Source organism: Gossypium hirsutum, chromosome A02, assembly GCF_007990345.1.
Source record: "Gossypium hirsutum isolate 1008001.06 chromosome A02, Gossypium_hirsutum_v2.1, whole genome shotgun sequence".
Lineage (NCBI taxonomy): Eukaryota > Viridiplantae > Streptophyta > Magnoliopsida > Malvales > Malvaceae > Gossypium > Gossypium hirsutum.
The window spans coordinates 67,741,838-67,813,926 of record NC_053425.1 but is presented as its reverse complement, the minus strand read 5'-3'; the positions used below and the strand labels follow the sequence as shown (position 1 = coordinate 67,813,926).

The following is a 72,089-nucleotide window of genomic DNA, read 5'->3' as shown; positions in this document are numbered from 1 at the left end:
TTTAGTTCCTTTGGGTTCGACAATCCAGTCTTGCTAAAACTATACTATTGTTCGATAGGTACACTTGCCAACATCGCGATAATAGTTAGTTTCAAGATCGATTAATTATAAATATTTAAAACCTATCACGAAATCACGTGATCAAGTTTTTGGCGCCGTTGCCGGGGAACTAAGATATTAGAAACGCTCAATTTTTATTACTTTAGCCATTTATTATTCTTGCAATTTAATTTTTATTTTTTTATTATTATTTATTAATTTACTTTTTCTTTCTCTTGGCAAGTTTTTATACTTTATGACTAGAAGAAACCCGTCAGGACCACTACTTTTTGATGAAGAAATCAATCGCACAGTTTGCAGAAACCAAAGAGAAATAAGGCGAAGCTTAAGATACACAGAGAACGAGCATGAGGACGATACTCAACCCCCAACTGAAGAGATGGATGAAAACCAAGACAGTCAGCTACCTCCTACAATTGCGATTAATCAAAATCCTGCTCCACGCACTATGTATGATTATGCTAAACCTTCTTTAACAGGAACTGAATCGAGCATAGTTAGACCTGATGTAGCTACAAATACTTTTGAACTAAAACCTAACACTATTCAAATGATACAGCAATTTGTTCAGTTTGGTGGTTTGCAGGATGAGGATCCCAACACTCACTTTGCAAACTTCTTGCAACTATGCGATACATATAAAATTAATGGTGTTTCTGATGATGTCATTCCTCTTCGGTTATTCCCTTTTTCATTGAGAAACAAAGCTAAACAGTGGTTGAACTCATTACCACGAGGGTCAATCACTACTTGGGAAAAAATGACCGAAAATTTTCTATTAAAATATTTTTCGGCAGCTAAAACGGCTAAATTACGTAATGATATCTCTTCTTTTGTGCAGATCGATTTAGAAACACTCTACAATGCATGGGAGAGATACAAGGACCTTTTGAGAAGGTGCCCTCACCATGGGTTACCGCTTTGGCTTCAGGTTCAAACATTCCATAATGGCCTGAATCCTTCGACTCGGCAAATGGTTGACGCAGCTACTAGCGGAACCATCAATAATAAAACACCTGAAGATGCTTCTGGGTTTATAGAGGAGATGTCACTGATAACTATCAGTGGCAAGTTATGAGGAGAAAGCCAACGAAAATAGCCGTCATTTATAACGTCGATTCGGTCACCATGCTCTCTAATCAGGTAGAACTCTTGAATAAGAAAATTGATGGTTTTCTTAGTTCTTCACAGGTTCACCCAGTAATGGAGTGCGAAGCAAGTGGAGGTGGAACAAGCCCTTCGGAATACCAACCTTATGGCCACAACATGGATAATGAGCAATTAAATTACATGGGTAATAATCCTAGACCTCAAAACAATCCATATAGTAACACTTATAATGCAGGTTGGAGGAACCACCCAAATTTCTCATAGGAGGCCAAGGAAATCAGCGGCCACCTCCAGGTTACCAACATCCACCCTATCAACAGGAAAGGAAATCGAACCTTGAAGAGATGCTCACAAAGTTTATCTCGGTGTCAGAAACTCATTTTCAGAACACCGAAACGGCACTTAAAAATCAACAGGCATCGACCCAAGAGCTCAAAACTCAGATAGGCCAGCTTGCCAAACTAATATTCGAACGACCACAAGGTAGCTTGCTAACTAATACTGAACCCAACCCAAGCGAACAGCTCAACGCAATTAATATTCAAGATAATGAAGGAGTCGTTGAGCCTAAACTAGGACCGAGACAAGAAACTGTGGTAAGCAAAGGTCAAGGTAAGGTAGGTCATAATAAAAACAAATCAGTGAATGTCGAACATAAACCTCGTGTGCCATACCCCAACGCAACATGGAAAGACCGCTCAGATGAACAATTTGGTAAATTCCTTAAACTCTTAAAAAAATTACACATTAACTTACCGTTTATTGAAGCTCTATCGCAGATGTCAAACGCAATGAAATTTTTAAAAGAGCTTTTAGTAAATAAGTGAAAGTTGGACAAGGCATCGCATGTGGAGCTAAACGTAATGTGCTTAGCTATTCTGCAAAATAAGCTACCGAACAAATTAAAAGATCCAGGGAGTTTTATAATTCCTTACTTAATTGGTAGTTTAGATGTTAACAATGCATTAGCTGATTTAGGGGCTAGTATCAACGTCAGGCCTTACAAAATGTTTAAGCAGCTAGGTCTTGGGAAACCCAAACAGATTAGGATGAGCATTCAATTAGCAGATAAAACAATAAGATTACCTAGAGGTATTATTGAAGATGTGCTAGTTAAAATCGATAAATTTATATTTCCCATTAACTTCATTGTTCTAGACATAGAGAAGGATAGCAACACTCCTCTAATTCTAGGAAGGCCCTTTTTAGCAATTGCTAAAACAATTATTGATGTTGGCACAGGTGAACTCACACTCCATGTGGGAGACGAAACAACCACCCTTCAAGCTCGCAATTCCGGTAACACATTGGAAATTGAAGGGGATCGTCTAAACCATTCTACTAAAACTGACAATATGAAGCAACTGTCTTTACAGGAAATGAGTCTGAAGGAAGTACATGAGCCATTCTCAAGAAATAGTAGAGGACCTATTCATGAATATTGAAGGCTACAAATCGAGGAGCTAGATGAATGGTGGATGCATAAATCGAGAACACCCGACAAAATGAATCTACGACAGAACGAGCTCAATACCTTTCCAAATCAACTTAAGGTTGGAGATAGAGTCTTATTACATGCCGCAGATCCCCACATTGTCGCTACCACACCGAATGAAGAAATCTCTCTTACGGTACTCAGCATTTTCCCATTTGGTACGGTTAAGGTGAGTCATCCCAAGTTCGACACTTTTAAAGTAAACAAAACACGTTTAAAACCTTATTTTGATGATATTGATAGCAGGAATGAGAAGTATAAACTCCTCAAACCACCATGATCATTCAACGGAGAGGTAAGTCGAGCTTAGACTATAAATAAGCGCTTCTCGAGAGGCAACCTAAGCACTAACTGTATTAACTTCTTTAAAATTTAGTCTTCAACACCTAACTTACTAACAGAGCTCTTGAATACAGGTTTTCCACAGAGACACGGCCAAGCACACGGGCGTGCTTAGGGCCTTGTGAAAACAGGGCAAAGATTTCCTAAACACAAGCTACGATAAAACGCCATGGCCGTGCGACATGGCCATGGTCGAGCCTGCCAAAACAACACGAGCGTGTGATACGCCCGTGTCTAGCACCCGTGGTCGAACCTGTTAGATTGACACGGGCGTGGGTCTACATACACGGGCGTGGGAGAAGCGAACAACGCCAGACACGGCCGTGTGCATCCACACGCCCAAGGAACACAAGCGTGTACTAAATGTCAGATGCGCCCAAATTCAATATTCGCACAATACACGAGCTGAAATTGTTGAACACGGGCGTGTTACCTGGCCGTGTGGCCCAAAATCTATAAATACCCTACACTATTCACTTTCTTCCCCATTCAAAAACCCTAACCCTAGCCACTGCAAGTCCACACGGCCTCCTTGCCACGCCCGTGCGCCGCCTCCAACTCCATTTTTGACGCCCGATTTCTCTCCCTTAGCATTTGTTTACTCTTTTCATCTCTATTCTACTTACTTTTAATATCTATTTTCAAAATAATCTTTATTTTTCTCTTACTATTTCCATTTTGTTCATTATTTCTGCATTATTAGATTATTTATCATACATTTCATGTTAAATCAAGTTGTTAGGAAAGCCTCACTCTTTTGTCATACACATGCCATTACTATGCCCATTCTCATGCCATTACAATGATAATGTCACGAAATTCTGCTATCAAAATAATTATGTTGGTTATGTTTGGTTAATATTAGTAGTTGTGGCTAAAATTTTGACTTTATTTGAAATTTGTCTTCATTTTACTTTGATCATTCCTTAAGATGAATTAATGGTTTTGATTGCAGGCACCATGTCATCTTCACGAGGAAAGAAAACCACCGTACCTGTTTCAAAAAAGAGGGAGGAAGCGTCATCTTCCGTGGGTCCTACCACAAAAGTTCGTCACCCTTTCCTGAGATTCCCCATCGGGCCCCAAGAACTATTTCAAATACTCCGGGCCCGACCTTTAATTGCGGGCCGCTGCATCGACAGTGCCACGATAGAACAAGTTCAGTTGGCTGATGCGATTCGGGCCCTCCTAACAACTGACCCTAAGGAGCTATTCTTTGGGATCATCGAGCCAACATACCTCGAGCTCACGATGGAACTATGTTCAACATTCATCTTCAGACCGTAATGACGAACTACGATGATCCCGACACGGTCCAATTTCACCTAGGCGGATTAATCCGCCAGCTAAGCGTCCCAAAGATCGGTGCTGCACTAGGCTTATATACGGAGGAGTTCAAGGAGGAGAATGAACTACATGCTCTCACTCACCACATACACTTCTCTCCCTTGAAGTGCTGGCACAGTTTGGTCCCTGGCGCTACCTCCTACAATCCTAGCCACTCCAAGGCATCAGTTCTCCCACCGTCCCTGAGGTACTTACACGCCATTTTAGCCCACATGATAATGGGGAGGCGAGAGAACACTGGCGTCGTCAATACCCACAACACCTACTTTTTATCGTATATGTCGCACGGACACGTCATCGACCTGGCTTATTTCATTGCCCTAGCCATTCAGTACCAGACAGAGTAGCATAGGAAAGGGGTCATCTCCATTGGCCCATACATGACTTGGTTGGCTCGACAGTTCAGGCTCCTCAGCATCGCAGCCCAAGAATCATCCTTAACCCTCATTGGCCAGATGTCTCCACAAGGCATCTCGAGCATGCCTACCCTCCTTAATATCGTCTCGCCCAATCTACCGAGGAGGAGGCCTACGAGGACATTCCTGATGATGTCCCTCCACAGCACGAGGACCCATCGACTCAGCCACCACCACCCTCTCGTCCAGTTCATCGGCGACTTCATATGCTGAATTCTCTGAGTGCCTCACTCGATTCAAGCAGCAGTGTTTTCAATGATTTGAAAACATTGATGCTACTCTACATCAGATTTATCAGCACCTCCACATCTCATCGCCAGTCCCACCTCGCGAACCAACCAACAATGAAGATGTTTAAAAACATTTATTTATTATTTTATGTTTTTAATTTTTATTAAAACTACTTTTTATTTTTATTAGATTTTAGAATTTTATTTTTAATTATCAATTTTGGTTATTTCTTTATGAGTAATTATTCTTCCTAATATCCCCTAAAAAGTTTTTGATCTTATCACAATTATATAGAGCTCTTAAGCTCATCATCCATAGGAACTAAAAACTCTACTAGGCAAGGTTCTCCATGACTACCATGTCCTGATCGACCACGACCATAGCTACCACTAGATATAATATTCTTTTGGCGCAGGACTTATGGACTAATGAACCTCTACCACTGCCGGAGTATCCTCCTCCACTCTCGCACCGATTACTCTCCAAAACTCTAGTTTGAGGAATTCATCATACAGGAAGTTTCACTTCTCTCCCTATCTTATTTTTATATTCTAATATCTATCTTTGTACATTGAGGGCAATGTACATCTTAAGTGTGGGGGTATTCATTTCATTATCAGAAAAATCCCTGCATGACTGTATTGTTCTCTTGGAAAGCTCTCATATCGTATTTAGGATAAATTTTGATTGATTTATGATGTTGATTGATATATCTTGAATTAAAACATAAGCATTTATGAATTGATTGTTTAAACTTTAAGACGTTAGAGAATCAAGCATGATAAGTTGATTTTTAAGAATTTAAAATTCTAGGTTGTTTCCCCAAGTCTAGGTATTACTTTGAACTGGAATTCACGAGTTCAAATTATGCATGTCAAGACCACACTATTTGTTTTGATATGTCAAAATGAGAAAGGCACTTAGGATTAACCCAATCATGCCATGAAAAGCCTACCTCCACGATTAACCATTAGTGAACCCCGTTGAGTTAACTAGCCATTTCTTGTATTACCCTTAATATTAACCCTTAACCCATTTTTGTTGAAATCCCCTCAATTTTTTTGATCCCTATTTTTGTCGAGATTCGAGTTGAATAAATTGCTTAGCTATGTCTTGTTTGTAATAGTTAGTCTATGTTATTTAACTTGTTCTTAAAAAAAATTATGTATACACATTAGTAATTCCATATTCTGAGAAGAAGCTCTATTGTACGCAAGTAATGATTAACTCTTTTTCTAGTTAGGCAATTTTTCAATTCAATCTCGATTCTAACCCTTTCTTTCAGCTTGTGACCACACCCCCTAACCAAGCCTCATTACAACCCTCTAAAGACCTTTTGATTGATGTATCATCTTAAATTATAGTGGTGGAGATTTGATTTTCATGCAAGCCTATGGTAATGACTTTTCATTATTGACTATTCAGTGCTTCATTTATTGTCCTTAAACACCTTGAGTGATTTGAGTGAATCTTTAGTGAGGATGTGAAACTCTATGATATTCTGAATCAAAGGTAATTACTTAGATGAGGGGAGACACCTATATTTGCATGATTAAATACTCAACTTGGAATGTTTGAAACTTTTATGTTCTTTTAGTTGAATTCTCAATGTATGATTACCTATGGATTATTTTGAGATATTATCGATAGAAAATATAAGTTGAGAAGAATTTATTTTGATTATGAGTTGAGAATTTTGCTTGAGGACAAACAAATGCTTAAGTGTGGGGGCATTTGATAAATCGTAATTTATACATATTTTTACCCCATGTTTAATGCATTTTATGGATGATTTTCCATTAGAATTGGTGAATTCGATGCTCCTAATTCTTTAATTTCATGTTTTATACTTAGGAGAGTATAGGAGAGTGAAAGGAACGAGAAACGGGTCAAAAAAGGAGAAAATGGACCAAATTACAAAATCAACACGGCCTGGACCTCCTCACACAGGTAGACCACACGACCGTGTCAATTTGGCAGGCTTGAGCACGGCCTGAAGTAATCGCACACGGGCGTGTCAGATGGGCATGTCCCTGCCGAGCCCAAGTTGAGTCCAATTAGGAAAAGGCTAATTTCAAGGGCTCTTAGGCATTCCAAAGCCTATAAATACACCCTAGAGGAAAAAGAAATGGGGGACAGAAAATAGGAAGTAAGGAATTACTCCAAGGAAGCCGATTGATCCATCTCAGAAGCCGAATTCACCATCAAGGCTGAAGATCTCCCCTCAATTTCCCCTTCAAAAGTTTTGGGTTTTCTTTATGTTTTGTATTCTTTATTATTCTGAGATGTTTTCTTATTTAGTTATAAACTAAAACCCCTAAATACCTAAGGAGAATGAAACCTAAGACGAATCTTGTTATTATTTTATGAATTGTATGATAAATATTTAACTTGCTTTTAATTATGTGTCCTTAATTCTTGTTTTGATATCCCAGGATACTGTTTCAAGATAAGCTCTTATTCAGATGAGGAATAGACCCTGTCTAAGAGTACATTTGTCATAATTAAACAGAGTTGTTTGCGCACCAAGACATAGGCTGACAAGATTTTGCCGGATTACTGTGAAACCTAATAAGGGGATCCATAGATCGAGTTAATGCAACCCTGAAGTGTTAATTGGAGAAAGGTCTCAATTATTCAATCTAGGGATTAGACGTTATTAGCCTTGAATAGGGATAATAACATAACTTAGGGATCTCTACGGAACAAGTTAAATGAATTAATCGTCCGATTCGGAGCCAAAATAACAAGTACAATCTAGGTGGATTTTTCCTTAGGCATTGTCTTAATTCAATCGATTTTCCCAAAAGCAATTCCCCAATTCTATTTTCTATGAATTCTTAGTTTAGATAATTAGTTAGTTAAAACAAAAAACCTCTTCATTCTTAGGCTAAATAATAAAAAGACAGTCATTACTTGTAACGCCCCCGTACCCGAGACCATCGCCGGAGTCGAGCACAAGATGTTGACGGACTTAATTCATTAATTAAACAGCTGAAACGATTTATTTTAGAATTTCCAGACAAGCTGGCTAACTGCGTCACAGTCGCTACAAAATTCATATCTCGATTTACAAAACTCAAAATCCAATTTTGTAAATTTTCCTTGAAACTAGACTCATATATATACTTACCAATTCTTTTCTAGATTTTTTTGTTAGGCCAATTAGTACAATTTATTAGTCAAAGTCTCCCTTGTTTCAGGGTTCAGCTACTCTGACCCCTATGTATTATGAATCAGATATCTCCCTGTACAGAGTTTCAATGACCATGAAATTTGTTTCTCATAAAACTAGACTCAATAAGGAATCCATAAATATAAAATGTGAGTCCTAATTATTTTTACACAATTTATGGTAAATTTATAAAGTTAGAAAAGGGGATCCAGAAATCGCTCTGACCCTATTTCACCAAAACGTAAATATCTCATAAAATAAAACTTTTTTTACCTATTTTGTTTCTTCCACATGAAAATAGATTCATTAAGCTTCAATTACATATTTTATTCATCATCTAATTCTATTTCTACTATTTTTAGTGATTTTTCAAATTCACGTCACTGCTGCTGTGTGATTCTGTTTTATAGCCAATTTCACCATTTTATGGATTTCCATCGATTAGTTAGCACATAAAGCATACGTGTTATCAAATATAATCTCAAGTAGCCACTCCAATAGCTAATCATTCTCAAACATTTCCATGCCATCCATGAGCTATATCATAAGATTATATACATAAAAGGATTATAATGCTATACATGCCATATTCCCAAAATATGCAAGCCACCATACCGAGATGGTCCGTTGATAGTGTGAGCGTGCCTCCGACCGTCCTGATCTCCAAACCAGCTTGTCAAAACTACAAGGAATGGAAGGGAAGGAGTAAGCATAAATGCTTAGTAAGTTCACATGCAAATAACAAATAACTTAACAAAGCAATTATACCAACCAACATTAGCATAATATCACCAAAACATATATCACATTTCTATTCATCATTCATCGTCTTACTACATTATTGTTGTCGTATCAAGTCTCAACCCGAGGGTTAAGTACATACCTGTCCAAAGTGCCCATTCCACAACACTTACCAATACGTCACTTGCATCTTGAGTATTCTTCCATTTCACTAGAATTTTACCCATTGAACACATCGGAATATAACTCGAATACATGGAAAGTTTGCACATAAGTGCCACATATGTAGCCAAGCTACCATGTAACCCACCCATAAGCGAACTCAGACTCAACTCAACGAGCTCGGGCGTTCGCATCCATAACTGAACTCGGACTCAACTCAACGAGCTCGGATGCCTAGTTACATCTCACAAACTCGGAATCAACTCAATGAGTTCGGACGTTCGCATCCATAAGTGAACTTGGACTCAACTCAATGAGCTCTGATGCCTAGTTACATCTCACGAACTCGAACTCAACTCAACGAGTTCGGACGTTCGCATCCATAAGTGAACTCGGACTCAACTCAACAGGTTCGGATGCCCAAATATCCGAATCTATTCCTAAGGTTCAACGGGATTCTTTTCAATTACACATTTCGATCGCCTTCTTCGGAATATAGAAATTGATATTTGCTAACATCTCATACTTATTAAATTGTTCACATAATTTGCATATCACCAAATAATAATTCACAAAACATCATATTTCATGATAATAAGTATCATGTCATATAAATAACATTAAATCACTTAAAATAAAAATTATGTTACCTTATTTACACATGAACTTACCTCGTATGCAAAAATGGTCATTTTTACCATTTTGTCCACAACTTGGTATTTTGTCGATTTTAGCCCGAATTTTGATTTTCCTTGCTCTATAATTTCAAATCTAGCCTAATTAGGACTCATATTATTCAAATCAACCCAAAATCATATTTTGGAAAAATTACAATTTTGCCCCTAAACTTTCACATATTTACACTTTTGCCCTAAATCTCGTAAATTAAACTTCATCCTATTTTCTTATGTTTTATGATATGCTGATCATTTTTCCCTTCTACAGCAACATCCAATTCTCACTCTAACATGTACTTATGATCATTAGGTATTTTTACCGATTATGTCATTTTAGTCGTTTTTACGTAAAATCACTTAGCAAAATTGTTTAACACAATCTCAAGCTTCATATTCTACCATAAAACATCAAAATTCATGCATATCATTCATGGGTAAATTTTTAAACATAAACCCTAGCTCAAAATATTGGTAGAAACAGGTAAACCGAGCTACGAGGATTTCAAAAATGTAAAGAACATTAAAAACGGGCATAGAAATCACTTACAATCAAGGCTTAAAAGTGTTGAAACCCTAGCTATGGTTGAGAGAAAAATTCAGCAGCAACTTATGGAGAAGATGATCATTTTTTTGTTATTTTTCCCATTTTATTTCTTTTAATATCTAAATAACCAAAATGCCCTTCCTTACTAAACTTTCAAAAATTCCATCCATGTCCAATTTTTGTCCATAAACTTAGAAATTGGTCAAATTCTATTTAATACCTCCTAATTAATATTTCTAAGCAATTTCATACCAGAAAATTCTAGAATGCAAGTTTTGCAACTTATTCAATTTAGTCCCTAACTTCAAATTAAGCACTTTATGCATAGAATTTCTTCACGAAATTTTCACACAATCATGCAATCATATCATAGACCTCAAAATAATTATAAAATAATTATTTCTATCTCGTATTTATGGTACCGAAACCACTATTCCGTTTAGGGCCTAATTCGGGATATCACAACTCTCCCCCTTTAGGGATTTTCGTCCCCGAAAATCTTACCGGAAAAGTGGTATTCACTTAGATTCCTCAATTTCATATTCGGTGCTGAAGAACTTTCACTCAGGCAGTGCCTCCAATATATCTCTTTAATTTCTCATATATTTTGAAAGCTTACGGACTCATCTCTCAATTGTTCTTAAATTTTCAACCCTTCTCAGTTTCCCTTGTCATCTTGACATAAAACCCAGATCTCAATTTGGTTAATGGAGACTAGCATTCCAAGAAATCCAACAATCAAAGGGACCTGCACTCTTCCGAAATAATCATACAGATTTTCATCATCGATAAATCACAATCCAATAACATCTGAATCAAATTACAATACATGTCAGTACTCTCTAAATGAATAGGCAAATTTTCACTGTGAGCTTCATACAATTCTTTCTGTATAAGCCTCAGAATAATAATACCATGAATCAGATCCAATCTGAAATTCAACATCAGAAGTCGATCCTCACAACACTCTTTTAGTTTACTACTCACTATCACATTTTCCTCTTTCCGCTACGAAAATAATTCTGATATAGCCTCGAAAATAATCCTTTCTCATTTTCATCCTAATATCAATACTGGCAGAGATAACTCTGGTAGATCCTAATGCTCGGCTTTAACCCCATTAACAACTCAGATTTTTCCGTGGCATCGAATGCTCTAAACTATTACATTACCTTATTTTCTTGAATCACATTACAATTCATACAAATTGAACACGCGAGTCAATCTTAATCACCAGTGAATGACATTTCAAGTAATGCTTTCTTCTAGTTACAAAACAATTCATCATGCCATCCTTTACTATTCATTCCTTATGTTAATCAAAACCATCTCAATTGCATTAGCTTAAGTAACCAAAATATCTCAATTGAAGACATTAACTATAATTGACTTACTTGAGAGAAGTAATCCACCATACCAATTGAAACACGCACTTTTATCACTTATGCCTTTACTGTTGTCAAACCTTACACGAAAATTAGAAAAACCCCAATACTGAAATCACCACATTACCCAAATCAAATCAGAAGTATAGTCATACTTGACATGATTATCACGAGCTAAAGAACGCACTTCGAGCTAAGTCATAATTGAAAAATTACGGAATAAAGATAACAAGAAAACCAAATAAAGAAATCCAAGATAGAGAAACCCAGAATAAAGAAATCCAAGATACGATACTATGCTGGAAAATCAAAAACCTAACTCATAGGAAAATATAGAAGATCTCAAAAATTCCTCAGAGAAAAGAAGTCCAGAAGAAAACATCATTTATCCCACTGGAATCAAATATAACAAGAACAATGTATCTTCCCATACATATATATCAAATGGAAGATTAAGTAGAAGAAACAGTATCATAATATCATACATATCCTCTCATCAATTCTTATCAGACGAAATGTAATAAAATGCCCGAGGAAATACAGTAATACAAATTATAAACTAGTCGGACTACCAATGCATCCATCTAACACCAGGATTAGAAAACATTCCCATATAACAAGAATTTCTTCAAAAGATCAACAGCCATAGAAATTTTTTTTCTGAGAACGGATAAATACCTAGAACATCTCAGAAGAAACTGTTAAAATCTGTCCAACCGTAACTGTCACACTCAGATATTACATATTTCAGATATCATTTCCCCAACTATTTCTGCCATCACAAATTTCATATTACTTTTCACTAAAGAAGACTAGTTCTGAATAAATTTTGATTTGCACTTTTCTCGACCTTGTACCTTAGTAATTAGATTTATCAAAATAAATTTCTTCTCTAACTGGAACAGTGCATAACTCCAATAATCCTTATGCCAATCTGATACTTTTCTAGCTTTGACTTTACTTACCAACTCATTTTTCAATCTCTAATCATATTTATAATTATTCTAGCACTAAACACTTTGGTTTCTCAACCAGAAACTTATTCAGTACAAATCTCATGAAATTCCATTATAAGCTCCACTTCGGTAAGGGGCAGAGGTTGTAGGGCCTCTAACTCGACTTTCTCATACATATACATATGACACAATTTCCATCATCATAACAACATCATCAAAATCATATCATTCATTCAGGCAATGCATAATTCATGTTGGTTTACACAAATTTTCTAGTTATCCCATTTAGACAAGTATGCTTATCCATGCATCCTATGTTTTCTGGATAGCTTGACTTATCCATTCATCTACTCAAACAAATCATACTCATGACATCAAATAAGGGTTAAACAAACATAGATAGTTGCATCACAATCGTAACTTTCATTTCATGCATCATCATATACATATCATTACAATCATATAATTCAGACCAAACAATTTAACATAGGTAAATTCATTTCATTATAATCATTTATCTCATAAAAAATATCATTTACATTCATCAACATTCAACGTTCAATCAAGGCAATGACATTTTCATTCATATCATGATATTAGGAACCTTTACTCATACCTCTACGAATTTCTCGTTATCCTATTCATCTTATCAAGTAAGCCAAGTGCACTACATCATATGAGCATTAAGCAAGTATGGATATTTATCACAACATGAACTTTCATCTCACGTGTTATCACATATATATATCATAAACTTTTATTCATACTTTTCTGAATCGAGACTCATCATAATCGTAATTTTATTCAAACACCTTCGCAACACATTGAACATGGTCGGTGCAGCTCGGTTGGAGAGTACCTCTGTCTAAACAAGACGGTGCTCATACGCGTCGGGAGGCATCACACTATCACGGATCTGTGGCATGTATAGCTAGACTTTTACACATGCTAGGTTAGTCCGAGAACCGACTAAACCATAGCTCTGATACCACCAAATGTAACACCTCCGTACCCGAGACCGTCGCAGGGGTTGAGAACGAGATGTTAACGGACTTAATTCATTAATTAAACAGCTGAAACGATTTATTTTAGAATTTCCAAACAAGCTGGATAACTGCGTCATAGTCACTAAAAAATTCATATCTCGATTTACAAAACTCGAAATCCAATTCCGTAAATTTTCTTGAAACTAGACTCATATATATACTTACCAATTGTTTTCTAGAATTTTTGGCTGGGTAAATTAGTACAGTTTATTAGTTAAAGTCTCCCCTGTTTCAAGGTTCAGCTACTCTAACCCCTGTGTATTACGAATCCGATATCTCCCTGTACAGAGTTTCAATGACAATGCCATCTGTTTCTCATAAAACTAGTGTGACAGCCCAAAATTGACCCTAGTCGGGAAGTGGTTTCGGGACCGCTAAACCGAGTCATAAAAATAATTAACTGTCATAATTGATGCTCATTATATGTACATGTGCATGTGTGAAAATTTCGTGTTTGAATTTTGTTTAATTGTAGGTGAATTTTAGTAAATAGGACTTATGTGAGAAAATTTGAAATGTGATAGGCCAAAGCATAAGGACCTACTAGTGCATGAAAAAAAAAGGGGGGACTTGCATGTCAAATTCCCCCCTAAATAGTAGTGGTCGGCCATGACAAGGTGGATAGACAAATTGTGATGGGTAAAACATATTATGAAAAGTTTATGACAACATGTTGTGTTAAGAACAATAAAATATGAGGGAGTGGGAGGAGAAACCAAAGTTGTTTCATCCTTGCTCTCCCATTTTGCCGAAACTAGAAGAAAAAAAAAGGCTTCATCCTCTTTGTTCTTCTTGACCGAAAAATCAAAGGAAGAAGAAAGAGCTCTCTTGCTTTATGTTCGGTTTGGATGAGGATTAAGAAGAGGTAAGTACCTTGAAATTCTTGGAAAATTTTGTATAAAGAAGGTGGTTAGTTCAAGTTCTAATCATTCCATGGCTTAAGTTTTGATTGTTAGGAGGTTTGATAGTTGGTCAAGTAGTTTGAAGCTCTTAGCACATATATTTTTTTTCTTCTTCTTTCTTGAAGGTTGAAATTTGGGTTGTTATTAAGGAGGTGCCGAATGTGGTCCTTGAAGGGCCTTGAGGAACAATATATGTGGCTTGGGTTATAACATTCGGCCATGGTAGTTTGAGGATTAAGGATTTTATTTCTTGTTAAAATTGGATGAGTCTTAGTGTGTGAAGTGTTTGAACTAACTAAGGATCAAATAGATGCATGGGTACAAAGTAGGAAGAATCGGCTACTATGGTTGACACTAATGCCGAATGTAAAAATGTTATATTAAATAATGTATGTGATTTGAGTTAATAATATGAAAAGAATATTTAGATGTATTATAATTGATTAAGTATTAAATAAAAAGTTGCAAAAATTGCCATTTCTTTAGCCAAATATGTGTTTGATCAATGAAGAATTTGTTGAAGAATATAGGTGAACTTGGTAAGAGTATTCGGCTTAGTGTATAAATGATATAAAGATTTTAGAAATTATTTTGGTTAGGTGTATGTATGATTAAGTATATTCGGCAATATACTTAAAGTGAGTACATGATATTATATTATAATTATTGAGCTTAAGTATATGGATATGTGTATATGTGGTCATATAATGACATTTTGGGTTGAAAATTTAATGATATGTGATTGCCGAATGTGATAAATAAATTCATATTATTGGTTTAAATATTGAATACTCCTATTTGTATTCTTTAAGCTCAAGAGCAAAGGGGAACTAAATCCGACAAAGGGAAGGAAAAAGTAATTGAATAGCCATTAAAGTTGTTCGACAACATCCGAGGTAAGTCTTCGAGTAATGACCCTACTTGAATTATATTGAAATGATTAGTCATACTATGACGGATAGCCGAATGTGCATAGAGCCTATGTTATAAAGCCAATTGAAATCATGCTCCTTGTGTGTGGCTATTGAGCCGAAATTGGAAAGGTTAAATAAATGCTTTGTGTTTGAGCCTTAGTAACGAAAATGAAATATGGATGTGTCATGATTGTTGATATATGTGTGCATGAGCATTTGAATGATATCCGGGCTAAGTCCCGAAGGCAATTGTGCTAGTGATTTTATCCGGGCTAAGACCCGAAGGCATTTGTGCGAGTTGCTATACCCGGGTTAAGACCCGAAGGCAATTGTGCTAGTGATTTTATCCGGACTAAGATCCGAAGGCATTTGTGCGAGTTACTAAATCCGGGCTAAGACCTGAAGGCATTTGTGCTTGTGGTTATATCCGGCTAAATTCCGAAGAAACTTGGGTTCGAAGGTGAGCGTGTTGTGCTGTAATAAATTCAATTAAAACGCTCGAAAAACCCAAATGATAAGGTATGTGTTTGTATGCATCGGAAAAGTCGATTCGTTTTTAATAGTATTCGTTCAATCGACTAACGAACTTTCAACTTTTAGATAGGTTAATACCTTGTGTGTATATGTTGATGAAGTGTGAAGTAAGTATGTGTATGAGAATGTGTATTAATAAAGTGATCCATTTAGCTATGTGAATGTAATACTTTAGTCACAGCCGATTTCATTACTTGAAACTTACTAAGCTTTAAAATACTTACCCCATTGCTTTGGCTCTCTGTTTTATAGATTTTGTTCATCGGATATCGGATTCGGGATCATCGAAGTCGAAGTCATCCACACTATCAAAGCCCTTTTGGTACTCTTTTAGTTGAACTCTGGATATGGCATGTATAGGACTACCCTTTTGTTGTGGGTCATGGACCCTTTGGACTTGTATAATTTTGGATAGCCATGCGAAAATGGCTTATATATGTTTGAGCATAATGTTATCATCATTTGGTATGGATATGGTTATTGAGAGGTGTGGATATGCTTAACAAGGATTGGCCATGGGAATGGTTAATCACTATCATAATTTGTGCTATTTATGCTAAAAGGGCTAGTTGAATCATGGAGACTATGAAATAGGTAAAGTCTACCTTAAAGGCAGATGCTGACAGCAGCAGTGATGTAGATTTGGAAAATCACTAAAAATAGTAGGAATGGAATTAAATAGTGAAAAAAATTATGTAACGAACCTTGATGAATCTACTTTCATAGGAAAGTAACGAAACAATCATATGGACAGTATGTTAAGAGATATTCAGGTTCTCCTGAGACAGGGCCAGAACGGTTTCTGGATTTCCTGTTCTGACTTTGGAAATTCCTTATATATTAACCAGAGACAATTAGGAGTCATGCCATATATGTATAGATTCCTCTCTGAGTGTAGTTTCTATAGAAACAAACGGCATCAGTATTGAAGCTCTGTCCAGGGAGATATCGAAGTCGTAATACGCAAAGGTCAGTGTAGTCGATCCCTGTAACATGGGAGACTTTGACTAATAAAATGTACTAATTTGCCCGACAAAAAATTCTAGAAAAAATATGTAGATGGGCATATGAGTCTAGTTTCAGGGAAAAATCACGAAACTGATTTTCGAGTTCTGAAACTCAAGATATGATTTTTAAGGTGACAGTGACGCAGTTAGCCAGCTTGCCTGGAAAATTTTAAAATGGATTGTGCAAAGAAGTGACTTAAGTCTGCAAACCCCTCGTGTCCGACTCCGGCGACGGACTCGGGTACGGGGTGTTACAACTAGACTCAATAAGGAATCCATAAATATAAAATGTAAGTCCTAATTATTTTTACACAATTTATAGTGAATTTATAAAGTCAGAACAGGGGATCCAGAAATCATTCTGATCTTGTTTCACCAAAACGTAAATATCTCATAAAATAAAACTTTTTTTACCTATTTTGTTTCTTCCACATGAAAATAGATTCATTAAGCTTCAATTACATATTTTATTCATCACCTAATTCTATTTCTACTATTTTTAGGGATTTTTCAAATTCACGTCACTGCTGCTATGTGATTCTGTTTTATAGCCAATTTCACCATTTTATGGATTTCCATAGATTAGTTAGCACATAAAGCATACATGTTATCAAATATAATCTCGATTAGCCACTCCAATAGCTAATCATTCTCAAACATTTTCATGTCATCCATGAGCTATATCATAAGATTATATACATAAAAGGATTATAATGCTATACATGCCATATTCCCAAAATATGCAAGCCACCATACCGAGATGGTCCGTTGATAGTGTGAGCGTGCCTCCGATCGTCCTGATCTCCAAACCAGCTTGTCAAAACTACAAGGAATGGAAGGGAAGGAGTAAGCATAAATGCTTAGTAAGTTCACATGCAAATAACAAATAACTTAACAAAGCAATTATACCAACCAACATTAGCATAATATCACCAAAACATATATCACATTTCTATTCATCATTCATCGTCTTACTACATTATTGTTGTCGTATCAAGTCTCAACACGAGAGTTAAGTACATACCTATCCAAAGTGCCCATTCCACAACACTTACCAATATGTCACTTGCATCTTGAGTATTCTTCCATTTCACTAGAATTTTACCCGTTGAACACATCGGAATATAACTCGAATACATGGAAAGTTTGCACATAAGTGCCACATATGTAGCCAAGCTACCATGTCACCCGCCCATAAGCGAACTCAGACTCAACTCAACGAGCTCGGGCGTTCGCATCCATAAGTGAACTCGGACTCAACTCAACGAGCTCGGATGCCTAGTTACATCTCACAAACTCGGACTCAACTCAATGAGTTCGGACGTTCGCATCCATAAGTGAACTCGGACTCAACTCAATGAGCTCTGATGCCTAGTTACATCTCACGAACTCGAACTCAACTCAACGAGTTCGAACGTTCGCATCCATAAGTGAACTCGGACTCAACTCAACAAGTTCGGATGCCCAAATATCCGAATCTATTCCTAAGGTTCAACGGGATTCTTTTCAATTACACATTTCGATCGCCTTCTTCGGAATATAGAAATTGATATTTGCTAACATCTCATACTTATTAAATTGTTCACATAATTTGCATATCACCAAATAATAATTCACAAAACATCATATTTCATGATAATAAGTATCATGTCATATAACTAACATTAAATCACTTAAAATAAAAATTATGTTACCTTATTTACACATGAACTTACCTCGTATGCAAAAATGGTCATTTTTACCATTTTGTCCACAACTTGGTATTTTGTCAATTTTAGCCCGAATTTTGATTTTTCTTGCTCTATAATTTCAAATATAGCCTAATTAGGACTCATATTATTCAAATCAACCCAAAATCATATTTTAGAAAAATTACAATTTTGCCCCTAAACTTTCACATATTTACACTTTTGCCCTAAATCTCGTAAATTAAACTTCATCCTATTTTCTTATGTTTTATGATATGCTGATCATTTTTCCCTTCTACAGCAACATCCAATTCTCACTCTAACATGTACTTATGAACATTAGGTATTTTTACCAATTATGTCATTTTAGTCGTTTTTACGTAAAATCACTTAGCAAAAGTTGTTTAACACAATCTCAAGCTTCATATTCTACCATAAAACATCAAAATTCATGCATATCATTCATGGGTAAATTTTTAAATATAAACCCTAGCTTAAAATATTGGTAGAAACAGGTAAACCGAGCTACGAGGATTTCAAAAATGTAAAGAACATTAAAAACGGGCATAGAAATCACTTACAATCAAGGCTTAAAAGTGTTGAAACCCTAGCTATGGTTGAGAGAAAAATTCAGCAGCAACTTATGGAGAAGATGATCATTTTTTTGTTATTTTTCCCATTTTATTTCTTTTAATATCTAAATAACCAAAATGCCCTTCCTTACTAAACTTTCAAAAATTCCATCCATGTCCAATTTTTGTCCATAAACTTAGAAATTGGTCAAATTCTATTTAAGACCTCCTAATTAATATTTCTAAGCAATTTCATACTAGAAACTTCTAGATTGCAAGTTTTGCAACTTATTCAATTTAGTCACTAACGTCAAATTAAGCACTTTATGCATTGAATTGCTTCACGAAATTTTCACACAATCATGCAATCATATCATAGACCTCAAAATAATTGTAAAATAATTATTTCTATCTCAGATTTGTGGTCCCGAAACCACTATTCTGATTAGGCCCTAATTCGGGATATCACATTACTAGTACTTTTAGTTCCTTTGGGTTCGACAATCTGGTCTTACTAAAACTATACTACTGCTCAATAGGTACACTTGCCTACATCGCAATAATAGTTAGTTTCAAGAACGATTAATTATAAATACTTAAAACCTATCATGAAATCACGCGATCAAATATTTTTGTTTTTGATAATTGTACTGTTAATGATAAAGTTGTGACATGAGGATGTCATGGTCGTTCATCTAAATTTGGTATAATATCAAGTTCTGATATGACTTCTGATACGAGTTCTAAACCGAAATGAGTTATGATGGATTTATATGTGGTATATTATTCGGAATAAAATAGAAAGACTTGTTTTGATGACTTTTATCTGGTGAGAAATTTTGAGGACGAAATTTCTTAAAGGGGGAGTGTTGTAATAACCCAATTTTTAGTGGTGTCGAAAACAGTGATTCAAGATTACTAAATTCGACGAGTGAGTTGAAAATTTAATAAATTAATACCTATGAGTCAAGTGTGATTATAGAAGTATTTTTTGTAATTAGTGAATTTTGTGATTTAAAATAACTAATTAGGTAAATCGAGTTGAAAATGAGGTATCGAGACCTCAGATTCATAAACCGAGCCATAAATATTTTTATAAATATTTATGGAGTGTTATTGAGTTAATATTAAAGTTTCGTTAGAAAATTTTAACGTTTGGTTAGTCAATTAATTAAAAAGGACTAAATTGAAAATAGTGTAAAATTTGGTAAAGTGATTAAATAGTTTAAGTGACTAATAAGGAGGGATTTAAAAGGAAATTAGACCCAAATTATATGGGCTGGACGGTTTGGGCAAGAAAATCAACAAAAAGACAAGGAGAAATAAGGGAAAATTTGGAAATTTTGCAAATTAAACATATAAAATAAAGACAAATTTGAAAAATCTAGAGATATCATCATTTTTCTTCAGCAAAAATGCCATGGGAGGTTTGGAAGTTGCTGGTTTTTCATATATTGACATATGTGAGTTCAATTTTTAACTTTTCTTGGTAATTTTTATGTTTTGTGACTTTTACAATTAAGTCCAATTATATAAATCATTAGTTTTTGATTTTATGGGTGACTTTAAAAGTTACCATGAATAAGTACTGTATGATTATGGCGAATTATTGTGGAATTGAAGTTCTTATTTTATTATGATGATTTTATTAAGTGATTTCGATAGAAATTGATTTTAGGACCTAATTGTGAAAAAGTTGTGAATTAAGATTTGGTATTGGAATTCTGATTTTCAAAGGTTGTGTAGTAGCTTATAATGAATAAATAAAGTGTTAATTGATAAAAGTTAGCTCAATTGATGGGTTAATTGAGTAGGGACTAAATTGTAAAAACTATAAAATTTGGGGTAAAAGTGTAATTTTGGGAATTAAAGGGTATAAACTGTAAAGTAGAGTAAATTGAAATGAATGCTAATAAATGAATGATTTTACAATTATAGATCAAGAACCCGAAGTGAATTATGGAAAAGAGAAAATAGTCGATTAGTCCCTGAACTTGTGTGACTTTTACGAATTTTCCCAAGTAAGTTCGTACGATTAAATTTAAATTTCAATATTATGCTATGAATGGTGATTAATATTTATGTATGTTAATTGTTGAAAATAAGTAAATTATGTACAAAAGTTACATAATTGAACAGAGTATTTCGAAGGAACGGAACGCAGGCAATAAGTACGATCATTCAGTGAAAAAGATGAGTTGACGGTAAATTACCCAAGTAAACCGAGATTCGGTATTTGTTGCTAATTCTCGTGTTTGCTTTCCGTTTAGCTCTTACGAGCTTCCGTTAACTCATATGAGTCTCAGTTAGTAGTGTCGTATAAAAATTTCACTAAGAAATTTTATCATTTGTATGCTCAATTCGATAAAAAGGACTAAATTGCAAAAGGTGAAAAATTACAGTTCTATAGGCTAAAGGCACTAGATAGCTAAAGAACTTAAATCTATGAATACTTGAATGGTAAATAGACCATTTTTTATTTGAGTGGACTATTATAGACATTTTATAAGTGATTTTAAAGGTTTAATTATAAGGTTATCCTAGTAAATTAATACAACATGTTAGTAAAATAATTAAAAAACAAAGGTTGTCATCTTTCTATGTTCTTCTTCAACCGAAATTATCCCGAGAGAAAGACATTGAAAAGCTTTGACATTCATCCATCTCTCATAGCTTGCATGGTATGATTTTTCATCTCGTTTTTAATGATTTCTATGTTTTTGGAGTCGTTGTAGTTAATCTAGATAGCTCAGGGACTAATTTGCAAAATTGTTAAAGTATTAGGGTTTCACCATTGTTGAATGTGTATGTGTGTTTTGAAGTTTAATGGTAGATAATGAGTGGTTGTTATTATATAAACATCATTTGTTAAGTGATTTTGAATGATATTGCAAAATAGGGATTTATTTGTAAAGAAGTTAAATGTGTAGGGGAAAAATAGTAATTTTGTCATAATATGAATTTTGGGTTAAATTGAATAGAATGAATACTAAATGGATTGAATTTGATTATTTAGATCAAGTTAAGCCTCGTACGGATCTAGATCGAGGGAAAGATAAACCAACGGACTAGTCAACCTTATTTCGTTGTTTTTGTAATCGAGGTAAGTTCGTATGTTTAATAAGTATTAAATTATTTATGTTTGAATGCTTAAAGTGTTATAATTGAGATGATACAACACTACGGAAATTCTTGACTAGTTATCGGCAATGTATAAATCCTGATTGAACCTTAGTAATACATAGGATACAAATGACATGTCATTAGGGGTTACCTTGTTTTGGGTGCTAGCCCTTACGTTCTACTGGTGGCTGAGTTTTTCGACATGTGTTGCGGTTACTCGTCAGCTTGTGTGAGCAGACCCAGTGATAGCTCGAGAGGGAGCATTTATACAAGATATGAGATTGAGATGGTTTTGACCATGTTTTGTTACTTAATGTATGAGATTCTTGAGTATCCGATAGTATTCCAAATGGTTCAACGGGTATATTGATGATATGAAAGAGTAAGAGATTGATATGTACCAGTATAGGCATGTTCATGAGTTGTATATGCATTGAAGCTATAAGATTTGTGAATTCATGCCTAACCTTTTGATTGAGTATGTGTTAGGCTTTAGGATTCAAATTAAGTTACATAATGCTATGTTATTTACTTAAACTATGATTGAATGGTAAGATGTACTTTTTAGCCATATGAGCTTACTAAGCTTAATAGCTTATGAGCTTACTAAGCTTAATAGCTTACTTTGTTTATTTTTCTGTGTTTTATAGTGATTTCGAAGCTTGCTCGGATTGGCAGATTGTCAGAGATCTTATCACACTATCCAGTTGTTGTTTTGGGTACTTTTGAACTTTGTGTATTTTGGTTATATGGCATGTATAGGTCATTTTGCTAATGGAAGCCTATATGTTTTGTGTAACGCCCCAAAAATCCTTTATATTATTTTCGTATGTTTGTGACACAAATGTGTATCTACTTCAGTGGTTAAGTGTTCTGGGAAGTGTCTGAGAAGTCTTAGGTTCAAGCCTTAGCTTGGGAAAATTTTTGTTTTTAATTGAATAAACCCCTATCTCTAGCCAGTACGCTTAAAAAGATAAATATTGGTAAAGTATGTCAGAAAGGGCCTGCTAGTTTGGTGGTTACCTGGAGTGGCAAAGTGCTGGTGGTCTTGAGTTCGAGCCCTGGCAAGTGCAAGGGAGTGTTTTATTTTGCTACTTGTGTCGTGTGGGTGTCCTAGTTTAGCCAAAATATTGAAAAGTTTGAATGGAATTTGAATTAGGTTGTTAAGGGAGGGGTGAAAAGTTTTGGGGAGTGGATTAAGGGATTTGGTGAGAAAATTAAGGAGTAAGGAGTTTGAGAACATCCAAATTCTTCCATCCCTCACTTTCTCTCAGCTTTCTGACAGCTTTTGCCTTTAGGTTTTCTCTTCCAAATTTTTTCCTTCTCTCTGTAATACCCTTTACCCATATCCAACACCGGGACAAGGTACGAGGCATTACCAAACTTGTACTCATACATTCATGCAATAGTCGGGCTATAAAATTTTTCTTTAAAACAACTTCATTCATACATACACAATTTGTCTCTAACATGAGCTTACAAGGCCTAAAACAACCATCAGAAACGGATCGGGACTAAATCGGGAACTTTAGAAAAGTCTGGGAAACTTTTCCTACTACAGAGCCACACGCCCGTGTAAGACAAGGGACACACCCGTGTCCTCCAGCCATGTAACTCTCTGACTATGACATCAACACTAATTTAGGGTCACACGGTTGTATCACACGCCCGTGTGGCCAAACCATGTGGTCAATTAAAATTAAATGAAGTTTTCATAAAAATGTGCAGACTTCACATGGCTAGAGTACACGCCCATGTGGGTAGGCCATGTCTCTCACACGACCAAGACACACGCCCGTGTGTTTACTACTGAGCATACTGACTTGCAAAATTAGAGTGCAGGGGACACACGGCCATTCAACACGCACGTGGGGCAGACCGTGTGTCACATATGGCCAAGACACACGCCCGTGTCTTAGCCCGTGTGTTTACTACTGAGCATACTAACTTGCAAAATTAGAGTGCAGAGGACACACATCCATTCAACACGCCCGTGGGGCAGACCTTGTGTCACACACGGCCTAGACACATGCCCATGTGTCTACCCTCGTAGACAATTTGAAGGCTATTTTCCAAGCCAGTTGCCACCCTTAATCACTCATGCACTTAAGCATATTTCATAGCATGCAACATGACATACTTAGACACTCAATATTCAACACCATAGCACTTTCACATCTTTATAATCTCATCCTATTGCACATTCCTTTAATCATACCATTTGGAAGCATTTTATACAAACGTCATGCAAATTAACTTGATTATCAAAATTTCAAGTTGCACACTTATAACTATTGTCATCTTAGGTTATTAAACTATTATTTATCTCCCAGTATTTAATCTATACATCTCCATACATCCACCAAGCAATCGTAATCCACATCATAAAGATAATATCTCATCATATAACCATCACACAACCACATAGAACATCATCAAGACATCAACACATGCATGCATGAACAATTAGATATTACAACCCATAAGTCAATCATGAGCCTTAGCACATGGCCATTACAAAATGAATCATCAACATCATAGGCCTTTACAATTTGGCCAAATAGCATGGCACATATCACAAAATGACCAAGTCCCCTATACATGCCATACTCAAAATAGCAATTTCACTATACCCAATATTGCTTTGATATTGTGGTCGAATACTCCGATAGCTTCCGATCCCCGAGCTAGCTTGGTGGAATTACAAAGAATGGAAAGTAAGGGGGTAAGCATTAAAGCTTAGTAAGTCCACATGCAAATAATATGCAATGATAGTAAGCAATTAACATGTAAAGACATAATAACATATACAAAAAAATTATTCATCATATAAACCTTTCGACTCACTTATCATATGTACACAAATACTTTCTCATCACAAATCATTCTTTATCAAGGCATTATTCATAGGTTTAGCGTACATACCTCTACTCATCATAGTATATCATATAACTATAACAACCCGATTTAGGGCCTATTCGAAATAGAGGTCTTAGGACCACAAATTCGGAGTTGAATAAATTATTTTATTATTACTATTTTGGAGTCATTGCATGTTTATATAAGTGCAAGAAAAATTTGGTGAGTTAATTTTGACGTTTGCGAGTCCAATTGCAAGAAATGACTAAATCACATAAAATACAAAAGTCCTAAATTGATGGCTAAAAGTGTCAAATGGATAGAGAATAAAAAAATTGAGATCTTTAAAGGGAAATTAGACCCTATTAGGATAGCTTGGCCAGCCATGGGAGGTAAAAATGTTGAAAAGTCAACATTAGGTATGTTGATGACATAAGGTGTAATATAATAATACCCTAAGTGCCTAGCCTTCATCTTTTTCATCTATTCTTTCTTCTCAACTGAAATTTTTAGCAAGAAATGGTGTTTTAAAAGTTTGAAATTTTAGCAACTTTAAGCCTTTACAAGCAAGTGATTTTTATGGCTTTTCTTGAATATTTTTGTACTTTTGAGACCCTTGGAGCATAAGCTTTCAAATGAGGGTACTATTTTGCAAAATGAATAAGGGTTTAGGGTTTTTCCATGAAAGGATTTGTAAAGTTTCCTAAGTTTTTTTGGAAGAAAATGAGTCTTGGTGTCTTATAACCAACTTTTGTGAAAGGTGTTGGCATGAAAACACCTAAAAGGATCATTTTGCACAAGTTGTAAAGTAGATGTTAGATATGTGAAATAGTGAGAATTTGGAGTTGCTATAAGAGTAAAAAGGTTTTGGCTAGGCCTAATATGTGAAGAAATTCGATAAAAATCAATTTTCGGGCTTAAAGGTAAAATGGTCATTTTGCAAAGTCTAAGGGCAAATTGGTCATCTTGCCCAATTATGAATTGTAGAGTGCCTAGATTGATAAAGTGACTAAATAAGTGCATTTTGCTATTATAGATCAAGAAATACTGAATCCGAACCTAGATCGGGAGAAAGCTAAGCCAATCGACTAAATCGACTAGTCGCCACATTTTGTAATCCGAGGTAAGTTGTATGTAAATAATACAACTACAATGTTAATGTATGTGTTGAATTGTACTTGAGGTTAATATAGCATGAATTTCTTGATTGTGGAATTGAGAAAGCATGATGGTAATAGAGATAGTAGAGTTCTCGTTTGAACCTAGGAAATAAATCGAATATTCATGTCATAACATATGGGTTATTGTGAGCTAGTGTAAGACATGTCTGGGACATGCATTGGCCACATTATGAGAGCCAGTGTAAGACCATGTCTGGGATATGGCATCGGCATTGAGATGAGTGCTAGTGTAAGACATGTCTGGGATATGTATCGGCCTCGAGATGTAAGCCAGTGTAAGACATGTTTGGGACATGCATCAGCTACGAGAGGTGTCAGTGTAAGACCATGTCTAGGACATAGCACTGACACAGATATGCTAGAGCTTGTGTAAGACCATATCTTAGACATGGCATCAGCACCTGACCCCATGTTTTAGGCTAAATGAGTATCCGACAATGTTCCAAATGGTTCAACGGTAAAAGTATGATTTCAAGTTAACAAGGACAGTATAACCGTGTTGTGAATGGTACAGGTACCTATATAGTATGTATGAAATGTGAGCTCGATATGTGTTATATGAGGTTTATTGAATACTGATAAGTAAGTTGTGCTTATGCCACTTGTGTATTATGATACTTGTTGATGAATGATAAAGTTCTGTTGTATATTTATTTATGTACAACTTACTAAGCTTTATGCTTACTCACTCTCCTTTTTTTCATTTTCTTATAGTGCCGCCTATGTAGCTCAAGGATCAACAGAAGTCAAAGATATCGATCACACTATCTATCGAAGCTTTCGGTATAGTTTGACTTATATTTTTGAGTATGGCATGTATAGGGAACTAGACTTGTGTTTTGTGTCATCGAGAGCTGGACAAATGTGTTGGCTTGGATTGGAAACCCTTCATTTTGTATTAAGCCTTGAATGATGGCTAACATTTCATGTTGATTTATATGCAAAGATGTTATTTTCATAGATGAGTAAAATGCACTAATGGAATGTTGTTTGTTGTGGCTGAATTGGTTGCATGAGATAGCCTTGTATTGGTTTTGGTTGCTTATGTGTAGGTTTTTTATATAAGGGTGACAAAGAGGCTTGGTAAATAGCCTTATATTCTCCACACGGGTAGACACACGGGTGTGTGTCTAGGCCGTGTGTGACACACGGTCTGCCTTATGGGCATGTGGTCCGGCTGTGTGTCCCCTACACGTAAAAATTTCAAGTCAATATGCATGATAGTAAACACACGGGCAGAGACATGGCCATGTGTCTCAATCGTGTGATAAACGCGGCCTAGAACAAAGGTGTGTGCATTGGTCGTGTGACATTTTTGGAATGTTGACGTCAAAAATAGAATGTTCATGTTTTTGCACACGAGCTAGGACATGAGCATGTCATGGCCATTTGAAGGACACGGGCCAGGGATACAGGCATGTGCCAGGCTGTGTGAAAACTCCTGTAGGTGTGCTTTTAGAATTAATTACACACGGGTTGAGGACACAGGCATGTCCATATATTGTTAGGCAGTGTGAGTTACATGGGCCATCAACATGACCATGTCGAGTTGGTCACACGAGCATGTTGCCCCTCCCACACGGGCGTGTGCCCCTATACCTAGTGATATTTTCAGAGTTTGTGGGAAGATCTATAACATTCTCGAATGGTTTTAAATGACGGATGGAACCTCGTAGGACTTTGTTATGAAGTTCTTGTTAGAGAATCGGAAAAGTTTTAAATTTGACTAAATTTTGATATCTAAGAGCCATGTGTTTGTATGTGACCGAGTTAGGTAACACCTCGTATTCTGTCCCGGCGTAAGGTACGGGTGTGGGGTGTTACAATAACCATACCTCTTTAACATGCCCTCCTCGAGACTTTCATCATATCCATTATATTACCCGTTGAACACTCGAAATACTATTGGATATGCGAAAAACTTGCACATAAGTGCCACATATACATACATAGCCAAAGCTACCTTATAACATGTAATACTCGCAATGGAGCTACTCACGGGCTTGCTCATGTAAGCTATTGGTCAAGGTGTAACTACACAGGCTGCTCACACAAGTTTTCAGGTATCCGACCAACTCAAGGATTACCTAGCCATCGGTAGGACACACAAGACCACTGCCTGGAACCCAATTACATGTATCGCATCCATAATGAACTCGGACCAACTTAACGTGCTTGGATGCTCGCATCCATAATGAACTCGGACCAATTCAATGAGCTCAGATGCCTTATACATATCACGAACCTGGACCAACTCAACGAGTTTGGATTTCTAAATTCCTAGTGACATGTTACTTGTATCTTAGACTATTCTTGAGGTTCAAACAAGATTTTCCTCACTTGCACAAGGCATACATTATCATACTTGCTCGTGATGTTGTGGATAACGACCAATATCATTCATACTTGCAAAGTTACCATTAGGCATAGCATACATAATAAGAAATAAAATAATTATCACATAATTTTAACACAACATAACATACCACATTGTCACATTATTTACACATGTACTTACCTCGGTACAAAAATGATGATAATCGAGTCTAATCGTCGTATACTTTATTCTTCCCTCGATCAAGACCCGGTTCACGTTTTTCTTGATCTATAATTCCAAATTTAACTTGTTTATTAATCACATTACTCAAATCGATCCATAATTCATGCCTTGGTAAAATTACCTTTTTACCCCTATCCTTCCACTTATTTACGATTTAGTCCCTAGGCTCGTAAAATGAAATGCATGCATTTTCTTCGTTACCCAAGCCTAGCCAAACCTTTACCATGCTCATATCAGCCCATATTTTCCTTTATTTCACATTATTACTACTCACTTTTACAATTTTACAAATAAGTCCCCTTTTTAAGTGTTTTCACTAAAAATCACCTAGTAAAAGATGTTTTTCATGCATCAAACATTCATATTCCTCTATTAATAAAAAAATACATGTATGTTACACATGGTTCAAATTTCATACATGAACCCTAGCTCAAAATATAGCTAGAAATTGGTACATCATGCTTCAAAGACTTCAAAAATACAAAGAACATTAAAAACGGGGCTAGGGAGCACTTACAATCAAGCTTTGAAATTTTGAACAAAACCCTAGCTATGGCTATTGAGAAATTCGTCTAGTACATGGAGAAGATGGACACATTTTTTTTTGCTTTGATTTTCCCTTTTTATTCTTTTAATTACCAAATGACCAAAATGCCCTTAGGGTTTTTCTTTCAATTTTTCCTATGCATGTCCATTTTTGTCCAAAATTATAGAAATTGGTCAAATTGCTAATTAGGACCCTCTAATTCATACTTTAAAGCAACTTTATTCTTAAAGCTTCTAGAATGAAAATTTTGCATCTTATTCAGTTTGGTCCCTAAAGTTCAATTAGACATTTTATGCATATAATTTCTTTATGAAACTTTCACATAAGCATGCATTCATATCATAGACCTCATATGAATCATATAATAATTATTTCTATCTCAAATTTATGGTCTCAAGACCACTGTTCCGACTAGGCCTTAATTCGAGATGTTACACTCTCCCACTTACTACCGCTTTTCATCTCTCACTCTCCCAATTTTGGTCTTTTGGCATAGTTCTTCTTTCTTTTTTTTTCAATTTTTCTGCCGCACTCACCTCCCTTGCTCTCTCTGCCGATTTTGGCTCTTTTTTACTCTTCTTTTCTAACGTTTCTCTTCATCCCTACCTTTTTTCCTTTTTCCTTGTGCTGTCATTTTGTCCCTTGAATTTTTCTCATCTTTGTGCATCCTTTTCGATCGTTGAATTCGAGGACTGCGTTCCTTCTTTGCTGTTCATACGTTGGTAAGTAAAGGGTAAGTATGATGATTTGGGGTAGTCGTTACCTGGTGCAAAACCGTTTCTTTTTGGTTTCTTGTCTTTCCGTTAGTGATTATGTTTTGTTGATAGTAGCAAATAGTGTGTATTCGAGACCTTATTCATGCCACTTCATGAGCAAACCAAGTTGAGGCATTAAGGGTAAATTGCAATCGCTCGTAAATTGAGTAAGTTGTTGGGTTGGTTTTATTTCGACCATTAAGGTGATTAATGGGGTGTGTGTTGATCAATATTTAGGTTCAAAATTGCTCTAAAGTGCTTACGAGTCGAAATTGATACAGGTGTGTAATCACAACACTGAAAACTAGAATCGGCAAAAAGCCAAAAAGTGAGGCTGTCGACACCGCACGGGCATGTGACCGCCCGTGTGGCAAGCCGTGTGACCAAACACAAACTTGTGATTGACAAGGCAGACCGTGTGCGACACATGGGCCGGGTTGAATTAGGTCGTATGGGCCACACGGGCATGTGGGAATTTTGGGCCAGACTGTGTGATCTACACGACCAAGGCCATTTTGGGCCATGTGGGCCACACGGGCATGTGGACCCTCACGGGCTGACAACAGGGGCATGTGGGCCATTTTCATTATTTGATTGCTAAGGTTGCACGGGTCGCCTAAGTCGATTTTGGACCTACTGTAGGGTCGATAAGCTTACCTAGACCCTTAATTGACTGAATGACTGTTATATCCATGTACGACATATATATTTATGACTATATATTGAGCATGCTATTAAACCTATACTGATGCATGTACGATACCATGATTTGACATGACAAGATTGTATGATGCATTGTATGGGGATGAGTTTATATTGATCGAAGGAAGTTTACTGAAAGTCTTCGAGCCTAACTTATTGGTAGCACAGCTGCATATTACTGTATAGTGCGCATTTGGTACTTTTTGGAGTGTTAGGATAGATGGATTGATTATATCCCCACATGGAATGTAGGGTTGGACGGAGTTGGAGTGTAGAGGCTGGTTGGGTGGGATTTTTGCTACTGCATATCTACTATACTGATTACTGATACTGTAATGGGCTAAGGCCCTAATGCATGACTGCTCTTGTACTGAGATGGGCTAATACCTTAACTGAAACTGGATCTGATACTGAAAAAGGACTTAACTGGATCTGATACTGAAAAAGGACTTAGGCCCAGATTGTGATTACTTTCTGTCTGCTGGTATATATATGGGATTACACACTAAGTTTTCATAAACTCACCCTTCCATTTTATCTGTACAGGTAATCTCCAGCCTTATGCGGATTGGAGCAGCGGAGGACTCAACAGTGTCCACACGACCCTTTTTACTGTTTCGTACTTAATTAGATTTTTCTTTAAAGTTTTACTTGGGATATTTTACTGCAATAATGGTCTCTTTGGATTTAAATTTTTAATTTGAGATTTTCATTGATTCATTTATAACTGCTAGTAGTAGGGATAATCGAGTTTTCAAAAAGAATCAAACATTTTAAAAAAATTCACTTAAATATGCAACTGTTTTAAAAAACCTTCCGCAATAAGTGATGTTTTGAAAATTAATAACATTTTGAAAGAGTATAAATTTGTGATAATAACGTTTTGAAAATGAATGACACGTCCTAGAATTAACATAAAATATTGTAAAGAGGTTATATAGAAAAAAAGGTTTTTAACGATAACTCACGTTTTCGAAAAACACTACCATGTGACATCGCTAGATTCAGCCATAATGTCTAAGTCGGGTTTGGAGTGTTACATTTTGGTTATGTAATTAGTCATTTAATATGACTTGAATTGGCATATGTTGGTATATGTATGTATATATGTGGCTATTCTCATTTTGTATGTATTTGGATTGCCATGGAAATGCCTTGATTGAGTATTTGTTATTTTAAGTACCAAATGTTTGAATGTGAAATGTGGTATGCATGTTGATTTAGGCACAAAGTCTATTAAGTAAGTTTGATCATTTAGGTGACTTTTGAAGGTAATATTGCTATGTTTTTTAATGGTTAATTGTGATGCTTATGAGCCTTGTGGTTGTTGGTATTGTTATTGCATAAATTGGACTTGATTTGGATTGGTTTGAATGCCTATTGAAGATAAGGTTATATGTTATTTGGTATGTGTAGGTTGGTGCCACTTTGGGTAAGAAATAAGGCTTGGAAAATTGTCTACTTTTGTCCACACGGGCGTGTGTCTCAGCCATGTGTGATACACAACTAGATGGCACGGTCGTGTGTCCCCTGATATTTCTTTATAAACCAAGTCAGTAGCTTTACACGGCCTAGCACATGGGATTGTAGCTTGGCCATGTGGCATAAGTCAGTATACCCTTCAGTTTTCACACGGCCTAGCACACGGGTGTGTGAGGCCATTTCGAAGGGCACATGGGCTAGTCACCCGTGTGACCTAAGTCAAAGTTATACGGGGTCAGACACGGGCTAGGGCACGGCCATATGATCCCATTTCAAATGTCCACACAGCCTATGAAACGGGCATGTCTCTTGGCCGTGTGAGACACATGGCCTATCCACACGGGCATGTGTCCCCTGTACTTTGAAAATTTTCAATGTTTTTCCAAAATTTCCTTGAGTATTTGATTTAGTCCCAAACCGCTTCTAATGATTATTTTAGGCCTCGAGGGCTCGTATTATTTTAGGTCTCGAAGGCTCGTATTAGGGACCATATGATTGTATTTGAATGGTTTTTAACTAATATAAGAATTGTGATTCGAATTGTATGATTATTTATGATATTAATCCGATGATGCTCCATAACCTTATTCCAGTGACAAATACGGGTTAAGGGTGTTATTAAGTGAGTTAGGGTTATAAAGCTTGCATTGAATGGTATTTCCAAGTATACACGACATATGACACAGATGTGCGGCATGTAAGTTTTGGTTGATTTTTTGTACACACGACCACAGTCTGTTACACAGTCGTATGACATATTTTTTAATATTTACACTTTTGACCCACACGACCTTGGTGAGTGTATATAGTTGTTCACACAGCCGTGTTACTCCAATCCCACATAGCATCAGTTTGTTGCACGGCTTGCCTACACTACCATGTATCCCATCCCACACAACCTTAGCATTTTTGCATGGTCAGGGGACATGGTCGTGTGACCCATGTTTACAGATTTTTCCTAACTTTTTTTGTTTTTGTTTCAAAATTATCCTTGTTTGATATCGTGTTGGTTTTAAGCTTTCATAATCTCGATATTAAATTAAAATTGATTAAACTACATGTTAAACTTGGTTATCTATATGATATGTTGATAATTAATTGAGATTTTGAACTCTAATTTGCATGTAGTTATTTGGTAATTGTTCATAGCATCCTAGTACCCAGATAGGGGGTGTTATAAAATGATGATTACTTTTAAAGTTAATTTAGTAATATGGGAGAAAATAAATACATCAATAAAATTAGAACAATTTTAAAAAAATAAATCAAGTTTTTTACCTCAAATCTTTTAATTAATAATTGTAAACTAAATTATAATTATAATTATCATATTTTTTCTATAATTTATACTTAGAGTTCTATTCATGTAATACCTCTATTCTAAAATTAGCTCAATTTTTTAAACTAATAATTCTAAATTAAATTATAATTATTTTTAAAATTAGTTTACTAATATAAAAGAAAATAAATGGTATTATCGTTGGTAGCCCAACTTTTTTTTTCGCACCGCTTTCACAGCCCAAGAGAGAGCTCAGCTAGGCGTATCATCTAAAGTAGGACTTTCATGCTAATTTGATCAAAAGTTTTCCAAATTTGTGTTTATATATATGTTAGTTTTAACTAATCATTGTAAACTAAATTATATTTGTTATGAATATCTTATTGAGTGTCCATCAAGATCAAGATAAGTTTTGATGTACTTTCTACTTTATTTATACTTCTTATGTCTATAAATAGAGATTTTGGAGAGACTTTGAAAATATTCTGATTGATTAATAAAATATGCTCTCTCTTTTGCTCTCCCATTCTCTTTGTTCTTTGTTCTATGTCTTTTATTTTATAACACGTTATCAACACAATTCTCTTTTATTTTATAATACGACCACTCCAAATCTGCTGCTCAAGTTGTTGTCGATTGCCTTCTAGAGCTATTGCACTTTCAGTCTTCAATTAAGGCCTAGTACTATGGGTAATCATTATCCAAAGAAATTTATATAATCCTTTCGTGGGTGATGACGATGATATTAAAGATCTTTAGGTATATTTTACTATGATTTATTTATTTAATTATGTTTATTATAATTGAAGACTAATCATGACAACATGAATATATATTTTTTTATTTGAAATCCACACATATTTGTGATGGTAATTATGAAATAAATAATCTATTGGGACGATTATAATATTGCATTCCCCAAACTGAATGCAAGAATAAAAGAATTTAAGCTAATATTATTCCAATATTTGGTAGTACAAAATTAGTTGAAAGTTCCAGAAGAGTTAATATATCAATATCTAAAAAGCACAAAGTTTATGATGGTTAATACATTAGTTTTAAAAGATATTCATTATAATAGATATCATATTGAGATTGTGAATGAAGAAAAGATTATTATTATTGGATATTTGAAGATTTTGGCATATTTCTTGAAGCAGATATTGCATATTTGAAAATTATATTTATTGGCTCAGTGGCATTATAGACTTCGTATTGATTTAAACATTTCCAGTAGTAAATGTCACAATAATACTTATATGTGAATACAAAGTAAAAAGAATGATAGTAAGATTATCAATTTGTCACAATTTATATTGACATTATTAGTACAATTGAAATGCATGTTAAAGTAAACCAGAAGTTTATTGATACAAATGCATTTACTACTTGGCGTGACTAGTTAGACCATCCTGAATTGTATATGATGTGAAAATTAATTGATTCATATGGACATTCATTAAAGAACCAGAAGATTCTTTAATTTAAAGAATTCTCATTTGTTGTTTGTTATCAATGAAAATTAATCCTTAGAAACTCACTAGCTAAAGTTGAGATTTAATGTCTTGCACTTTTTAAATGAATATGGGCCCATTCATCCACCATGTTCTACAAAATAATTACATATGTGTTATCAACTTGCAACCTGTCATTTGCAAGATTGCTTGTTTAAATAATTAATTTAAAATCATGCAATTAAGACAATTCATCTTGCTAATACTAATGAGTTTATATCTCAGTTTTTTATTGATTGAGTTTCAAAAACTTTTGTAAAAGTTTGTTATTTATGCGCATAATGGTCTAGAAAAATTATTGATTGGACACCTCGGGTTAATGTCTAAACCATTACTTATGAGAACTAAACTTCTTATTTCAACATGAGATTATGTTTATTTATGTGTTGTACGTATCGAACCAATAAGTTATAAATACTCCCTATTACAATTAATTTTTGGTCAAAAGTTAAATATTTCTCATCTTTAATTTTTTTATGTGCAATTATGTTCCAATTGGTCCACCACAACAAAGATGAGTGAATACTCAACGAAAGTTGAGAATATATATTAATTACGAGTCTCAATGTATTATTATATTTTTTAAATGTATTGGAGATTCAATTATGGCGTGATTTGTGATTGCTATTTTGATTCTATTGTTTTCCTGACATTAGGTGGAGAGAAATAACTTGTAATAAGTTAAGGAGAGAGTAATTTGAACCAGAAGTTCAACAAGGATAACTTATTACAAGTTCCAAATATGAAAATTCTCATAAAAGAAAACAATTATTCTAGATGGTTCTATAGTGAAGGGAGTGCTCCGGAAGAGACCTAGGACATAACTAATAAGTAAAACTCCAAAAGAGATTCAAGTACCTGAAACTGAAGATTAAAATAGTAAAAATAAGATATCATGATAAGTTGTGTCAATTTGAGAAAATGTCGGATCGATAATAAAAGTGGTCGACAATGGTTTTGCATCCAATATTATTGTTGAAATAATGAAATAAAATAAAGATCCTGAATAAATCTATTGAGAAATATAGATATGGAATAAATTAGTCAAAATAGAAAGACGCAACTCAAGTACAATTAAGTTCCTGGAGTTTTTGGACTATTAGTCCAAATATCTAAAGGTATAAAGCCAGTGAAGGTACAAATGAAGTAGTTTGGCAAAAACGAAATAATATCTGGCATTGATTATGAAAAGATATAATATTCTTTTGTGATGGATACAATAATCTTTAGATATATTATTTTGACAATTCATAAAAGATTTAACTTATGTATAATGGTTGTTGTTATAACCTTTTATGAACCACTATATTGTAAAGTTTATATTAAAATTCTTGAAGAATTTAGAATGCTAGAAGCATATTGAAATTATCGGGAAATTATTAATTTATATGAATTTAAATAATTGAACATATGTGGTAAATTTGACTTAGTCAATAGTAGTTGAAAGAGAATTATGAAGGATCATAATTAAAGTTTGTTATGATTATTATTGAAACTCCTAAAGATATCAAAATATATTTTCCCAAAATTTCATCTTACTCATGACTTCCAAAAGAATGGTGATATAAATACTTAACAAATACATTCAAATAGTCATTTGAAAAACTAGTATTCAAGATTGAATATGTAGAATATGAGAAAGTATATGATGTTTTCATGAGAGGGAGTACATACGCACTGTATTCCTTTTCCCTTAACCGAGGTTTTTTCCTACTAGGTTTTCCTGGTAAGATTTTTAATGATGTAGCATATTATGCGTATTATAGATATGTGTAATCTTTTTCCTTCATTAGGATTTTTTTCCCACAAAGTTTTTATCTTAGTAAGGTTTTAACGAGGCACATTATTTACCAGTGGACATTCAATGGGGAGTTTTATGAATATCTTATTAAGTGGATATTCATCAAGATCAAGATAAGTTTTGATGTATTTTAAATTCTAATTGTCATTAGTAGTAGACCTCTACTTTATTTATACTTCTTATGCCTATAATAGAGACTTTAGATAAGCTTTATAAATATTTTGATTTATTAATAAAATATGCTCTCTTTTGCTCTCTGATCCTCTTTGTTATTTATTTTTTGTCTTTTATTTTATAATAATAATTATAATTATAATAATTTTTTCTATATTTTATGCTTAGAGTTATATTCAAATAATAACACTATTTTAAAATTAGCACAATTTTTTAACTAGTAATTTTAAATTAAATTATAATTATTTTAAAAATTAATTTAAGTAACATGACAGAAAATAAAAAAATATTTTTGTCAGTTTAAAAATTTCTACAAACTTATGCTTTATATTTTTATATATGATACATTTCTAATTAAATTTCAATAAAAATATTATTTTCTTTCACATTTGAGAATTTCAAATTAGAAATAACAGAAATAAATACTACGTTTCAAAATAATTCTGATAATATATATTTTTAAAAAGAAAAATGAACCAAAAGAAAATGAGAAATTTGTAAAGCATGAGTACTACGGGATGAACTAGACAAATTTTATGGTCGATATCAGCTTACTGACATGCAAAATAAGAATATTAATTTCCTATAAATAAAAATTTTCAACAAAATGTGAATATTTTTATGATACTTCAAAAATAATTTATGACAAACCAATCCTATCCAATGCCAGGCAAGTCCAGCTTACAAAATCTAAGTTTTCATTTTATGGTTCATAAATTGGAAGAATTTAAAGGGTATTTCAATTATTTGGTAACGAATAGGAAAAAAAAAAGATTATTGGTTACCTGGAAATCGAAGTTTTGCCATAAAACGGCGATTGAAGTATTTTCCTGCATTTCACTCCATACTTAAATTTTAACTACAAATCGTTGTAAAAATAAATAAATAACTTTCAATATTTTGTTCTAATTCAGTAATAATAAAGGACTAAAACAGATAGGCTTCCTCAAATTTTCCCTCACATTCGTTGCTATATATAGTCCCCGCTTCGCTTTTTTTAAGAATTAATTGATAAATTTTAAATTTAGTTTAAACTAATTAATGCATATAACGATTTCTGAAAATTAGGTGGAGTTCAGATTTTATTGCAGGGTTCTTCGAGTTCGGTTCATAAATATTTATTTTTATACAACTTACAAATTAGAAAAAGGATGATTGATAGAGTTTAAGTCCTAATTTATGAGGTACTAACAAATGATTTAATAATTACTCTGTTGGCAGTGACATAAATATAAATTTTAACACAAAATATCCTGAAATAATAAAATTTTATCAGCAACGTTAATGAAATAATGCGATGTCATCTCATTTACTAATAAATGTACATGATAATACATCTAATAAAGTTTCAAGTATAGTTAATAAAAATCTAGAAGTTTTTAAGTAAAACCACTCGCCATTCACGCCCTTGAGTCATCTTGTACTCTCTTCCTTCTCTCTCTTTCTTTTTTGTTCTTTCTTTATTGTCTATAAAAGCAAATCAATCAAAGATCAAACAGTTGTTAATTTCCATCTCTTCAAAAACACCCTTCTTTTTCTTCCTTTATTTGTTTTTCTCGTGTTTTCAACCATGGCTGACTACCCTTACACCAATTTCTTCTCCGGTTGGTTCAAGTTCAACCCTGTTCAACATTACCCATCTCCAAACCCCCCACCTCCTCCTCCACCCCATCCCCTCCAACAACCTAATTCTTTCACCCATGACTTTTATAGCAACAGTAGAAATGATCGAAGCAGCCATATTAACCCTTTCTTCAACTACCAGACCAGCTTCTCATCATCATCACCTCCTTCGCCTCCTGTTAGGGAAGCCTTGCCACTATTGAGCTTGAGCCCCACAAGACAGAATAATGAAGATCAAGATCAGGATCAGTGTTCTTGGACCACTGCCATGGATGTAGACAGCACCAAAGGGAAAGAGGAAGGTCGGCGGCTCCTCTTCACTAACACCACTGTAGCAGAAGCTGAAGATGAAACTGTTACTGTTGCACTGCATATAGGGTTACCAAGCCCTAGTGCTTCAGAGTTGGCTTCAGTTTTATCATCTTCCTCAGAGATAACCGATAAAGATGGGGATGGTGATGATTCTTCTGGGTGCGCAGTTAACAGGCTCAACAAGGGACAGTATTGGATCCCTACCCCTTCTCAGATTCTTATTGGCCCTACTCAGTTCTCTTGTCCTGTTTGCTGCAAAACCTTCAATAGATACAACAACATGCAAGTAAGCTCTCTCATCACTTCAATTATTGCATCCTTTACTTCCTACCTTCTCTTTTCTTTAAGCTCTTTCGTTTCTTTCTTCTTTTTTTTTTAAAAAAAAAGAAGATAAATTGTATAAATAAAACACATCCATCCCAAGTCTTTCTGTTACGACTTCTTGCCTGATTGACATCTTGTAACCCATTTTCTTGTAAGTATATCTTCTGGTTCATTGTTTTTTGTTGCATGGCTTGTTGGTTTTGTGGTTTGAATGACCCGGATCCACTCTAAGTTCGATATCTAGGACTATGAATCAGGCTCCAACCAACAAGTTTTCCTTCATGCTTGCTTATCTAATTGTAAACTTATTCATGTTTCATTTGTGTTAAAATTTTTTTTTAAATAAACTTCATTTTGAGCTTAATTCATTCTATAATGGTGTTTGAAACTGATTTATTCAAATTAAATAAATTATTGTCAGTATCATAATAATGTAGTGGTTAAATAACTTGTTGCCAATTAAATGTTCAAACTTTGTTATTGTCTTCTTCATCCCCAATTTGTAGCATGTGAAAAAAAAAAAAACCACAGGAATTTTTTCTCCATCATGTTTGCTACCCCATTCCTATTGTGAAACTCTGCATTTTCTTTTTATTTATTCACCAGATAGTCGGAATAAGAGAAAATACAATGGGCACATTACTTTGTTCAACCCATTGCTAAAGGGCCTTCTTTTCTTTTGATGAAAATCATGTAAAATATTTTCTTGTAATATTTGGTTTTTTGAAATTTTTTCTTTTTATTTGATTCTAATTTCTTTCTAATTAATTGAAAAATTACTAGTCAAACTGTACTCAAAATTCGGACATCTTTAGGGAGGAAAAGGTAGTTCAAACTGGAGTACAAAGTTAGGCATGCATTAATGTGGTTTAAGTCATCTAATAACCCCAATTGCAGTTTTTAATCAAATTAGTGCAAACATGGTCAGTGAAAGACTTTACATTATATTAATAAATTTACGTAATTAGCAAAAATGCTCCTATCACCTATGTTTAGGCAAAAATGGTTTGGGGAATCTGTGAGGGAAGGAAATGAAAATAAAGGCACCGCTTGATGTGAAAAGAAAAAAAAAATTAGGGTTTTTGTTGAGGCAATGTGCATTATTTAAAATAATAAATATAATAAAACATAAAACAATGATATTATGAAATTGTTAAATATAATTGAGCAATAAAATCAAATTAAACACAACTTTTTCACCATTTATTTAATAAACAAAAATCTAGCAGCTCGTATATACTGATATCAATACTATCTTTCTAGTGATTGAACAACACACTCGTTGTTCCTAATGCCTATGGTACTTTTTGTGCTTTAAAGCCAATAGAGCTGAAATTTTTGCAGTTATTTTTTTTGGTGCTGAACAAAGCAACCAATTTATCTGTTGAACCTTCTGTTTACAAAAAAGCACTGCAGGCATGATCAAGAAACCCCATATCTGGGAGATATCTTTTCTCCAATCTTCTACATCGAGAATCTCATCCACCTAAATTTCACACCTCAACATCGGGATGCGGTCCAAAATAGGGGTTCAGCTGAGGATTTTCTTTTGCTTCCTAAACAAAATTTATTTCTTTTTTGAGAACATAATTACAAGATTTTTTATATTTTACAAGCATATCAACAATATAGATGTTACTGACCGTGTTAGAATTCTATATACAAGGAAAAACACTCTTTTGTCTCAAGACACCAACTTTTGTTGGCTTCTACTGATTTTTGTTTTGACTCATGAATTGTATACAGATGCATATGTGGGGGCATGGATCTCAGTATAGGAAAGGGCCCGAATCACTAAGGGGAACCCAACCAACCGGAATGTTAAGACTTCCTTGCTATTGTTGTGCACCAGGGTGTAGGAACAACATTGACCATCCAAGGGCGAAGCCACTCAAGGATTTTCGAACCTTGCAAACACATTACAAGAGGAAGCATGGGATCAAGCCCTTCATGTGTAGGAAATGTGGAAAGGCATTTGCTGTGAGAGGAGACTGGAGAACCCATGAGAAGAACTGCGGGAAGCTCTGGTATTGCATTTGCGGCTCGGATTTCAAGCACAAAAGATCTCTTAAAGACCACATTAAGGCTTTTGGGAATGGCCATGCTGCTTATGGAATCGATGGCATGGAAGAAGATGATGAGCCTGCATCTGAAGTGGAACAAGATAATGACTCCATGCAGTGATTGAATAAATTTAAAAAAAAAGAAAAAAAAAAGAAAAGAAAAGAATGAATTGTTAATTAATTATGGGTTTTATTTTCAAGGCTTCCACAGTAAGAACTTTATATATATATATGAATCAATTTACTTGGGGAAGGCATTTCAATATATATATATTTTGTAATTTCCTTATTAATGTAGATTGTACGGTCCTTTAACATATGTTAAATTCATGTATATATATATCCATTTCCCTTTGAATTGGTCATTTCAGTGGTTTCTTTCCCTTTTCAGTGTGCTTTTCAACCTTCTTCATCAGCATAGGCATAGTAAATAATCATAAATTGCTTTAATTCTTAATCACCAAAATGGAAAACAGAAGCTAAAACCAAATACCCTTGTTGGAATAATCACATTGTTGATGCAGTAACCGATAATTATGATACGCTCATTGAAAAGAAGATAATCGGAAATCTACTTTTATATAATAATGAAATGTTTTACATGGAAAACTAGCCTGAGCCTGTTAATTGTTTAAAGCATACATACACGGATGCATGCATGCATGCATACATACATACACATATATATAAAATATTCTTTAGTTTGAATCCGAATGATCGTTATCAAAATAGAAAGCATATATCAGCACAATTTACTTTAACACACATTGTTTGGGTATGGGTTCTTTTTCTTGTTTCCTGGAAGTTAGTGAAAATGATCATGAACTAAAAGAATTTGTGTTCGGTACATTGAAAGTATATAACTAAACTGTTAGTATTCTCGAAAAAAAAAACTGTTAGTGTTAGTGGATCATAATATCAATTCAAAATAAAAATGTTTAGTAAAGACTTAAACGTATATGAAAAAATAAAAATTAAATACTGAATTTTATAGGTACTTAATGTGGATTGCAGAAACTGTTTGCATGTTACTGCATAGTAAGCATTGCATCGCTGAATTTAAGTATAACGTTTGGTAGATCTAACTTCTAAATTTTGAAAAATATAATTTATATTTTAACACTTAATTCTATTATGTTATTTCTAATAAATTAAAATCTGAATAATATATTTTAATTTGATATAAAATTTTAAATTTTAAATTATTTGTTATCAAATGCATTTTAAAAAACATTAAACTGTTTAAAATTTTAATTTTTAATGGATTGAATTCTTTTAGTGGGGTAAGGGTTATAAAACAAGTCCTTAATTAGAGATGCAACAGTCTCTTCTTACTTTTAATCACATCAAATATATATTTCGAGACTTGTTTTCCAAGAGATGGTCTTTCAAAGCTAACCCCTCTTTTATAATCCAAAATTAAAATTAAAATTAATCGTTATATGTGCCCCTATTTTTATGTAACCTGTAACACCTTGCCCGATTTTTTGTACGTCCATTCGACCTTGTTTTGATTTATTTTAGTCGAAATTAGGTGCTATCAAAATAAAATAACAAACCTTATTTTGATTTCTTTTAGTCGAAATTAGGTGCTCTAAAAAATAATAATAATAAAGGGTTGGCCAGAAATATGCTTCATTTATATTAGCAAAATTGCACCTCGATTCCATTTTGATATGAATGGCCTTTTATGAACAATGAGAAGGACTAATGTTTTTTTTTTTAATGGTTTATATATATATATACTCATATTCCTCCGTTTCAATTCTACCACTTTGAACCATGTAAAAATCCTATAATTTAAGGAAGTCCCAGATACAAAGGTGTTAAGAAATGGCTTAAAATTGGTAGTGGATTGTTGTTGTTGGTAGTGGGTTGTTGGTGGTAGTGGATTAGTGGATGGTTGTTGGTGTCCATTTTCAACCACAAATCTTTGCCAAAGTTTTGGACAATTATGTCCTTGAACTCTCTTATAAATAGAGAGGTTCATTAGCCATATTCATCATCCCAAACCAAGAGAGAGCAAAGCTTGTTCTTTGAAAGCTAGGATTTTAGCTTTCGGGTTTTCTATAGGGGTTGAGAGTTGTGAGGTTCTCGGGTTGTGTCTTGAGTGTAAAACACTTGTAATCTTCATCTTGTTATAGTGAAATTTCTTTTCGCCTCTGCCCGTGGACGTAGGCATTAAAGCCGAACCACGTAAATCCTTGTGTTCACTTTATTTTTCGTTCCGGTCAATTTACTTGTAGTCATATCGGAGTTCTCGAATCGATCCTTTCCGCAACAAATTGGTATCAGAGCGTAGTTGAAGGAGTGATAATATTTTCTGAATTGCCCTGTGACTGCAGCTTTGTCTGATCTTTCACATCAGGAAGAAAATATTATCATTCATTCAAAGGTTCCAAATTATGGCTACAAGTGTTTCATCGACTAAGTATGATGTCGAGAAATTTACCGGGAAAAATAGTTTCAGTTTATGGCGCATCAAGATGCGGGCAGTGCTGGTTCAACAAGGATTGCTAAAAGCATTGTCTGGTAAAGATAAATTACCAAGCACGCTTTCGGAAGAGCAAAAGGATGACATGCTAGAAAGAGCACATAGTGCTATTCTGCTATGTCTAGGAGATGAAGTGCTACGAGAAGTAGCGGATGAGAAAACCGCGTCCGGTTTGTGGCTCCGGTTAGAGAGCAAGTACATGACGAAGTCATTGACGAACCGGCTCTACCTCAAGCAAAGACTCTATGCCCTGAAGATGGAGGAAGGTACACCTGTTTCCCAGCACCTGGATAAATTCAATTCCATTATCATGGATTTGAATAATATCGATAACAAAATCGATGATGAGGACCAAGCAATAATTGTTTTGTGTTCTTTGCCTCCCTCGTATGAGAATTTTGTTGATACAATGATGTACGGTCGTGATGACCTGACTCTAGAGGAGGTGAAAAATGCCTTAAGTTCCAGTGAGTTGAGGAAGAAAATCACTGGTAAGGTGGTCGAAAACAATGAAGGCGAAGGCTTGGTTGCTCGAGGAAGATCCAAGGCAAAGGGTGGAAGTTCAAGTAAAAGCCATCCTAGATCGCAGTCCAAGAAGAGAATACAGTGCTACTACTGTAAGAAGTACGGGCACATGAAGGTAGATTGTCCGAAAAGGAAGGAGAAATCAGAATCACAGGAGCAACAAAATGATCGTGCGAATGTAGCTGATGCAGATTCTTCAAGTGATGCCGAGATCGTTCTTGCAGTATCCGACTCTTACGCTGGTGGGAGATGGATTCTTGATACGGGAGCTACATTTCATATAAGTACTTCGAAAGATGCATTCTCAACATACGAGAAGCATTCTGGTTCAGTACTAATGGGAAATGACCACGCATGTCAAGTCATGGGGATTGGCACAGTTCGTATAAAGATGTTTGACGGTATTGTTAGAACTCTAACTGATGTTCGGCACATTCCAGAAATGAAGAAAAATTTGATCTCTTTGAGTACGTTGGACAAGAAAGGCTTTCGGTACTCTGCTGAAGGTGGAGTTCTCAAGGTATTCTCGGGTGCTTTGACTGTGATACGTGGTAATTTGGAGCGGGGCCTTTACTTCCTCGATGGTTCCTCGGTTACAGGTGTTGCGGGAGTGTCATCATCAGATGATCTAGATTCTGACACCACGAAGTTATGGCATATGCGGCTCGGGCATATGAGCGAGAGAGGCTTATCGGTGCTAAGCAAACGAGGATTATTGTCTGGGCAGTGTACAGGAAAGTTGAATTTCTGTGAGCACTGCGTCTTCGGTAAGCAGACTCGGGTAAAGTTCAGCACTGGGATTCACAAGACAAAAGGCACAGTGGATTACTTCCATTCTGACCTTTGGGGGCCTTCTCCGACAATTTCTAAAGGTGGTTACAGATATCTGCTTACCTTTATCGATGATTACTCGAGAAAGGTTTGGGTGTATTTTCTGAAGAGCAAGTATGAGGTTCTCATCAACTTCAAGCAATTTAAAGCTTTGATCGAAAATCAAACAGGAAAGAAGATCAAGCGATTCCGGACGGATAATGGCTTGGAGTTTTGCTCAGGTGAATTCAATGAGTTCTGCAAAAATGAAGGAATAGTGAGACACCGCACTGTTCGTCGAACACCACAACAAAATGGAGTTGCAGAACGCATGAATAGAACTCTCTTGGAGCGAGCTCGTTGCATGCGATCAAATGCTGGGCTCGGTGAAGAATTTTGGGCTGAAGCTGTTAATACTGCTTGTTATTTGGTTAACAGATCTCCGTCAACAGCTATTGAGCTGAAGACTCCTGAGGAAGTATGGTCTGGTTCTCCTGCTGATTACTCTGGTTTAAGAGTGTTTGGCTGCCCTGCGTATGCTCATGTAAATGAGGGAAAACTCAAACCGAGGGCGAAGAAATGCATATTTCTTGGATACGGCCAAGGGGTGAAAGGATACAGGTTGTGGTGTCCTGATCCGGTTTCGTCCAAGTTCATCATCAGCAGAGATGTGACTTTTGATGAGTCATCCATGCTTCGATCCACCACAAATTCCCGGGAAAAGGAGGAGTCAGATAGAATGGGAGATCACGGTGTTGAGAAGCAGGTGGAGTGTCAGGTGGACGCTCCAATTCCTACGGAAGGTACTTCAGTCCAGGATGATCAAGTTGAGGTGCAAGATTCCGATGAAGATGAGTCACCTCAAGAAAAACCATATAGCATTGCCACTGGAAGAACGAAGAGACAAATCAAACCAAATCCGCGTTACGCTAATCTGGTGTCTTTCGCGCTCAGTGTGGCGGAGTCCATTGGTATAGAACCTTCCAGTTATAATGAGGCTGTCACGTGTGATGAGTCGGCACAGTGGGCAATTGCTATGAGTGAGGAGATAGAATCTCTTCACAAGAACCATACTTGGGAGTTGGTTAAGCCGCCAAGTAACCAGAAGATAGTTGGTTGCAAATGGGTCTTCAAGAAAAAGGAAGGCATCCTAGGGGTTGAAGCAACTAGATTCAAGGCACGATTGGTTGCTAAAGGCTTCACTCAGAAAGAGGGGATTGACTACAATGAAGTTTTCTCCCCAGTCGTAAAGCATTCTTCCATTCGTGTATTACTTGCCATGGTGGCCAAGTCTGATCTAGAACTTGAGCAGCTTGACGTAAAAACGGCGTTCTTGCATGGTGAGCTCGAGGAAACAATCTACATGCGTCAACCAGAGGGTTTTACAGTTCCTGGTAAAGAAGACCATGTCTGTCTATTAAAGAAGTCTTTATATGGATTGAAACAATCCCCAAGGCAGTGGTACAAGCGGTTTGATAGCTTCATGATTCAGCATGGTTACACAAGATGTGACTATGATGCTTGTGTCTATCATCGGAAGCTCTCAGATGGTTCGCACATTTATTTGTTGCTGTATGTTGATGACATGTTAATTGCTTCCAAAAACATGTCGGAAATCAACAAGTTAAAGTCGCAGTTGAGTGGTGAGTTCGAGATGAAGGATCTGGGTGCTGCCAAGAAAATTTTGGGCATAGATATTCACAGAGATCGCAAGGCGGGCAAGCTTCGTGTGTCGCAGAAGAACTACATTGAAAAGGTTCTTCAACGCTTCGGCATGGATAAAGCGAAAACTGTGAGTACTCCGTTGGCACCACATTTCAAACTCTCTGCAGAGTTGTCACCACAATCTGATGAAGAAAAGCAGCAAATGTCTCACATTCCATACTCGAGTGCAGTTGGAAGCGTGATGTATGCAATGGTTTGCACTCGTCCAGACATTTCACATGCAGTTAGTGTGGTCAGCAGATACATGAGTTGTCCTGGCAAGGAACACTGGCAGGCCGTGAAATGGATTCTCAGGTACTTGAGAGGTTCTGCAGATTTATGCTTGGTATATGATCAGAGTGACTGCACTAGCAGTGTCACGGGCTATGTGGACTCTGATTATGCTGGAGATCTGGACAAAAGAAGATCTCTGACGGGTTATGTTTTCACTTATTCTGGAGGAGCCATTAGTTGGAAAGCTGTGTTACAGTCTACCGTAGCCTTATCTACGACTGAGGCGGAATATATGGCGTTAGCAGAAGCAGTGAAAGAAGCATTGTGGATGAAAGGTCTAGTAAGCAGTTTGGGTTTACAACAGGATTTCACTGTTGTATTTTGCGATAGCCAGAGTGCCATACATCTGACTAAAAATCAGATGTTTCATGAACGGACCAAACACATTGATGTCAGATATCATTTTGTTCGGGAACATGTTACGCAAGGTGACATTGTTATCAGCAAGGTTGCTACCGAGAAGAATCCTGCAGATATGTTAACTAAGGTGATCCCTGCATATAAGTTCAAGCATTGCTTGGACTTGATAGGTATTCGGGATTGATTAGCGCCAGAGAGGCGTTTGGAAGAGGTGATCCAGTTCGAGGAATTCACTATGATGTTCAGCTTGGTAAATTTCAAGCCAAGGTGGAGATTTGTTAAGAAATGGCTTAAAATTGGTAGTGGATTGTTGTTGTTGGTAGTGGGTTGTTGGTGGTAGTGGATTAGTGGATGGTTGTTGGTGTCCATTTTCAACCACAAATCTTTGCCAAAGTTTTGGACAATTATGTCCTTGAACTCTCTTATAAATAGAGAGGTTCATTAGCCATATTCATCATCCCAAACCAAGAGAGAGCAAAGCTTGTTCTTTGAAAGCTAGGATTTTAGCTTTCGGGTTTTCTATAGGGGTTGAGAGTTGTGAGGTTCTCGGGTTGTGTCTTGAGTGTAAAACACTTGTAATCTTCATCTTGTTATAGTGAAATTTCTTTTCGCCTCTGCCCGTGGACGTAGGCATTAAAGCCGAACCACGTAAATCCTTGTGTTCACTTTATTTTTCGTTCCGGTCAATTTACTTGTAGTCATATCGGAGTTCTCGAATCGATCCTTTCCGCAACAAAAGGCATTCACCAGAGAGCTGAATTATTAGAAGATAGGTAAACATGATGAAAAGGAAACTGTCAGTGATGTCATAGCGTAGCTACTTGGAAAGATTCAGTGATAGAACTTTTGACAAAACATGGATGGATTTGTATATCTATATAATATTTGGGCTCAATTTACTGTAGTTTAGTTAGTTAAGAGAATAGATTATAAAGTTAAAGAGAGAGAGAGAGAGAGAGAGAGAGAGAGAGAGAGAGAGAGAGAGAGAGAGAGAGAGAAGAGATAGTGAAGCATTTTGGAAATAAGAGGTGACCACTTCCGCTAATTCTTACTTTTAAAGGATGAATATTAAGAGATAGACATGCATGGATAATAATAGGTGTGGGGTTTTTCTTTTCTGACTGGTAGCTTTAATAATTCAAGTTTTCCTTTTGAGATCCTCATATGAGTCTTCGCCACTCCCACAAGTCTCACAAATGGTAGTCAAAAACACTAAAAAGTATTAAATATAGTACACGTCGTCATTAAAATCACATAATTATATAAAAATTTTGAAATCTATTATAATTATAAAATATGAGAAAATACTCAAATGTCAGCTTCGGATGTGTGTGTGTATATATATAGATGTACGTATAAAGCAATCTGATGACTGGATAACAAGACAGGTGAGTACATTTTGTTCCAAATGTAGTTGAGATAGGCTTTTCATCCTGCAAATAAATCAGCTTTATGGGGGGTGGATATGATGCCTTTTTGCTTTGGTTAGTGGAGAGATGTGTTTGTTGATGGATTGGATGGAACATATACCATAGGAGAGATTCACAGTTACTTGGAAATTCAAACCAAATGATTAGCTTTTAGTATAGAGAAAGATAAAAAAGAAAGAGAGCGGTAAAAATATGATAAAAGTCATGTTATATATAGATTAAAAAAAATTACAATTGTTGATTGAACGTAGTAAAATACTTCTAGTCCTTTCTTGGAAAGAAAATTATAATTATTTTTATAGAAAAATAACATTTAATTATATTAGTTTTAATGAACTTTAGAAGTCATTTATTATAAATTATTTGAATTAATAATCAGTAACATTGTATAATAGAGGATATAACAACCATAGATAAAATTACTCAAAAAAATATTATAGAAGTTTTTATATTAAAAGTCAAATTGTATTTTTTTTAAATTAGTAATTTAGTTTAAAGTGTAAATTAAGGTTATAGAGTTGCATATGCATTGGCTAAACAAGTTCTTGGTTGAGAGATAGGTTTTTATAGTTTCTTGCAACCATGTGATCGTGTCTTATCTCTTACTCATGATGACTTAGCCGAGGATGATTAAAATAATATATGTTTGATATAATTGACTAATTTGCTTTATTTACCAAAATAAAGAGTAAATTAATTTTGTTGTTAAAATATTATTAATTTCTAGTATTAAAAATTATTTGATATGTTAGGATAAGATATACCTGACACATCATTAATTAAATGGTCATTTCAGTAGTCATGACAAAAAAAAATTTCGGTAGAAATAAATTCAAATTTTAACAAAAAAATAATAATTATTTTTTAATAATAAAAAAGTATAATTTATCTTCCAATGTATAAGCTTTCATGATACTTTAAATAAAATTAGTGGTAGTTTATAAGTATATTATAAACTGAGGATAGAGAGGGATGGAGATTGGAAATGGAATGGATATTGTGGGCAGCTTTTGTTTAGAGAGAGAAAGATATGGGCAAAGCGAAAGGGATGATTGAGGGCCAAAAACTGAAACAGTGTGGAGCCCCAAACCCTATTGGTTGGCCAAATCTGCAGCATGCTTTGATGCCCCCCTACAGTGCATACACACCCTCTTCTAATGGATCGAACTGTTTCATGAAACGACAATTCAATCAGTCTTTGACCATCCCTCTCCCAAAACAGGGCTTTTAAATCTCAGACCTACAATATTTGCTGTCGTATAGTAAAATGAATGCATGTATATGTATGCAATATTTGCAAGTGTTCCCAACAACAATAATGATAATGGGGAATACTATGAGAAAATTTATGAAAAGAAAGATAAGGGACAAAATTTAGTGATTTTCCCTTTCATTCTGGACAATTTGTAGAATAAAAGCCCCTCCATTAAAGAAAAACCACAAAGTTAACTGGCCACTTTGTCAGTTGATGAGGCCCCGTAAGCTTACTCTTTACTGTTCTGTATAACTCTTCAGGTCAACCTACAGTGTTGGCTACAAAGACATGATCAGAACCACTTCGCATTTATTGACATTTAACAACTTGCCCTATTGCTGGGGCGACCAGTTCTACTATAAATCGTCCCCTCCTTGGGGCCATTCTTCCTCCCATTAGGTAATTGACCTTTCCGTCTTCTCTACACATGATACAATATTATGCATATCAGTGCCATCACCTTCTAAATTACTATGAATTCTTCTACATGATAACACAACGTGTCACCATCCGCACCACCTTATTAAATGTTAAATATTTCAATTAATTAATTTATTTCTTTTATAATAATTGGATAGGTTAAATTATTTGGGATTGAATGAAGCTTTTCACAACATAACACTCCGATCCATTTAAATTTTTACAATAATGTCAAGTCTAACACTATTATTATATATCTAATCCAATGAGATGGATTTAATTCTTTCATTTGGGATATGTTAAAAGGCTTCTATTCTATTTTTTTAAAGGGAGAGAATATAATCTAAATTTCCTTCCTGAAATTTTTATACGATTCATCCAAATAAAGTACTTATATACGTATTCACTCATTTATGCATGTCAGTGCATGATTTGTCAAAAATGATGTACTCAATTCTTCAACATCTTTGAATTTTATTTAATAATAGGTACTAAATTACACATTAGTTACTTTAAATAGGGATTATTTCTATTTTGATCACTCTATTTTTATTGTTAACTTGATCACTAAAAAAAATTGATTAAATCAATTACTCTATTATTAAATGATAATGGAATGGTAATTGTACATTTCCTCATTAATCACCTTAAAATTAAGACAATTATTCTATTAACCATTTTAAATAAGAATTGTTTTTATTTTGATAACTCAAAATATTTTCATATAAGTAAACTATTTGTTTCTTTATCATTTAATGATAGAGTGAATAATTTAATCAATTTTTTTAATGTTAACAATTTTTTTAAATGATTAAAATTAGAATAACCCCTTTTAAATTGAGTAATATTAGAGCAATCTTTTTCTAGAAAAAAAAAACTACAAAAGAACACATATTCACATCGTATGCTGGTTAACAGAAGCTTATTATTCTTCTCTTTTTTTCCCGTCTTTAACAGTTGAACCCAGCCTTTATTGCTTAAAATCCCAAGGCATCCTCTCTTAAATCTTAAATGTATATTTATTCTGATATTTTCCCACATCTAAGTTGTTTTTTTCCAACATTATTAAAATAATTTAGACTCCATTTTCCAATGAATTTGCTCAGGAGACCAAGCATACTACATAAGAGTATATATAAAATATTTTATTTGGCTTTGTATTCATATTCGAATACATCAAGTAGACAGCTTTGTCCCCCTTGTTCGAATCCCTACCTTTTCATCAAAATATATTTTTAATATAGGATATAGGATACCAGTTTTCTCCTCTCAATATTTTAGAAAAGATATTACTATTATTATATGTTTTTTCATCTCTTCGTTTCGTGAAATTCGAGGTATATTTTCTCAAGAATACCATATTTTCTTCTATAATTAGTATCAATTACAGGGAAATTTTATATAAATTGCATATCTAAATACAATTTTTAAGTGGTTCTGCTAAATTATTTGAGTAAGTGCTGATGCATCACCTCAACCAACATAAATTTACTTTGGCCTAGTTAAACTTTGCATTATTTTGTTTGTTGTCATAAAAGACAAAATTAAATAGCATTATTAGACAAAGCACAAAATTGATCACTTTAGCCACAAAAACCTTTAATGGAATATAAATAAAAACAAACTTTTTTTTTTACAATTATTAATCAAATCTAATGCTAGATAAATAAGGGTGAATTGTGGAATATGACCCATGTCATTATATATATATAAAGTTATGGATACCAAAGAGCTAATGAAATTCACTTGTTTTTCAGTGTAATGATGAGCAATGTACCCAAAAAAACTATATGACCCAAAAAAATATTATATGGACCAAACTGAAAGAAAGGGAATTTTGAGGTAGGTCTGACCCTCAAAGTATATGAGACAACTTTGTTTGATAGGCCCCAAAAAGTAAAAGGAAAAGGGGAGGAAATAATCTTGACTCATAATTAATCACACTCACTTTCGAAAAGGGAAGAAAATAAAATTATAGATAATTAAAATCTAAAGGAAAAATAAAAAAAAATAACAAGAGAAAATACAAAAATGCTTCTTTTGGAAACTAGCTATAATCATTCTCCATTACCAAATAGCTTTTCTTTCAACCCTAATTATTTATAATGTTTATTTCTTCTCACAATAACTTGAGATTTTTAAATTGAAAAAAATTAAATATATTTAAACTTACATTCTTTTAATTATTGTAATAACAAAGATATCAATTGAGCTTAGATTTAATTAATTTTTTAAACCCTAAAGTTAGATTAATCAATTCATGTACACATTTATATTTAATAGATTTGATTTAAATCTTTACAATATCATTCTCTACATATTTCCACATTAAAACTCCTTTTGTACAAAAAAGAAAATCTACTTTAATTATTTCATTTCTTAATTTTTAATTGCTTTCGGGTGCAGGAGATTCTCCAAGTTGTGGGTATTTTGCATTTTAGTAGCTATGATTATGATAGGGGAATATAGAACAAAAAAACTTGAGGGAGAAGAAATGGGAGAGAGCAATGCATATACCTAGAAACATAAATAAAACATAGCAAATATGATAAAAGGAAAGATAGGGAATTTAAAGAGAGAAAAAGAAAGAGCATATCAAGGCTTTTGTTTCTGCTCATCTTTAGGTCCGGAGAAAAAGGTAAGTTTGAGGTTGGTTCATGCCAATCACATCAAAATTACAATGAGGTATATCGAATTTGTTTTTGGTGAATCTTTCAATTTAAAACATGGTAAGATAACATCATATAATTATCATAAAAAATTAATTTAATATATTATGAATTATTAACATAACAAAACAAAAGTTATTTAAATATAACATCTTTAACACAACTATATATGAAATAAAATTAAAACAATACAAATATATATATTTAAAAAAAATAAAAAACAAAGCGAGAGAGAGAGCAGTATACTCATTTAGGAGCAAACTCAAACGGACTAAACCTGAAAAAGTGAATCCAGAGAATTATAGAGATTCGATGAAAATTTTCAACTTGTTTGTGGAATAATACTTTCTTCCTTTCTTTTTAAATCCAAACTAAAGTATACTATCTTCTTTTGTGTGTGTGTAGCGCTCTACTTGATAATGTCCTGTAAAGCTAGCTTGCCAATTTCATATCAATATATGTAAAGTCTCGTTTAAAGCTAAACCTACTTTTTCAAATCAGGCTGCCTTAGAAATTAGAATAAAAATATGAATTATTACAAATCAAATTAGTGGAAGGATGTGTCATTCATGAGAGGTCATAATTACAACCAGGACTATTATTTGTTTAACACATATGAATTAGTAAAAAATTAATTGTATTTGGTAATATTTAGTTATTTACATAAATTTTTTAAAGCAAATATAAGGAATTTTTATTTTATTTATTTTAAAAAGTTCATATTTTTTTATTAAAGTGTAGAGGTAAGTGTTTTTAAGTAACTGTTGAACTACAACGTTAGTGGTTATTACAGCTAACACTACGATAAACTTTGTTACCTACCAAGTTTAAAGTTGATAACTTTTAAACAAAATATTTTACTCTGAACGATGGTGATATTGTGGAAATATGAAAGCCCGACTATGAAAATCAATCCATTTAAAACAATTTATTTTGAAAATTAGATTGGATCGAATCAAACAATCGAAACACTTGAATTATGGAGACTGGATTGGGATAACAATGAAGACATATCTCCAACAGTCCACTTTACATTTGTCTTTATTATTATGTTGTATCTTGTGAGTTTAGTTGTTGTTTAATAGGTTAATTGGTTGTAGTTAATTTAGTATGTTAGTAAGTTTCAAAACTCTTATAAATTTGATAGACTTGTATAGATTTTGTACAAAGTATTAGGAGTAGTTATCTATTTATTGTGGAGTGTATATTTAAGATTGCATTTGAGAGAGTAACCAACTTTTTGTTACTACCTAAGTTATCAATGGGTGAACTTAGAAGTAAGTAATGTAGATATTTAGCTAGAAAAGTGAGGTTGTTGTATCGGGGTGTGATAGGACTTGAATCACTCATTGTATTGGGTTGAAAGATAGTGGATTTATTCACCGAACTAAGCTCCACAAGTGTAGAGAAATCGAACCATGTAAGCAATTTTTTATGTTCTTATTTTCTCTGTTCTTATCCCAGTGCCACCTTTAGGGGCCACTGCAACTTTTAACACTTTAACCCGTCTCCATCGCCGGATTAGGGTTATGGAGTATTATGGCACATATAAAAAGAATTTACATTATTAAACCATTCATTTATTAATTTAAATAACAACATTTGAATTTACATTTCATTCATGTCATAATCATATTTACGACTTTAAATCGAGCTTACGAGGCCTTAAAACTGGTTTGAGAATAATTTGGGACTAATTTGAATCAAAACAAAAAAATATGGAAAAACTTGAAAGTTTTGGAAATAGGGGCACACGGCTGTGTGTCCAAGTAGTGTGACAAAGCCTAGACTGTGTGGTTTATAAACATGGCCGTGTGGCCAACCGTGTACAATTTAAAATATGGGTCACACGGCTATGTCCGAACTCGTATGCCCCCCTATGTGAGTATTCGAAATAAGGTCACACGACCATGTAACTCTTTGAGACTGTTAAAATAAAATAAAATAAAATAAAGAACACACAAATTTTACGTGGAAACCCTTTTGGGGAAAAACTACGGGCAGAGGAGAAGAAAATTCACTATGTCGAAAAATTTGAATCAATACAAGAGGAATAGACTATGTCTATTTATAGGCTTGTAAAGCCATATCCTAGTAGAATTGAAACACCTTATCCTAATAAATATAAAATAGATGGAGTTTAATAAGGTTTAAAAAACCTTATTCTAAAATAAAATAAAAGAAGTCTAGTTCTATATGGATTTTACTTTTATTTTATTTTCCATCGTATTTTATTTAAATAAGAATTCGGGTCACTTAATTCTAACAATCTCCACCTTGACACAAATTCTCAATGAACAAGTTCTTCATCGCGAACAAGTTCCCCACCTCTTCCACAAAACCCCTTAAGGGTTTAACTTCAACAATGAACACCAACCAAGTCTAAGCAATGCTCAAACTTGGTTATAGGAAGTGACTTAGTCATCATATCTGTAGGATTTTCATGAGTACTAATTTTGCTCACAACAATATCACCACGAGCAATAATATCACGAACCAAATGATACCGACATTAATATGTTTTGTTCTCTTATGAAACATTTGATCTTTTGTAAGGAATATGACACTCTGACTGTCACAAAATACAGTACTGATTTGAAGGTCTTCATTGAGTTCACTAAATAGTCCCTTCAACCAAATAGCTTCTTTACAAGCCTCAGTAATCGCCATGTACTCAGCTTCAGTGGTAGACAAAGTGACTGTAGTTTGCAAAGTGGCTTTCCAACTAATTGCACAACCTCCGATTGTAAAGACGTAACCTGTGAGAGATCTTCTTCTATCAAGGTCTCCAGCAAAATCAGCATCAACATACCCTATGACTCCATTTTTAGTTCTTCCAAACTGTAAGCAAACATCAGTAGTGCCTCGTAAGTATCTTAAAATCCACTGAACTACTTTCCAATGTTCTTTACCGGGATTTGCCATGTATCTGCTAACTGCACTGACTGCATATGATAAATCTGGACGTGAGCAAACCATAGCATACATGAGAGATCCCACTGCACTAGAGTATGGAACATGTGACATGTACTCAATCTCATCATCTGATTGTGGAGACAAAGCCGATGAAAGTCTGAAATGGGCTGCTAAAGAAGTACTAACAGGCTTAGCACTCTGCATATCGAACCTACAAAGAACTTTCTCAATGTACCCCTTCTGACTTAGGTACAATTTACTTGCTTTTCTATCTCTGAGAATCTCCATACCAAGTATCTTCTTTGCTGGTCTTAAATCTTTCATCTCAAATTCTTCACTTAGTTGGGCTTTGACCTTTCTTATCTCTCCTTTATTTTTTGCTTCTATCAACATGTCAACAACATAAAGAAGTAGATACGCAAAAGAACCATCACTATTTTTCTTAAAGTAAACACAACTGTCTAAACTACTTCTTTTGAAATCATGAGAAGTCATAAAGGAATCAAACCTCTTGTACCACTGTCCTGGTGACTGTTTCAAACCGTAAAGGGACTTTTTCAGCAAGCAAACATAGTCCACTTTTTCTGAGACTATAAAACCCTCTGGTTGTTACATGTAAATATCCTCCTCAAGTTCTCCATGCAGAAATGCAGTTTTTACATCTAACTGCTCAAGCTCCAAATCATGCATGGCCACAATACCAAGTAAAGCTCGAATCGAACAATGCTTAACAACTGGAGAGAACATATCTTTGAAGTCCACTCCTGGAATTTGACTATAACCCTTTGCAACAAGCCTTGTTTTATATCTGGGTTTTTCAACTCCTAGAGTCCCTTCTTTCTTTTTAAACACCCATTTACAACGAACAACCTTTTTACCTTTAGGAAGTTTCACAAGGTCCCATGTTCTGTTTTTGTGGAGTGATTCCATCTATTCTTGCATAGCAAACATCCACTTTTCTGAGTCTTCACAGCTAACCGCCTCAGAATAATTAGATGGCTCTTGATTCGCATCTATATCTTCAGCCACATTTAAAGCATAAGAAACTAAATCAGCTTCGGCATACTTCTTTGGAGGTTTAATTTCTCTTCTAGTTCTATTTTTGGCGATAGAGTATTGTGGTGAAAAAGCAACTCTATTCTCAATTTTTGTTATGGCTTGAGGAGTTGACTCTGTATTAATCTAATGCTCCACCTGCTTTTGGTTTTCTTTATTGGAAGAGTCTTTAAGAGATAAGTTAGGTAGCATAGTAGTTTCATCAAAAACAACATCTCTACTAATCACAACTTTTCTATTTTCAGGACACCATAACTTATACCCTTTTACACTAGCTTTATAACCAAGAAAAACGCATTTAATAGATCTCGGTTCCAATTTTCCAATATCAACATGAGCATACGCAGGACACCTAAAAATCTTTAAATCAGAATAATTAGCAGGATTACTAGACCATACCTCTTGTGGAGTATTTTTCTCAATGGCAACGGATGGAGATCGGTTGATCAAAAAACATGCAGTAGAGGCTGCTTTTGCCCAAAATGACTTCGGTAAGTTGGCATTTGACAACATACATCGAACCTTCTCCATGATCGTTCTGTTCATTCGTTCTGCAACGCTGTTTTGCTGTGGAGTATGACGAACTATCAAGTGTCTCATGATCCCTTCTGACTTGCACAATCTATTAAACTCATCAGAACAGAACTCTAAGCCATTGTCTGTACGGAAGTATTTTATCTGTTTTCCCATCTGTTTTTCAATTATAATTTTCCAAGACTTAAATGCGGAAAACACTTCGCTTTTCTGCTTCAAGAAGAACGCCCAAACTTTTCTGGAAAAATAATCAATAAAGGTTAGCATATAATTAGCTCCACCTCTCGAAGCCACTTTGGATGACCCCCACAGATCAGAATGAATATACTCTAACGTTCCCTTCGTGTTATAGATTCCTCTAGTGAATCGAACTCTCTTTTTCTTCCCAAAAACACAGTGCTCACAGAAATTCAGTTTGCAAATTCCTTGCCCATCAAGAAGTCTTCTTTTGCTCAATTCTGCCATGTCATTCTCACTCATATGCCCTAGACGCATATGCCAAAGTTTAGTAATATCATCATCTGACAAGGAAGAGGAAGTGACAGCTGCATCACTAGTAACAGTAGAACCCTGTAAAACATATAACTTGTCAATTTTTCTCTGCCTTTCATCACAACAAGGGACCCTTTGGAAATCTTTAACACCACCCTTTAGCTGTGTATCTGTACCCTTTTGAATCAAGAGTACTCAACGAAATTAAATTTCTTTTCAATTCTGGAACATGCCGTACGTCACTAAGTGTTCTGACAACTCCATCAAACATCTTAACTTTAATTGTTCCAACACCTGCGATTTTACACGAAGCATTATTTCCCATCAAAACAACACCTTCAGACACTATTTCGTAAGTTGTAAACCAATCCCGATTGGGACTCATGTGGAAGGTGTAGCCTGAATCAAGTATCCACTCCTCACTTACTTTAGAATCATTGACAGAAGCGACTAGAAGTTCACCATCGTTGTAGCCTTCTCCAACATCAGCTTCACTAGAATTTTCTGGTTGTTTTCCCTTTTGATTCGCAGCCTCCCTTTTAATCTTATTTTGTAACTTATAGCACTCAGATTTAATGTGCCCTTTCTTCTTGCAGAAGTTACAAGTTTTACCTCTATTTGAAGACTTCGATCTACCCTTAGATTTACCATGAGGATTCCGTTCCTGTGTCCTACCACGATTATCATCAGCATTCTAATCTTGTCTCCCACGAACAATGAGACCCTCCCCCTGAGAATCGGGTATAACCACAAGATGTTTCATCTTATCATACGAGGTTAAAGAATCATAAACCTCATCAACTGTGAGAGACTCGCGACTATATAAAATCGCGTCTCTAAAGGTTGAATAAGACGGGGGCAACGAACAAAGTAGAATCAACCCTAGATCTTTCTTATCATACTGAACCTCTATAGCCTCCAAGTTTGAGAGAATTTCTTTAAAAACTGTTAAGTGCTCGTGTACAGACGCACCTTCCTCCAAACGATGAGCATAAAGACGCTGCTTTATATGCAACTTGCTTGTTAGAGTTTTCGACATACATATTTGTTCTAGCATCTTCCATAATGCAGCGGCAGTCTTCTTTTTCATCACATCTTGTAAAATTTCGTTTGACAAATGCAGATGTAATTGTGTTAACGCCTTTCGATCCTTACGCTTATTCTCTTCATCTGTTAATGTTGAAGGCATCTTATCTATCCCTAGCAGGGCATCCTCTAGATCCATTTGCGCAAGAACTGCTTGCATCTTAATCTGCTACAATGTAAATCTGGTGTTGCAATCCAATAGTGAAATTTCGTACTTCAAAGACGCCATTACTGTGATTGAGATGAACAACCCGAAAGCTCTGATACCAATTTGTTAAAATAAAATAAAATAAAATAAAATAAAATAAAATAAAATAAAGAACACACAACTTTTACGTGGAAACCCTTTTGGGAAAAAACCACGGGCAGAGGAGAAGAAAATTCACTATGTTGAAAAATTTGAATCAATACAAGAGGAATAGACTATGTCCATTTATAGGCTTGTAAAGCCATATTCTAGTAGGATTGAAACACCTTATCCTAATAAATATAAAATAGATGGAGTTTAATAAGGTTTAAAAAACCTTATTCTAAAATAAAATAAAAGAAGTCTAGTTCTATATGGATTTTACTTTTATTTTATTTTCCATCGTATTTTATTTAATAAGAATTTGGGTCACTTAATTTTAACAGAGACCATGTGAATAACCTTGCACTTAAAATCAAAATGACACACGACTATGCAGCATGATCGTGTGTGGCACACGGCCGTGTGACAACCTGTGTGCATCTAAAATTGCTTCCAAAATAAGGCAAAACAACACCAACTCGTTAGGTACCAAGCCAAAACCAAATCAGTGATAAATATGCTTTCAAAACACATATAATCAAGCCTAAAACATACCCAAACATCCCAACCTAAGTGCTTAACCAATATGCTCTCATTGGTACTACATGTAAACAACATTTGTCAACCAAAATAATTTATCCATTCAAACCATCTAACAACAAACATGCCAAACTTATTACCAAATGGTCATCTACAAATACCATTAAACATACCTAAACTCCACATTACCAAAATGTCAAACAAAGCATATATATGTATTAACTTTGCACAAACGTATATTTACAACCAAAGCACTAAAACATACACATACATTTGCAAAATGAGCATACATGCCACAATTAACCACATTTCAAAACTTCAAAAACTATCGATGTTAGATAATGCGAGGTGTGAGCTCCGTTAATCCGATCAACACCCTCCACGTATTCAAAACCTACAGAAAATAATAACAGAAATAAGTATAAGAAATACTTAGTAGGTTCATACATTTTAATTCACTAACTTACCATACACATTTAATTGTTAATTGCATATAACCTTTCAAGTAAAAACCTTATCACAACATGAATCAACAACTTCAAGTCAGTAACCAATAAATATACAGATACTCAGAATTTAGATCATGTTTGCTTTTATAAAACCATTTAGCACTATATATCCAATAGTTATTGTAACAGCCCTAACCGGTATCTGTCGCCGGAAAAAGGTTACGAGGTATTACCAAACGAAAACATAACTTTCGAACATTCATGGATACACATAGAAGTTAATCATTTTAATTCATCACATTTGAACATATATTAAATCAAATCAAATATAACAGGTTACATATAAATTAAAAACCAAGTTACTATTCATATGGTCATTTACCTAAACTTTAGCCGAAAATATACGCAACATGCCAATTATATATGCATTGTTTAATGATAACTTTCTCTTATCTATTAATATATATGCATATAAAATTTCTTATAACGAAACATTATGTCAATCATCATATATTAATAGAGAAGAATGAAAGTTATCATTAAATAATACATATGTAATTGGCATGTTGCATATATTTTCGGCTAAAGTTTAAGTAAATGACCATATGAATAGTAACTTGGTTTTTAATTTATATGTAACCTGTTATATTTGATTTGATTTAGTATATGTTCAAATGTGATGAATTCAAATGATTAATTTCTATGTGTATCTGTGAATGTCCGAAAGTTGTGTTTTCGTTTGGTAATACCTCGTAACTCTTTTCTGGCTACGGATACGGGTTATGGGTGTTATATTTGATTGGTATCAGAGCTACGATTTAGTCGATTCTAAGACTAATGTAGCGCATGCAAGTCTAGCTATACATGTCATATTTTATACTGCGATAGTGTGATGACTTCTGACATTTGAAAATGTGTTTTTGTATAGTAAATGGATCTTGGCAGAGCCGTAGCTGATGATGTTGAGAGTATAGTGCCTGCTTCCGCGCAAGGGATAGCGCCGATTGATTCTCGAACAACTTCAAGTAACCAAGAGGGATAGGCTAAGCAAGCCTTTTACCAAATGATGAATGACTGGTTTATTCAATATATCTGGACAAATCTGGTTGTACAACAACCTCTACCCCCGATTAATCCTTCTCCGATACCTGCTATGCCTCAAGTGAGTGATTCGATGAGATTACATAAACCTTCTGTTGATAAAATCAGAAAACACGGGGCTGAAGAATTCAGAGCTACTGATGATGATGATGCTGAGCGAGCTGAATTCTGGCTTGAGAATACTATTTGTGTGTTTGATGAGTTATCTTATACCCCGGATTATTCTGGCTGAATTTTAGTCGTTTTAAGGCTACTTCAGGTTATTCTAGACGGGTTCGAGATAGACCACCTGTGAGCTCGAAAGCTACCTCAGTAGCTAGTGTTGGTAATGTCAAATCGAATCAACCCGAGTGTAAACATTGTGGTAAACGACATCCTGGTAGTTGTAGATTGCATGATCGGGCCTATTTTAAATGTGGATCGACGGATCATTTTGTTCATGAACGCCCTCAATTAGCTGAACAAAATCTAGTACAGAATACGAGATCGGGTAACACTATAGCTCGAGGTAGACCACCCAGAAATACGGGTAATATGAGTAGCAGTCAAAGAGGGACTAGAGATACAACTGTTAGATCTGAGACTCGTGCACCTACTAGAGCCTATGCTATACGTGCACCCGAGGAGGCTTCATCCAGACGTTATTACTGGTATATTCACTCTCTATGATACTAGTGTAATTGCATTGATTGATCTTGGTTTGACTCATTCTTATGTGTGTAAGACTTTAGTATTTAGTAAGACTTTGTCTGTTGAGTCTACTGAGTTTGTGATTAGAGTATCAAACCCTTTGGGCCGGTGTGTATTGGTTGATAAAGTGTGAAAGAATTGTCTTTTGATGATTCAAGATTTGTGTTTCCCGACTGATTTGATGTTGTTGCCATTTGATGAGTTTGACATAATTCTGGGTATAGATTGGTTGACTTTGCATGATGCTATTGTAAACTACAAAAGAAATACTATTAATTTATGGTTCCAGAATGATGAGATTATCTGGATTGAATCTAGTGATTTGAATGGTTTACCAGCAGTGATATCTTCGGTGTTAGCTCAAAAGTATGTGAGAAAGGGTTGTGAAGCTTACTTTCCGTATGTGTTTGATAGTAAAGTGGCTGAAAGAAAGATTGAATCAGTACCAGTTTTGTGCGAGTATCCAGATGTATTTCCTAAAGAATTGCTGGGCTTGCCACCTATTCGAGAAGTAAAGTTTGGTATTGAGTTAATGTCGGGGACAACTCCGATATAGATAGCTCCGTACAAAATGACACCTACTGAATTAAAAGAATTGAAAGCTCAGTTGCAAGAATTGATAGATAGAGGTTTCGCTTAACCGAGTTTTTCTCCCTAGGGTGCACCAGTTTTGTTTGTGAAAAAGAAAGACGGAACTATGAGAATGTGTATCGACTATAGACAGCTCAATAAGGTGACTATAAAGAATAATATCCGTTGCCACAGATTGACGACCTATTTGATCAGCTGAAAGGGGCTACAGTGTTTTCGAAGATAGATTTGAGATTTGGCTACTATCAGTTGCGAGTTAAAGAATCCGATGTGCCAAAGACTGCTTTCTGAACGAGGTACGGACATTATGAATTTCTGGTTATGCCTTTTGGAGTTACTAATGCACCTTCTATTTTTATGGATTTGATGAATCGGATCTTCAGACAGTATCTAGATCAATTTGTGGTTGTGTTCATAGATGACATTTTGATCTACTCTCACGATGAAATCGAGCATGCCAAACATCTGAGACTTGTGTTACAGATTTTGCGAGATAAATAGTTGTATGCAATAACTGTGCATATGACTATGTCTGATGATGGTTCGATAATAGCTAAATTAAAAGCAAGACCGTTATTTGTTTAACAAATTTGTGATGCTCAGAAAGTTGATGATGATTTGTTAGCAAAACGAGCTTAATGTGATTTGAATGTTGATTCAGAGTTTAGAGTGGATGCTAGGGTTGTTCGAGGTTCAAAAACCGAATATGTGTTTTGAGGAATTCAGAGTTGATTCAAATGATTTTAAACGAAATTCATAGTAGTTGGTGATGTATAATGATATAAAACAACTTTACTGGTGGCATAGTATGAAACAAGACATTTCTAACTTTGTTTTGAAATGTTTGGTCTGCAAGCAAGTAAAAGCCAAAAATTAAGTATCTTCTCGATTGCTTCAGCTGATCATGATACCTGAGTGGAAATAAGATAGAGTTACAATGGATTTTGTATCCGGTTTATCGTTGACACCGAGCAAGAAAAATGCAATCTGGGTTATTGTGGATAGATTGACTAAATCGGCTCATTTTGTTTCGGTTCGTACAGATTATTAGCTTGACAAGCTTGCTGAATTATATGTTTCTCAGATTGTGAGACTACACGGTATGCCTATTTCTATTGTTTCAGATAGAGATCCGAGATTTACATCATGGTTTTGGAAGAAAATGCAAGATGCACTAGGAACAAAATTACATTTCAGCACTACTTTCCATCTGAAAACAGATGGATAGTCTGAACGAGTCATTTAGATGCTTGAGGATATGTTGAGATGTTACTTTCTCGAGTTCGAAGGAACGTGGGAACGATATTTACCTCTGATTGAATTTGCGTACAATAATAGTTTTCAATCGAGTATCAAAATGGCACCTTATGAGGCTTTGTACGGTCATAACTGTCGTACACCATTGTATTAGACTGAGCTCAGTAAAAACAAGATACACAGGGTCGATTTGATCAGAAAGATAAAATAGAAAGTAAAAGTGATCCGCAAAAGTCTAAAAATAGCGCCAGATCGTCAAAAATCGTATGCGGACTTGAAACGAAAAGATATAGAGTTACAGATTGGGGACAGAGTATTTTTGAAAGTCTCACCGTAGAAGAAAGTACTCAGATTCGGTCGTAAAAGCAAATTGAGTCCGAGATTTATTGGTCCTTATGAGATTATAGAGCGTATCGAGTCGGTTGCTTATAAACTGTTGTTGCCACCTGAGTTAGAAAAGATCCATAATGTATTTAGATGCTTCGTAGATATCGATCTGATCCCTCACATGTGATTAAGTCTGATATGACATATGAGGAAGAATCGATTCGTATTCTGGCTCGCAAAGTTAAAGAATTGGAAATAAGAAAATTCCGTTAGCGAAAGTACTGTGGCATAGACATGGAGTTCAAGAGGCAACGGGGGAGCCAGAAGATGCAATGAAAGAACGTTATTTGAACCTATTCACCAGTAATATTTTTGGGGACAAAAATTTCTAAGGGGGAGAATTTTAACAGCCCGATTTAAAACCTAACCAGAATAGTAGTTTCGGGACCACGAATCCAAGTTAGAAAAATATTTTAAAATTATTTTCTATGTTTATTATGTGTGAATTTATATCTGTGAAATTTACGTGATTTAATTTTTTCATTTGAGTGTCGATTTAATAAGAAGGGCTTAATCGTGTAAAATGAAAAATTTGGTGGTTAAATATGTAGGAGCTAAATTGAACTTGTCTTATTAATATGAAGCATTTAAGTTGAAAATAGACCATTGGAGTTAGTGATGGACGGTTGTATCCTTGATATATATGTTTTAGTTATTTAATTATAAAGGTTATATTTGTAAATTAATTAATATGTAATAATAATATAAAACATAAAATAAAACATAAAGTGTTCATACACTTTGCATGACCGAAATTAGAGAAAATAAAAAGAAAATAAGGAGTTTAAGGGTTCGGCCATAGCAAACTTGATTCAAGATGAGTTTTAGCTCGATTTTTGATAATTTTTACGTTCTTTGAGATCGTTGCTATGTTATCTACAAAGCACATGCTTGAATTTTTGATTTTGATGAATATTTTGAGTTATGTCATTGATGAATAATTGAGTTTTGTGATGTTAGTTGATGAAATATGAAAGATATGATTTGGATTGATATGTTTTATATTGGAATTTTTTTATGATTTTGAGTAATTAGGACTAAATTGCAAAAATAATAAATTGAGGGACTAAAATGTGAAATAAATGAAATATATGGACTTGTATGAGGAATATGAATATTTTTTCTAAGCACGATTTATAGAAATTTTGAATATTTTGTGTTTTGTGCAATAGGGACTAAATTGTAAAAAGTGTAAAATGTTAGGGGTAAAATGATAATTTTCCCATGTATGTGTTTTTGGACTAAAATGAATGAAAATATGTTTGAGTGTGTTTAATTTGTATATTTTTAGATCAAGAACCAAAGAAATCAGATTTGGATCGGGGGAAAACTAAAGTTGTCAACTAGCCGTCCCGTTCTGATTTTCATCGTCCGAGGTAAGTTTATAGGCAAGTAAATGCTGTTAATTTTGAACAAATGTAAACTTAAAATGTTGAATTGAATTTTATGAGTATTTATATATCATGACCGAATATTTATATGCTTGGGAATTAAGTTTATGAATTCGATTCAACTAAGTTATGACGTCTGAAAGCCCCGTACAAACCGTAGAATTCCGATATGTGATTTCGTGTAAGACCACATCTGGGACGTTGACATCGATATATGTGTTTTGTGTAAGACCACGTCTGGGACGTTGGCATCGATATATGTGATTACGTGTAAGACCATGTCTGGAACATTGGCATCGTATTTGATTCGTGTAAGACCCTATCTGAGACAGTGGCATCGATATGAGATAGCATGTAAGACCACGTCTGGGACGTTGGCATTGTACGATATGTGTGATTATCTGAGTATCCTATTTAATTCCGAATGGTTCAACGGGCAACGATTAGTTGTGATCAAATGTGTAAAACAAGCTAAAACGATCAGGTATGAGTTGGTTAATTACCTATTTGAAAATAAGGTTAGTTGGCCATTTAATATGTGATGAAAATTATACAAGTTACTAATGTAAACATATGTGCATTTGTATGGTATATTCGGCCATATAATAATAAATAAATAAATAATCTTATGTATGTGATTGTGATTTACATGATTGAATAGATGGTTACTAATCTAGTTTTATAATTATTATAAATAAGTTGGTATAATTTTTATGCATGTTTTTAATTGAATGATTGTATTGAACTGTGTTATGATCGGTAATGCCTTGTAACCCTAATCCGACGACGGATATAGGTTAGGGGTGTTACAGTTATCCGATGATCTTCGTAAAAGAATTCGATATACAAGTCCAGAAAACAGATAAAACTCATATAAGCTAATCTGGTACAGAGATATATGTGTGAAGTTACCCGTCTCGTCTAAATCACTGACAACACAGAAGAAATATAGCTTAACTAGGGCTATGTATACATGTAAGGTTACTAGTCCAAGCTAAACCTTTAAAACGCAATATATTACCAGTCTAGGCTAAACCTGCATCACATGTATATTCGAGTCTGCAACAAATGCTAGAGCTTGGTCCAAAACGAGAATCACCTAGAAACCTTGTATATGATACTTTTACTCGTTCCATCGGAAATATTTTATAAATTCAATTTATAACTATAAGTTAGATTTTCCAATTCGACAGTATATATGTATAATTAACAATATTTAATAACAAATTTTAAATTCAACAAGTAGTATGAACTTGTCAGATAGTTCAACTATCAGGGACTAATCAAGAACTTTTCATTTTCCTTGTACGTCCTCTACTTGTTAAGTTTCTTGATCTAAAGCACATTTTAGTTTAATTAAATCAATTCAAACCAAATAACAATTAATTTATGCATTTAGGTCCTTTTAGTCACATATACAAATTTTACCCTTAAACTTTACCTTTTATGCAATCAAAATTATCAAATTGAATATTTTTTAATCTTAACCAAGCTAGCCAACTTTCTTGTAGTCTTTAAACAACCCATATAATTTATAATTTCGCAATAATTCCATGAAAATTTACTAGTTTAACAAATAAATCCTTAATCAACAAAATCATTAAAATCTTTTTTACAAATTAATATTATTTAACTATCATGCTCACAAAACTATCATAAAACTTCAACAATCTAACAAATTCAACAATGGTACATTTCAAATTGTTTAGCAATTTTAAAAATTAACACCCAACTTTACTGGACCTAATTGTAACATCCTCAAAACATAAAAATTACTAAAAACAGACGCAATATACATACCATGCAATGAAAAATAGCTTGGCCGAAACTTCTTGCTTCTCAACAATGGTGTTTCGGTGGTGGAAGGAAATTTAGAGAAGATGATAATTATTTCATCTTTTGTTTATGTTGTTACCATTTTATTTACCTTTTTACTCTTATAAATCAACTTAAATTTCATCATTTAACAATGATGAACCGTCCACTATAATAAAAGGATAGTCTAATTGTCATATAAGGCCATCACATCAAGTCTTTAAAGCCATTCAATACTTTTAACTGATTATAACTAACTTTTGTACCATTTACGATTTAGTTCTTTTTCTTTAATTATTTAACTAAATATCGAAAATTTTAACTAAAATTTAATATGATTTTGTACTAGCTCTATACATAATAAATAAATAATAAAATAATAATTCACTGATCGGAATTATGATCCTGAAACTATTGTTTTTGACACCACTGAAAAACGAAATATTACAACAACCATCCATTTTGCTTTCTAAACAATTAACAATTATCAATTTCAACATAAAATATTACTCAATTTTAAATTTAAATTTATACTAATTATTTTTGTCACAAACTATTTTAATATGTACGTAATAATTAAGTTTGTTTTTCTTGTATTAATACATTAGCTAAAAAAACAGAGCACGAGTACAATTAAATAACTATAACCATTACAATATGACTAAATAACCCAAAATATATATGAATAATCCTCAACATGGTAAAATTTGAACATGAGACTTGAGCATTAATTCTAAGCATTATATTTGTTTTTTTAATCCATATTTGTTATTTTATAAATAAAGAAAAGAGATGAAAACCACACGTATACAATTACTTGATTAATAATACATTGGATATACTTTGATCAGTAAGATATTCTAAGTATTTAGGTTAAATCACGTTTGTAGCTTTGGGTAGTGCTAATTTTTTAATTAGTTTACATAGTTGGAGTTTCGAAACTTCTTGTCCTCCTTTGAGAGATTCGCAAACCAAGTAATTTCCTTGGATTTTATGTTTCAAAAACATTTAGGGTTTATTCGGAGAGTATATAGTAATTCAATAAAAGTGTAATTATTAGGGTAGTAATTGTACTTTCATGTAATTATAGAAAATTATTATAATTTCCTATGTCATGTTTGATAATACAAATTGTTATTACATAGCTACATCATTTATATTTTTTAAAAAATATTAATTATTATAAGAACTTATTAGTATGATAAAAAGTAATTTCTAAACCAATAACAAAAATTAAAATTAAATAATCATTTATGTTAGTCTAAGAAAGGAATTGATAATACATAACCAAAAAGAAATCGATAATACAATTGTTAATAAAAACAACAAGAAAAATAAACATCATATACAATTTTATCCAATTATTCAAGTGAATATTTGTTAGATTATTTCCTCTTTAATATTTACCATATGCTCCGTATCATCATTTGTTGGTCCTTGATCGAGTTTATCATCATTTGAATTTGAGTCTGCATAATTAAGATTATAAAGATCTCATTCTTCCATGTACTCTACGAAGTATGAATCATCTCAACTCCATTTATGATTGAAGTTATGAAACATGCAAATGCTAGCACGATCCAACCTTTTTTTTATGTCATACTAAGGTGACGTTGTTAATATGAAAAATATTTTCTTTGAATAATAAATATCTTTTCAACCACATTTCGCAGCCTTGAATATATCAAATTAAAAAGTTTGCGAGCTATCTATAGTTCTTGTGTGATACGAACACACCTCGAGAGTGATTTGAGTCGTATAAGTTGCCCGATCGATAAATTGGGTAAGTCTTGGCTCGTTTCGGAAAAGGCTAAAAATGGATAGAAAGTAGGCTTCAACCAAGAGGTTAAAAATGGATTAGAAGAATGGTGGATAAAATTAGGCTAAGGACTTTGATAAACAAAGTAGTTGGCTGAACGGGCAAAATGAAAGGATGGTGGATGGAAATAAATGGCTAAGTCTAGAGAATGAACCAACAATAGAGATTGCTGGCCCGAGTCTCAAAATAGGCACTTAGGATGATGAAAGGGAATAAGAAGAATGGTAACGATAATTTGATGATAAACCTCGACCCGCTATCTATAAAGATAGGAACTTCGGTATGTTGAACACCACACTTGAAAACAAGTGATAAGTTCAAGAAATAAATGGAATTGATGCCACAAGGGTTGCTTGATAAGTCAACTCAATCTATGGAGAACAATGAGAGTATGAACACTCACAAATTATAATTTTCATAAAAGTATCAAAATAAGTTGTCTAACCCGAAAATGTTTACAAGAGAGCTATTTATAGACACAAAGATGACCACTCAAATTCGGCATCTATGTGTTTACACAATAATAAAAATGTTCACAGTAATATATTAAAAATGGTTTATGAATTCGACAGGTTCATGCACAAGCCGAATGGACACTTTCTTCCCCCTTGGTTTATGCATGCAAGCTTAGCCATGAAGAATCCTTAAGCCCATGAATGTCCAGCCTTTAAGATCCCTTTAATCCCCCTTGGCTGAATGCTAGGTGCATGGGACATGCATCTCTCTTAATAGAAGCTTTAATGATGGGCTGGTCCATGAATGACAGCATGTACCTTGTAGATTCATTCTCCCCTTTGTGCATGCACATTATTCATTCAATGTGCTGAATTTATGTGTCAATTTCCCCTTGAACGTTCTTGAAGGTGAAGGTGCCATGCATATCCTTTAATTGGTTCTTAATGGCGTCTTGAGCACATAAATGGGAAATTGGCATTTAACTGATTCAGCACCTACTTTCGATGCATGTATGTGCTAGTACATTGGCTAAATTAATGAGCTAATTAGTCATGAACTTGAAGCATGTATCTTGGATCAGCTCCCTTGCATGCATTTAGCTACATAACAATTCAAGGACACATTAAATGGAATTAAGGCAAATTAATTCAGCTGTATTAAGACATATTAACCCACTTATTAATTCGGCTGGAACTTAAGACACAATAAAGACATGTATGAACTAACGCACATTAATGATGTGATCCGGCTCGGGTGATTAAGTCGAATTCACAAAGGTTGCCTGATCGTCTTCGAGAAGAGTCGTTCTCAAGAATGGACAAGTTGTTGGAATTGGCTTAGTAGGCTTAATGGTAACAAAATGGGGTTCAAAATGGGCTAATTTTATGATGGTAGTGTCAGCTAGGGAGAAACAAAGATAGGTGATATGGGGATGGCTTGGTTTGGGATAACAAGTAAATAAAGAAAGAATATGGAGATGGAAAAACGAACATAAACTTCAGGAGCAATTCAACTCTAAGGAGTGTTACCCCTGGTTCCTATATTGTTTAAGGTGATGGATGGAATAGCTGGATAGGAGAACGCTACACCAATACGGTGATAAGTTCTAAAACATGCTCGGTAGACGCCACTAGCACAACTAGATAAGTCTTTGAAACTTGTACGAGTATGAGAGGAAGTAAACCCCACAGAAACAACGTTTCATTAATTAAATGTCAAAAGTTCTTTTCAAATGAAAATAAAAAGTATTTATAGCTAGAAACCTAGGTTAGCCGAATAGGCACATTTTGAGCTTAATGGCTAAGTAATTCATCTTTAAATGAGCTGGAAAACTCTAGAATAAAACCATACGAATTCTATGTCTTTGGTCACCCATTGGGATGCCATTAGACAACTTCTAGATGAAGGAAATTAAGCTGAATGTATTTGGGAAGAGTTGGAAGCTAACTAGCCTTCTTGGAATGTCCATAATGCTTAAATGGTCTCCTTTAATCCTTCCTTGAGAAACTGAACGTGCAACAGCATTTTAATGGAAGTTTTGGAGCACGAACAACCCAAATGGTGTGAACACTTGAATTCTAATAGCCTCCAAGTGTGAAAGGATGAATTTAAATGGCCTGTGCGTGAATGCTATAGCCAAATAGACATTTTAATGTG

The 72,089-nt window shown here is 34.4% G+C and overlaps 1 protein-coding gene and 1 non-coding gene across 2 annotated transcripts; one reads left to right on the top strand and one right to left on the bottom strand.

Moving 5' to 3' along the window:
- Positions 1–868: 868 nt before the first annotated feature.
- Positions 869–975, bottom strand: LOC121217532 (small nucleolar RNA R71). The gene has a single exon (XR_005913627.1). It is a non-coding gene; the product is annotated as a small nucleolar RNA R71 (small nucleolar RNA).
- Positions 976–38,696: 37,721 nt separating this feature from the next.
- On the top strand, positions 38,697–41,868 carry LOC107951822 (zinc finger protein WIP2). The gene is made up of 2 exons (XM_016886965.2): positions 38,697–39,502; positions 41,287–41,868. The coding sequence occupies exons 1-2, from the start codon at positions 38,852–38,854 to the stop codon at positions 41,722–41,724; spliced, it is 1,089 nt and encodes a 362-aa protein (XP_016742454.2). The 5' UTR covers positions 38,697–38,851; the 3' UTR covers positions 41,725–41,868.
- The last annotated feature ends 30,221 nt before the right edge of the window (positions 41,869–72,089 follow it).

Excerpts from the sequence above, each read along its gene's own strand:
- LOC107951822 (XM_016886965.2), top strand. The coding sequence starts at position 38,852 with ATGGCTGACTACCCTTACACCAATTTCTTCTCCGGTTGGTTCAAGTTC. Across the intron at positions 39,503-41,286 it reads ATAGATACAACAACATGCAA|ATGCATATGTGGGGGCATGG; the intron begins GTAAGCTCTCTC and ends AATTGTATACAG.